Genomic DNA, 71,216 nt, shown 5'->3' on the forward strand with positions numbered 1-71,216 from the left:
ACAGGACCTGCCCTCAGCGTCGCCGCCAGACCTTAGAAAATGCGTCACCGCACACACCATGCCTTTAATTTTTAAACAGAATGTGACAAATACCCAAGTTTCTAGGCCGGGCGGGCGCCCTGCCCGCACCTGCAGCCACAGAGAGCTGCAGCCCCTTACCCCCAGGCCTGCGCCCCCAGCCCCGTAGGGAAGCGATGCGCGGCCCCTGCGCGGCGCTGAGCGCCGGGAGGTTTCTGGGGCGCTCCCGCAGAACGCGGGTTTGCGGCCACAAGCTGCGTGTTGGGGGGTTGCGGCCACAAACCGCGTCTTGGGGCGGCGCGGGGGCCGCCCCGGGACGGACGCGCTGCCGCCGGCGCGGGCCCGCGGCGCTCCCCCTCCCGCCCCCTCCCCTCCGTGCCGGGGCGGGGCCATGACGTCACCGGCGGGCGCGGGGCGGCCGAGCGCCGCAGTGCGGGCAGGAGGCGGGCGGCGGCGGTGAGGCCGCGCCATGGTTCGCTTCGGGCTGACCGTCGTCCGGCAGTGAGTACCGCGGCGCCCGCCGCTGCCGGGCCTTGCGCTTTTTCCCGGCCTCCCCGCTGCCGTCCCCCCCCCTCCCCCCTCCCCGCTCCGGTGCTGTGACGCCAGCAGTTCCGCCCCCCCGGGCGGTCCGTGCGGCGCGGCGCCCTCAGGGGTGGCGGGCGGGGCGCCGTGAGGGGCGCGAGGCTCCAGGCCCGGCCCCGGGGGCGGCGGGGTGGCCGCGGCGGGGCCCGGACGCTTGGCCCGCGGGGGCCGTGTGGTTAGTGCTTCGGGTGTTGCTAGGCCTGTGAGCCCGGTGTGCTTCGGCTAACCGGGTAACGCAAACCACAGCGGCACGGTTTGGCCCTGGTGTGGCGTGGGGTTATCCGTAACGTCAGCAAGCGCTGTTTGGGAGCTCGCTCCTAGGACCGTTTTTCTGCCAAAAGCTCTCTGGTGTGGCAGAGAGCTCGTTTAGGAATGGTTGTCTGACATTTCTACCGTGAAACATTACAGAATTGGCATTTGTGACTTAGGGTGAGGGTTTTTTTCCAGCTGCAGGGGATATTGGCAAAGATTTGTAGTTAATTAGGCTAAGTAGCTCCAGCCTCCTGCAGCTGACAGTAGTTAACTGTTTAATTTTCATGAAAGAGAAACTTTTTTTCTCCTTTAGCATAAAACACTTTGCTCCAGTTGCACTGATCAAGTATCAGGGAACGGTTATTTTGGTGGGGTTTTTTCCCCCTGTTCTGTCTGATTTTCTTCCTGTTAAAGAGTTACTATTGACTTCCCTTAAAGACCTGGATCTGCTGACTTGGTGCTGCAGTTGCAGCCTAACTTTCACATCAGCTAAGAAACATGGGAGCCAGAAACAATTTGTTGAAGTCTTCAGGTGGGACTCTTGCAGACACTTCAGAAGGATCCCAGTTCATTCATCAGGAAATGGACAGGAGTTCATCAGTCAGACTGTGCTTGCATCCACTGTGCTATCTTAGTGCAACTTGGGAAACTGCTCTTTCCTCACCTCCAACTCGTGGCGAGCAGGGTGGACTCCATCCGTCCTGCTGCATTTTCCTTTTGAGGCTGGAAGTAGCTGTCATGACATGTGGTGAGCCTGAAGAATTAAATTGCTGCCCCCTGTGCAGGAAAGAGTTGAAAGCATACTAAAATGCAGTGGTTTGTCTTAAAAGTACTGGACTTCTGTCATCAGTTACCTATCAGGGGCTCATTTTGAGGGCTTCAGCACACCAGTGTTAATAGCCCTCTGTATAATAAGGAAGCAGCACACTTGGCCTTATTGCTGCAAAAACTTAAGCACATGATACTTCAGTCAGGTGAGGAGTCTCAGTAAAGTCAGCACGCTTAACTTTGTACATGTCAAGTTTAGTTGTTAGATCTTTCCCTCCAAAGTAAATCTGCATATGATTTTAGTTGCTCTTCTCTTGAAATACATGCCATCAGTTATGGTTTTCAAGGTAGAATATTTTAGTTCCTAAAGGCCATTCTACCACTTTTTCTACAGCTCTGTGCTCTGTTTCTTTAAGGTGTGCAGCCTGCTCTGCTGCTGTCTTTGATAATCTCTTGAATTGGCTTCCCTTTAAAGTACAGAGGTCCAGTTGGCTAGCATACGCTTTTCCTAAGAGGGCTCCAGAGTCTTCCTGCAGCTTCACCCTCTCCAGCATGGAGATGTAATTGTAATAGATAAATTATGCTGCATTTATGATAAATTTAAGAAATTACTTCCCATCCTTTTATTCCAGGCAGGTTTGTCGTGGTGAATATTGACAGCATGGTTGGGGTTGGCTACTTGAAAATTTTTTGAGTTTTTTGTTGTAAAGTCTTTAGATACTTTTTTTTTTTTTGAAAAGAGGCTGTGCTGTTATCTCATTTTTCATATTCAGTCAGCTGTTTCCTGTTGGTATTAATAATGTTTTTGAATGTTCAGTAAAATCGTTTTAAGTTAATTTTTTTTTTAATTTATATTCTTTTTCAGTGGAGAAACAAGATACAACAAAGACAAGATACTGCAAGGTCAGTATCAGTTATTCTGCTAGCTTGTTAGAGATGGAAAATTATTCTTCCCTGCAAAATGTAAAATCCTGTAACCAACTGCTGAACTGTTAAATAGTGTTGCAGAATAATATTGTAAACCATAAGAGACTTTATTTGTAAGCCAGGACATTATCTTGATAGCTTTACAGAACTATCTGAGTTGGTCTCCACAGAATATCAACAAACAGTGATGCATTTCTGGTATCAACAGGAGTATTAGAATAGTTCCTTCTTTGAAATGGGGGGGAAGCTACCTTGTTGTGATTTAACCCTGGCTGGTAATTAAGTACCACGCAGCCGCTTGCTCACTCCCCCCTCACCCAGAGGGATAGGGATGAGAGTTGGAAAGGAATGTAAAACTTGAGGGTTGAGATAAGAATAGAATAGAATAAAATAAAAGTGAAAGAACAATAATAACAATGATGACAGCAACAGTTATAATGAAGAGGGAAAGAATAACATCCAGAGGGAAAGGAAGACAGGAACACGTGGTGCACAACACAACTGCTCACCACCCACCGACCGATACCCAGCTATATATACCAGGCATGGCATCCCATGGTATGGAATACCTCTTTGGCTAGTTCGGGTCAGCAGACCTGGCTGCGTCCCTTCCCAATTCCTTGTGCTCCTCCAGTGTTTTTGCTAACAAGGCCTGAGGAACTGAAAAGTCTCACATCAAAGCCAAAACACAGCACCATACTAGCTCCTAAGAGGATAATTAACTCCATCTCAGCTGAAACCAGGACACACCTGTAATCAAATAAAGTGATAGCAGCACCACAGTGCCTGTTACTAAGTGTCCCCTAGCACTGTAGTAAATCTCAGTAGTATGAAGCCTGGACAAAGGGCTTCTGGGGCTCAGATGAGAAGTGAGAGTTGCAGCTGTGGTGAAGAACCAGCCAGGTGCACGTTTGTACAATGGGAGTTGGTAAGGAGCCACAGAAGCAGGTCAAGATCATGTGTAAAGGAAGATGTTGCCTTAAGGTAATCTGTCACTTGCAAAAAAAGTCTACAGTAAAGCAAGAAAGAATGAAGAGTAACGTTCTTTTTAAATGCTCGAATTGTTGAATCCCAGCTCTTTCTAGGAAGGTAGTCTTTAGACACAACTTTTTGAACCAGACTTCTTAATGACTATTGACTTGTGCACCCAGAACTTAAAGCACTGAGCTGCTTGGATGTCTGTTGTAGAAAAACAGAGGCTCACTGCTACAAGGAACCTAGTGGGGTTGTACTCTGATCAAGTAAACTTTATACAATGCTGCGTGCTGTAAGGGAGACACATTTTTTGATGTTGCAATTTACAGTTCTTGCAACTTCCCCTGCTTTATGTTCTTAAAAATCCCAATGATGTCTTTGAAATTCCTAGCTCTCTGGGTCAAATGGCATGCAATAGGCTCCTCTCCCCCCTCCAGTGTAGAAAGTGAACACTGCCTTGTGTTTTGAGAGGTGTAGCAGCGTGGTGGGGTCTGAGGTCTCGCATGGCTGAATTACGAGGTGCTCAGAACTCATGTTCTGGACCTCTGCTGACCTGTCTTTTGCTACTGGAAGTGTATAAATGATTGTGCATTTGGTTGGTGAAAATTCTTTTTGTTGTTGTTCTGGGTCTGATGAGAATTGCACGCGCTCTGCTTTGACTCCCTACAAAAGTAAAATAGGTGATACAATTGTGGATATAGCAATTTGTTACAGGTTTGTTCCTCTGCCACAGTTCTTGGTTCTCATGGAGATTGAGCTGTGACAGGGAGACACCCATTTCATGCAAGCTGGATTCCCAAAGTGCTGGTCCTAGAGCTCTGTGTCCAGCTAGTTTCACAGGCTCCTTTGGCTGAAAACAATTTTTGGAAGGGTTGCTGCTTTTCAGCTAGGTTTATTCCATCAACATGCACGCTGTGCAGCTGCAAGATCATTGGTGTTGGTGTGCAAGGTGGAGTATGGGGCGGAAAGAGACCACAACAGATTGTGTTTGCATCAACTGTAAAATTCTTGTGAAACTGACTTTGGCAAAGAGTGTGTGCTGCTTTCCGTATTACGCAAAATCCCTTCTTGTTGCCTCATTTCTTCAAGGCATTGTCAATGTTAGGGAATGGGGAGGAGCAGGCATTTCATAGTTGTCAGGACTTGAGTCTCCTGATGTGCGTTTTTTTCCCCGGTATACATATTTTAGTATCAACAACACTATCTCAATTGTATTGTCCTTTTCCTTACAATCAGCAAATCTGTTTATAGAGTTTCAGTTGTGAGATACCTCTTGCAGGAAGCCTACCAGTGACCGTTCTAAAAAGGACAAGTGATTTGAAATGACTACTCATGTTTAGAAAATGTAGGTCTCTTGTTTTATGTTTATATTTGTCACATGCATACATTAATACAAATATCATTAGTAATGGTCCTTCTGTCTTCCTAGCCTGTACTTCCTTTTTTCATACAATTTGTGTGACTGAATTTAGGGAAGATTACTTTTACTAATGGATGGTGTTACTGAAGGAGAAGCATTTTATTGTGACTGAGCAGATTCTTTATTGCTGTTATGCTTGTCTAGTTGCTAAATGATCTAAAATTTGCATGTCTTAATGTTGATGGGGGTTTTTATTTTGTAGGTCAAGGAGTAGATGAGCCGCTCTCTGCAACTGGCTTCAGACAAGCAGATGCTGCTGGTTTATTTCTCAGTAACGTGAAGTTTACTCATGTCTTTTCAAGTGACCTCCTCCGAGCAAAGCAGGCAAGTTCTTCTAGAGGCAACTGAATGTAAATACAAGCTTCAGAATTTGCCATTTATTTGCTGTTGATGATGCAAAAATAATACAGTGATGGAGAGCCAAAGGCTATTTTGATAGACTTTAGAACTGAAGTTTGAGTTGTGTAGAATTCAGCAAGGCCTCTATGAATAAGGATGTTTTAGTACGAACAGCTCAGTTAGGAATCAGTGAAGGCCAGCTTGCTTCGCAGGATGCCATGCAGTGTGTTCTTCTGTATTTGGTGTTACTCGGTGTGTGGGTACGTTCTTGCTAAAGGAGTAATCAGGACTTAGAAGTAACACAGACTGAAGTCCGTTTTTCTTTGAAGAAACAAACCAAACTGGCTGCCGCGTTACTGTACTGTCTTATGCATTGTGACTGTATGCTGTATTTTTCTGAGGAATGCAGACCAATATAGGCAAGATCAAGTTCTGCTGTAAAGCCAGTATAAGGGTTATTAAATGTACAGAGAGGCTGATTTTTTGGCAGGAACATAATAGCACTCCTTGAGGCACTATTTTAACGGGTTAATTAAAGAGGAAAAAATGTTAATTGCTGAGTGGGATTACATGTGATTTCATGTGCAAGATTACAAAATACTAAAAAAAAAATCAAGGAAACAGGACTTATAAAGGTAGAGGCATAGATCAGCTATTCTAGGAAGGTGGTGTCTCCTGTGGGAGCCCTGTCCTTAGTTCTCTTCTGTTACTGATGCAGTGATTTCAGGAGATCTGTAGGCTTCAGGTGATTGAAACTACTAAATGATTTGTGATAGCCCTGCTGGTTGCTTGCTTTTTGCTCTGTTGTCCTGCTACAAAAGTCTGTGAAGCCTTGCTGTAAACCAGATCAACAAAATCTAACATAAACCCCGCCCCCTTTTTTTTTTTTTTCTTAAAATATTCATCATCACATTGCCCATTAGTTTTGCAGCACGGTCCCATAAACTGTAGCAGCACAACTTAGAAAACAAACCAGAGAGACGGAGAAGGAGGAGTGCAGTCATTGGATATTTGTAAAATGCATAATAACTGCCTTTAAGTGGCAGTGATTATATTTTAAAACATTAATAGTGCTTTATAATGTTCGTAAGACTGTGCTATGTGCCTGCCTTAGGGGAATTGTTTTTGAATGCTCAGCCACTTGAGAGAGAAGGTGATAATTTTTTTCCTTGTATTAAAGACAGCTTTTTCCATGAGAAGCATTTGCACTCATAATGTAGAAGACAGACCCGATTTTGGTCTTTGCATAAAGGAAATGTGTTTTGCCATTTGTTTGACAGGCTATCCAGCTTTGTGGAAGCTTTTCCAAAGATGTGTAAAGCTGCGGTTTCCATTTGCTTGGAACTCCCTTTTCTGGCAGCTGCAAATCTATGAAGAAGTGTCCTTTACTATGCTGTCACTTCATAGCTCAGCTATGAAAGGAATGTACAAGTTCCCTTGCAAAAGAGTAAAAAATGTTTTTTAAAGAAGCTGTTAGTGGTAAAGTTTAGTTTTCCTTGCAAGGTCTCCTGCATCGGCTATAGGCAGGGTGTGTACTGGTTAGTGGAACCAGGAGAGTGGTATGTGGTCCTCTGGCTACTGCCCGTGGCTGACAGCTCCAGTGTTCAAGCCTGAGCAGGAAACGAGAAAACAGGGATGTGTGCAAAGAGAGTTGTACTGGCTGGGGAGGAATTCAGAGAGCTACAGGAGATGCAAAGTGAGCAGGTATAGGAAATGCGGAGAGAGGCTTTGCAGGGAAGTCTGTTTGAGAGAATAAGCCTAGGAGAGGGAGAGTCCAAGACTTGCTTCAGAAAGTAGCAGCGTAGAAGAGAGCAGGCAGACCTGCAATGTGAAAATACAAAAAGACTAGTTGGGCAGACCAGGATGCGGTGTGAACAGAGCACAATGCCCTAAGGCTTGTAATGTTAACAAAGCCTAACACCAAAGTCTGCAGGGGAACGTGAGGCCTACTGTGAGGTGCTCATGCTGTTGGGGTAAGAGCTCTGCAGTAGTGAAGGTAGGTTCAGGACTGGGACAGGCTGGGCCCTGAGGAGGAAAAATCTTTTTGAGTCTCTTTTCCATGTATAAAATGGGGCTAATATCCCTGCTCTCACTGTGGTATTGTGAAGATTCAGTGATGTTTCTGAAGCATATTGATATTCTAGTAACAGATGGTGTAGGAGAGGTGTGAGGAAGTTAACCTCAGAGTGTATTTTGGTTTCAGCATGGTAAATGAGACTTCACGTTTAATATTTACACTTCAGAATATGAACTAGTGCTCAGTAGGTGAATGTTGTCTATTTCATGTAGTGAGCGAGATCCCAGTCCTGGAGTAATTTTAGGATATAATCATATAATTAACTGTGCTATTGGTATATACAAGGAATTTGATTCAACTTTATCTGAATTTTGACGTTACCCTGTGGCAGAAATTTAAAGTTGCAACATAAAGCCTTTCCTAAGCAATACATTAAATAGGTCATAAAATCTTGTTAATACAACAAGGCAGCTTATTGTATGCCAGAATCCAATGAGCCTTTTCAAAATTAATTCTGTGAATGTCCGTTCAATTTGATGTGGACATTTGCACAAGACTTCCAGCAGGTATTACTAGTCAAAGCTGTCTGTGAATCCAGTACAGTCTTTGTGCTTTGGTGCATATCAGAACAGCTGCAGGTTAGCTGTCCTTTAGTTCCCATTACTGGCCGTGGCAGCCAGACAGGTGTATAATAGCCAACATGCTAGAGCCTCTATAAGGCAATACGTTTTCTAAAGTGATACCAGAATTTCCTCTTGATAGTTGTCTTCTCTACCCTGCACCACCAAAATCACGTTTCCTTGGAAGAAAAAAAGATAAATAGCACACAACTCCAGACATCCAGACTATTGTTAAAAGTGAACTAAGCCCTTTGGGTTTTCTCTCTCTCGGTCATCCTACCAAAAGGCAGGTGAATACAGTAAGTTAGATGATTTTTTTTCCCCCAAGTGTGTCATCCAGTGCATTTTTCCCTTGTAACGTCAAGGCTGACACTTCAGTATGTTGCCAGCCTCCTGGCTTTTAACTGCTTTGAGTATTTGATTTCTGAGGTGCATTAAGTAGCCACTTGCTAGAAGGTAATTTCATTTGTTAGATACTATGTTTTTTGCAATCAGATTAACTGATCAGGTTTTAGGAACATACTGCTTGTGAGTCTGACTCATGTACTGCATGTAAAGAATGTGTCAGCATGATTGCTTTGTGAGTGGCAGTATACTCAAGAGAAGATGTGGGTTTTATCCTGGTAAATCCTGCTGCTGCCGTGTCTTGCTGCCCACCTTTTGTGGGTGCTAAATGTTTTCAGCTGTAATGGACTTTGAGTTGTGAAAGAACTATCAGAGGATTGCATCTTTTGTGGCCTGACACAGGCCACATATCCAGTTCTGACAGAGACTACTAGCTGAACAACTTTTTATATTTTTCCTTTGGGTTGTTGGGTACTACTAATCATTGGCTGTGGTGGTGTAGGATGGTCTAGCTATCCCACGAGAAAACAGGTCATTGATGCAACTGTATATTTACTTTTTAGACTGCTGCCACAATTCTAGGAAAAAATAAGTTTTGCAGAGATTTGGAAATCAAGTATGATGCAAGACTTCGAGAAAGAGTAAGTGCCAGAAGAGTTTGTTTTGATATTGAAAAATTGAAAATGTAACTTACTGCTCGTGGATATCACGGCCTGTTGAGTGGTGAATTTAACAATGGAGAGCACTGTTTGATGTGGTTTTAATCACGGAAAACTGAACTCTTCACGTCAGGTACTATAAATTGTTCACACAATTGTGAAGCAAAGCCAGAATTTAGTGATTAGTGCTGTAACTGTGATGCTTTAGTGCTTTAAGTAATATTTACGTATAAAAGGAATTATCTTAAATGTAATAAAAAGCTTAGCTCTGTTTTCTAACCCCATATATCAAGAGTTAAAGATACTCCTTCTCTAGCCTGATGGCACAACGTGATGTTGGCTTTTTAGCTGTTTATACCTTTTAATTTGCACAAAGATACTGGAAAGCTTTCTGCTGTGCATGATACAATCTGCTTTCCTGATTAGCCTCTCTGCCTGGTAACAGGCATAATTGTACATCTTGTTTTAAGTATGTCTTGATCAGAAAAAAACCTCAGATGCTGGCTGTTTCTGCTAATACGAATCACCCTTCAGGTGTTGTACTTAGAGTGTCAGCTGAATTTTAACTAAGGAAATGCTACAAAACCCCAAGTCAGATGGCATATGGCCAGCAGGCAAATAACTGTTTATGGAGCAGAACATGATTGTAGCATTTCCTGTCTGGATCTTCTTTCTCTGTCAAATTCCAATTCTTACCCTGAAACCAGCAAGTCAAATGCCTCCCAGTTCTTCAATTGCTTTACCATCTGATGTTTTTGAAAAATGCTACGGTTCATGATACAGAATTTTAGAAAGAATAATCTTAGCACTCTGTTACACTTCCCCCCCGCCGCCTTTCATGGTGTTTGTATGGAAGTATAGAAATGCCAATACAGCGTCTGCAGGCCACAGGTTGTAAACTGCTCTGGATAACTGGAATTAAGTTTGAATTGCATGAAAAGTAGTAATGTCCTTTAAAAGAACTTATATCATTGACCCTATTCAGCAAGTTTTATTCTCTCATGCCTTTCATGAGAGAATCTGTCTGGAAAAATCTTTAAGATTAGAATTTAATTTTCAGCAGCTTCAGAGCACTTATTTCTTCATTTCTTTCTTAGTATTCCAAAACTGTCAGTATTTTGCTTTAGAGAAGGGGATTGAGAAGCTGAAGTAAATGTGTTTCGGTGCATTCTGAAAACCATAATAATGATTATGGCATCTAATTGCATATCCACAGCAAGTGGATAGTGACATAGAAGTCAGAAAGCTTCAGTAATGAGTATGTGTCTATATCCTAGTCATCAACATCTGGGTTTCTGGAATGTGTGTAACCAAGTGTTTGACAGTATTGTATCAGCTCATACTTTCTCAAAATACTCATAATAACCGCAGCGTTTTCACTGTCTTCGGATGTTCCAAGGAAGACTAAAGCTTTCCACTTGAATATATTTTTCATCTGTTAGCAGTAGTAAAGTATTAATCTCTAGAGGGAGAAGTATTAATCTCTTTTCCCATTGTTGGAGAGTTGCCTTGGAAAGATCTTCCAGATCAAAAATTACAATGCACATCCAAGTAATTTACAAGATGGATGTACATTACAGATGATAAATACTGTGTTTTATAATGTGACTTCTAATTATCCAGACTAACTAGCTGGTATATATGGATTCTTACTACTCCTTCTTGTGTATGAATAAGTGTGTCATTGAAGAAAGTTAATTGCCTGTTCTCTGAGTCCATTAGCATATGTTTGTAAGATCTTTTTTGCCGTTCTTGTTTTCTGAAAACACTGTCCACAGCAGTAATGTATGTCCTGAAAAGGTGGGAGGTGGCCTTATTGTTTATTTTTAATAGTTAGGGTACTTGTGGTGTTTCATCCTTTGGGTTTTTTTGTTTTTCTTTTGTCTTTTTAAAAAATTCTGATTTTAAAATGGACTCCTTTGCTATGGAGATTTCAAAGGTCTGTAGAGAAAATGCTTGTTTCTTACTTGCAACAATTAATTCCCTGTAGTCTTTCTGCAAATGCAAAGTAAATGGAGTTTATCCTCGTGTGAACAGCTACATATAGAGGTGTTTGGAATGTAACCTCATTTAAAAACACACTTTAATTTTGTGTGCTAAGAATGAGTGTCAAAAATGTAGAGGGGAAAAAAATCTCAAAGCTAAGATGTGGCTGAAGGTAGTGTTTTAAATGTTGGTACTTTAATGAGATGTAGCTTTTAATGCGTTTCTCTACCCAGCAGATATATATATACACTTCATATATATACGTTAAACTTAAATAGCAGATACAAAGATACCTTCTCCCCCAGTATTGGGATAAAATTTAAAAGGTAGTTAAGCCTGCGCATTATACATGAGAATCCAAGAAAACAAAGCTGTTAGGAGATGCTCACGTTGGAAGTGGTACTGGAGACTTGATACGTCTTGCTAAACATGCTCTTCATGACTTGCCTCTCACAGAAATACGGTGTTGCAGAAGGAAGGCCTTTGACTGACCTCAAGGCTATGGCAAAGGCTGCTGGAGAGCAGTGTCCTTCATTCACGCCTTCTGGAGGAGAAACACTGGATGAAGTATGGTATTTATTTATTTGTGCCCTACTTTCTAGGCCATTTTATCAGTGCAGATACAGCTGTTGTGTACTTAGGAACATCTTACTGGCAGCTTAGCTCAACTGAAGGTAGTTGTTTTCCAAGCTAAAAACACTACTTGACCTGATTATAGTGGCTGCCAAGTGGGGAATCTCTTTAGAATTAAAATCCTGTTTTTGAGATTGACTCCTCATGAAGCTGTCATTTGCAGAAGGACAAGGCAGTTGCTCTCAACCTTGGCTTTGGAGGGCAGAGAAGTTTTTACAGCATTCAGTAACTTACCATTGATTTCTGAGACGTGCCTGTGATAAGCATTTGTCGTTTAACTGAAGTAATTGTATCTCAGACTTCTAAAAGCTGAAGTCTCTTGCATTCTTCACAATGTACTCTTCTGCCCCTTCTCTTTAGGTAAGAGAACGTGCAAGGGATTTTTTTGAATTTCTGTGTCAGCTAGTGGTTGAATTGGAACAGAAGGAGCAAGACACGCATGGTGCTGCCAGCAGAAGCTCAGGAACATCTGAAGAACAGTTAGTTTTCCCTTGGACAGACCACTGCAGTGAAGCAGAACATAGCTCTGATAACGGTGGAGCCTCTAAAATATTAGATGCCAATATATTAGTGGTGAGTCATGGAGCCTACATGAGGAACTGGCTTGGTTATTTTGTTTCGGATCTCAACTGTACTTTACCAACAAATTTAACAAAGTCTCAGTTGTCTTCTGTCAGTCCCAACACAGGAGTTAGTCACTTTGTTATAAAACTTGAAAATGGAAATTTGTTAAAACCTGAAGTCACATGTGTTTGTCTTAATCAAGACTCTCACTTAGTGGATGTAGGAGCTGAATGTGTAGCTCAAAAAATGTTTTAAGAGTCTTTGTAAGGGCAGTGGGTTTAAAATCACTGTTATGCTAAGCTTGGGAAAGGTATCTGTGGTAATTACTGGGATTGACTGGAGTTACTGACACTAAACCACAAAAGATGAAGACATGCAGCTGCTTATCATCTTAAAATAACATGATTTGCATGGGCCTTGTACCCAGTATAAGTTGGCACTAGAGAAATAACACAAATGTTCTTTATGAACAGAAACAGAATGCTTCCAGTCACTTGCATATCTGCCTCTATAGTGCATATTTTTAAAAACTTCTTTTCATTAGTCATAATTATTTTGGTTATCTCCAGGTAAAAAAGTTGGGGAGACGAGAGGAATGGTACCTCAAAGATGAGCTGTACTGTATTCTTTTTTTAAAAAAAAATGCTATATTGTAATATTAAACATACATGTTGTCTTAAAATAACTTTTTTTGAATGCAATAGTATAACCTAAGAATGAGCATTGCCTAGTGGAAAACATTTGGTACAGAGCAGGGGGTGTGTTCCTGGCTCTGGTACTAAATAGCTGTGAGACTCTGGGCAAATCTCTTTTCCATTTGTAAAATGGTGATGATGATATACCTACCTCGCAGGAGTGTGTTGTAAGAAATGGTTAGTGACGTTGAGACCTCTGTTGAAGAGCACTGTACACAAATAAAGTATTTATTTTTAACTGTAAGCAGGGTGAGGAGCCTTGTGCACGCACAGTTGAAATAAAGGTGTCTCTTCTGAAGAGGAACCTTATCAGTAGGGTGAGTTGTACCAGACTAGAATCCTTCTGTCAATGGCAGTCGTACATTTGATGGATGGATGGTTTTGCCTAGAGTAGGCAAGTTTGATTGCTTGATGATGGCTTATAGTTGCTGTTAATACTGCATTCTTTCCCCACTGGGGTGTTTGTAGTGTTACTGTGTAAGCTTATCTGGTTTCTTATTTATAATAGCCACATACTTTTTGTTCATTTGCATATTTTAAGCCTGTTAAAAGAAATAATAAAAATTAAAGGCTCCTGAATAGAACTCTCATTTTGTCTGTATTTCTTTTGAGGTAAAAATCTTCGTTAATATTACTCTATGAAGTTTTGCTCAGATCATGTAACTTTCATTTGTTTCCTGAAAAAAACCAGACTGATCTTTTACTATGAAAAAGAGGCCTTTTTTGGTTTGGTGGACCAGGGCTATCCTGACTTTTACCTGAAAGAACCCCTTAGTGATGTTAAAATGTTAAGGACATACTTGAATTGCTTGCAACTGTACAAAATGAACTCTTTGACCGAAGGTTTAATTTTTTGTAATGTTTAAAACACATGCTGTCCTGTGTACTTTAAACTACTAGTAGCCCATAGAGAGGAAAGCATCTTACCTGATGTTTAAAAAATGGATACTAGTAACTGGTGTCAGCGAGGATTAGTCTTTCAGCCTCTAACACATATGTAATGTGAAGGACTGGACACTCTTATGAATTTAAATTGGAGTTTTATACTGAACTTGGGCATCAGTAGGCTAAACTCGTTACTTGCTGATCAGCTGGCTTCCTTTCTTTACAGATACAAAGGAAAGCTACTTCGTTATGGCTTCTCTTTCCCTGTATGAAACAGTTAGTAAATGTACAGCTGTATCTGGGTGAAGTTTTATGACTAGGGGTTTTCCAGCAAGCACAAAATCCTCATAATACAGAATCTTGGGAAACTTAAGATTTCTCAGGAACATAAAACCAAGCTTCAGTCAAAATGGCTTTATTTCAAGTTTAATTTTATGTAAGCAGCCTTTGCTCTAAACAAAGGTATTCTTAAGCAAAGTTTTCCAGTGCTATTCAGAAGAAAAAAATTCTGAATTCAAACAGTCACAATAAAATGTTTAGAAAATTAGTAAAATTTTTTTTGAGAAAACCAGCCAACTGGGGAAATCCTCGGTAGCCAACAGTTACTGACATTATGCGCGAATACCACCCAAATAGTCAGTTTGTATTTGTGAAATTAAAAAGGGCCTGTTTCAAATCACAAGAACAGAGATGACAGTGGTAGCTGGAGGAAGTGCTCAAGACTTGTTTAGAAGTGTCCATAGCTCTTTTTCACAAGTAATTCCTTCTTTAATACGCTAAAGGAATGAAGTTTTGTACATAGGAGGAGAAATGAGAGTGTGGGCTTTTGCACAGGCTCCTCAAGCTTCTTATGAAATGTGTCTTCCTGGAGGGCTCCTGAGTACTAAATTGGTGATCACAGCCAAAGAAGGTAGAAAAGTGTTTTTAATTGTGACTACTAACAGGGTTAATGGCAGAGGGTAGGATGGGAGCTTGTTCTTAATTTGCTTGTGCCTGGGTAGCGCCTGTTTATTTCAGGAAGGCCAGTTACATAGCAGGAGACTATCCTGTTGGTGCCTTAAATAGCTTGAACTTCTCTGCAATTGCCATGTCCTGAATTTTGCCGGTCATTCCATCCAGAGTGACCAAGTTGAAAATGCGCATCCTTCATCAGCTAGAAAATGAGTGGACACCTAATGTGTTTTCCTCTGTAAGTCAGTAACTTTTTTCAAATATTTCAAGACGCTAGGGATTTGTATCCTTAGTTTAAAAACCTTTTTGCTTTCTCGCCTGCCCTCAAGCAGGTTAATTAACATTGTGTTCTTGCTGATGAGGTAAATATCTTATGGGAACATCTACTTATTTGGTAAATGCTTTGCCACTTCTTGGGTAATACTCTTCCCATAAGGATTTTTGACTCTCCCTCTGTAATGTCCTTTACCACCTTTGATGTATTTGTAGGTGGAAAATTTAGACCCATCCTAAGAAACCTGTCTTTATGATGATTTTCTTTAAGTTAGTGTTAACAGATTCTTTCATCTTAAGTTAACTCTTACGTAGGGCAAACTGATGGTACAATAGTGTCTTACCTGTGAAAAACACCAAAGGGTCAAACTGTTCAAGCTTCCTAAACAGCTCCAATGTTAACGAAGTAACATTTTTCAATCAAAAATTTATAAGCCAGAATCTCCTGATGAAGGCTTTGTAAGGTAACGCTAAATTGGTGCAAACGCTTCTGCCAGTGGCTGGGGCAGTAGCAGCGTTAAGCGTGTTCTGCAGTTGCCCTGTTGTATTCTTTCCTTGTGTCTCTGCACTTGACATTGCTGGAAACAAGATACTGGCCTAGGTGATCTTATAGCCTGCCCTGATACGGTTAAACTTTTCATTTCACCTTTGTTATATCTGATGTAAGCTTCTCTATGTGTTAAAAAGTAAATCTGTAATTTTGGAAGCTTCTGAAGTTAATTGTAAAGCCTTTTTTCTTTAGGTCTATGTGTAGTACTGGTCTTTTTAAGTCTTTAAATCGACACTGAAATGAAATCTTTCTTCTTTCTCCTTTAATAAAGTCTCTCTTGTACATTTGTACAGTAATTCCGTACCAGTTTATTGGGATCATGGGGAAGGAGAGCTGCAGTTATAGATGGTTCTGTTAGGAATAGTAACAGAACATAAATATTTGAGGGATTACTCAGTAGTGGGCAATGAAATGTTTTGTCCTTGTGAAATGCCAATCTCTAATTAGCAGCAGGAGACAGGGCCTTAACTACAGGGTGGATTTTCAGCAGTAGCTGCCAAGATGTAAGAGAGGCTGTGAAAGCAGATCGAGCTGTTAAACACATTACCAAGATGATAAGAATTCCAAATGATAAGAAACTGGTACATTCCTTTTGAATACCCTTGTAGGAAAATAGTGCTGAAATAAATGTTAGAAACGTCTCAGCTTGCCCACATAATGGCCCGTAGTCAGATCTGAGAGAACCAATGTGTACTTTAAAATTATCTTTAAAATGGTGAAAGTTAAAATAAAAGCTGACTTGACAGACTTTCTCAGCTGCGTAGGAGAAGAAAAGGTGACTTTGGGGATTACCAAGATCAAGAGGAAACTCAGTCCCCTCCTTTCTATGCTAGTGTCATCTTTTGCTGACTAGTCCAGTGGAATCCTGCTCCCCTAAAAGTGATGCTTCGAAAGGTAGGGGAGTTGTACCATCCTTTGATGAAGTTGTTCATGTTTAAGCAGTGCTTTACCAGGCCAGCCTTGATTTGGAAAAGGTGTCAGGAGAGACAAAGAGGAGTTCATGTCCCTGCATGGTAGCACACTTGTTCCTCAGTTTTGGCCCCACCGCCATCATCTCCTGGCAGGTCTGCTAAATGTCTAGCAGGCATCAGACATGCACTTTGGCAGAGTGCTCTGATAGCATCACAGTTTCCTTCCTCTAATGTATCAGCCCTTTTTCAGGATATTTGCTGTATTCCCACAGTTCTCAGCTGGGTTTATGTTTTCCAGACATAGCCCTGTCTTCACAATAGGAGGAGTTTTGGGTTTGTTTTTTTTCCTCCCCCCGGCCCCCACTTTTAAGTACAGAATTTAGATCAGATGCGTTCTCTGTCCAAGCTTTTGGTATTTCATGAGTCTGCCTCAGATCCACACACAGCCCACATGCCTGGACCTGAAATATGTCAGATTTTCCCCAGATGTGTCCCTCTTTTGAGGGCTTTGGCCATGAGCCTGAGGTTTTTGGATATGTAATCCAGGCAAATGGCAGCTGCATGAGCACGAATCAGCGCACAGTACGTGAGCTGTTTCCCTGACATCCATGGATATGGCAAACCCGCTGTGTGGATGATCTGTTTGTGCGTGGTAAATCCAAGGCTGTTCGGGCAGGTCTTTCTGCTGAGATAGCTCTAGTGTCACTTGCAAACCTCTCTGGGGTTTGCTGGCCCGCAGGGAGCCCTGTGTGAGCCTGCAGATGCCCTACCTGACTGCCAGAAGCTGGCGGTGGGGCCCCTGAAAGCACAATCAGAGAACGACAACGGGGGCCCTGAGAATATCGGCACAGGAGGATACCAGGGTAAAAGCACAAACCATGCCTAGGCGATTACTGGTCCCCACAGGAATGCGCCCGAGGTCCAGGCAGAACCCCTTTTGGGGCGTAACTGGATGTGATGCTTTTTCCCTCTGGCGCCCAGTTGGTTGATCAAGCCCTAGCTGAACTGTGAGGAGCGGTGATGTGCTAGACTCATCTGTGATAAGTCATGAATATATTTTGGAAGAGCTAGCTATTGAAAAGTGAATGTGCTTAAGCTAAAAGTTGAGGTAATAAAGAAGGTTTTTATTTCAGAAGGGCAAGAATCACAAGATCAGTTTAATAAGGTCAGCTATACTTAAGAGTCACAGAATTAGTTTAATAAGGTCAGCTATACTTAAGATTCACAAAATTAGTTAATAAGGTCAGCTGTGCTTGAGAGCCTTAAATGGACTTAATATGGAAGAAAGGGGGGAAAGCTTTGCTTGTTTAAATCAGAGATGTAAAATTATTTAGAAGTTACATCCCAAACAGGCAAAAATTACAGGGGGGAGCCTCTAGGCCTGACTAGATAAATAATCATCTCACAGTGAGTTTCTGATTCTGGGAAAAGGGCCTATAAGGAGTAGAAATTAAGTTATATCCTATATAACATTGCATCTTAGGTATGAAATGATGAGAATTTGCAAAATAAGTAGCAAAAACATCCTGAGATACATGTGTGGCAAAATACAGAACAAGGAAAGGAGTGTCAGAAATGTTGCATTGTGTGGATGGAACAGAAATTAGGTAGTCTTAAATTACATCCCCGAAATGAATTACTTCATTTACAGCAGTATTGAACACAAGGGTAAAAGAGGATGGATAATGGGAATGAGGACAGGGAAAATACCACATTTAAAGCCAAGAATTAAAGAATTTAATATGCCTCTGTCAGGGGAAATGACTAATCTTTATCCCAGAATTCCAAAAGCACATCTAAAATTACATATCCGTAAGCAAGTATTTTAAATAGTATTTGTCAAGTTGGTGTGGAACCGTTGACTAGAGAATAGGAAATAAAAGATTTTTTTGTTTGAGAAACAGAGGAAAAAAAGCAATCTTACAGAACTGATAGTTGACCTTAATAATATTCACAGCTTAGAACAAATTCTGAAGGAGAAGTAATTACAGATAAGAGAAGTAAATGCAACCTGGGGATATAATTAGATGAAGGTTTTACCGTAAGTAGTTCACAGCTAGATTAAACTGCTAGTTTCTTTAATAAATAACCGATGTGCTAGGCAAGGGAATATAGTGGAGTATGATCTAGGTGATTTTAATTGAACACTTGACACTGCCATAATGGAAACCGTCAGCTCAACTGGAAAAGAATCAAATTTACTAGGAAAAAAAAAAAAAAAAAGGTGAAGTAGGTACACATAGGTACACAAGCAATTATGGCATATAAGTAGGTAGTACCGTCCAAGAGTCAAGCACTGAGCTGGAGGTAAGTTAGTATTTAAGTTCCATCATGGGACAACTTTTTTGTAATGACTGAATAAAAATATTGGAATGTGAAAATGTTAGCGAGGAAGCATCAGCAATAACTATGTGGGTCAGAATATCGCACAGGGAGAAAAGAATGATGAATTTGAGAGCGAAAGATTGTGCATGAAACTACCTACCATGGACTGCATGCTTAGCACCTTGATACCAACGACATGAATGTCCTCTACAAGCTGGGAAGATAATTCTTGAAAACCATAAAGGGAAGAGAATAACCTGGGATAATATTAACCTTTTTAATGTTTAATATTCATTTTATTATATATAATCTTTTATCACACAGTAAAATTATATATAATATTAATAACCTATTTTATATTTTATTTATGACAAACATATTTTATAAATATGTAGAGTAAATTAAAAAATATATTAAAATATTTTTAATTAATGGGTAGTTGTGTTGTTGCGTTTAGAAAGACAAGCCTGATCCTGAAAGGTGTCATCTGGCCAAGCAAGGAGTCATGACGCCGTTGTACAAGCACTGATGAGATATCACCTGCAACGCTATGTGTAATTCTGGCTGCTTTCGAGGAGGAGCTGAAAATGTACTCCACCTTGAAAGGGGAAGCAATGACCTGGGTTAAATCAACAAACCCCTTGAGTTTATTAAGATAAACACCAACAGCAGTTTTGTAAAAGATTCCTCTTACCAATAGATCCAGGAGTTGGTGTTAATTGAGTGGTTGGTTCTGGGAGAACGAGTAGGGGATATTTCACTTTCTTTTTTTGGTCTACCCTAAAATGAAAACTGAAAAATGAATTGACAAAAAAATGTTCAGCTGTGTACATACATTGACCAGGTTACATGCAGGTCCATCTCTCTGCTCGTCTTTTGTAGCGATTGTGGGCTAAAAGAGTTAAGTGATAAAGCTTTCTGTTTTGGTGAATAAATAAACAAGGATGAATTCAACCTTTTGAGATGTCCTTGAAGAGTGTCCAGTCACCCTCCTATGCAACTGCTGTTCTTTATGTCACTATTACAAAACGCTCCTAGAAAAAGAGCTCACTTCACTTTTTGGTTGCATTTCCCAAATTTAACTAGACATGGGGATCAAGTCCTTTTTTTAGGAGGTGTCTGCTTTTAGACAGACACTAGGAACAGGCAGTCTGGATTTCCTCTGATTGTCCTTTACGTTGTCATCCATGCTGTTGCCTCCAGTGCTGTGCTAAGGTACCTTGCAGATGTTTGGTGTTTTATTTCAGTTATGCATGGAGAAAATGGTCTCAGAAATTATTCTAATCATACACATGATCCATAAAACAGCGTATCTGCATTTGTTCCTCTTTTTCAGCACTTTTTCCTTGTTAAGATCCAGTTGCAGCTTCAGATCACAACAGAGCGAGTTTCCTGGGCAAGGAGAGACACTGAACAAACCTTGTGTTTGCCCTGTTCTTGAAAGAGAGGTGGCAGAGAGAGGTCGCTGGGGCCGTGGTGGCTCACAGCATGCTTTCTTCTTATTTCACTGTGCGTAGCTTACTCTAAATGAGTTTGAAACAGCGCAAAAGTAGTACTGAGTGTGTGGGAGACTAAAAGATACCAGCTGATATTTTTATGATGCCTTGGCATCTATTAAGTTTCTCATATGCTTCAATTCTTTTGCGCGTTCCTGCTGTGCTTCTTCCCCCTTTGAAGTCCACGAACCTAAACTTTAGCAACGGGAAGAGAAAGGGATCTTGCAGAAGAGGTCCCCACCTACCTGTCACCCTGCCACTGAAGACCACTGTCCTCTCGCCCACAAAGTGCAACAGTACTGTGGTACCTGGTGGTGATATCATGCTTCTCTTGATGCTGGTGCCATAGCAATGCAAATGACGCTACTGACTATGACAGAGCTCCACAGAGTATCTGTGGTGAGGGGGAGCACTGGCGAGGGGATCTGTCACGACCCATGGGCGCTTGCCGTTTTGCAGCTCTCTGCTGGGCCTTGGTGGCCTGGGGGACATTGCGGGAAAGAGCTGCGACAATGGTATCTGCACTTAAACCAGTCTGTGACCTGTCTGCTGCAAAACAGAGCCGTGGCATAGCCTAGGAATGGAGCTTAGAATATTTTGTATGAGCAGTAACGGTAATTACTGTGTATCTTTTACCCCTAAGATCTGGGGGCCAGGATCACAATATTACCAGCAGGACTGAACGCTAGACCAGTGGTTTTTCCATTGCTTTTGGGTTGAAGAAGACGTTTCCCAGTAGAGGGTGACAATCCCTTCCTGGTCAGCTAGTCCTGCTAAGACTTTGTTTTCTTATTTCTTGCACAGACTTTCATGTTGTGGTATGTGAAACAGCCAGGAAGCTGCAACCTACAGGCTGGAAATCACAGGGATAGTGCGAACACAAAAATTTTTGGACACAGCTGTGCTATTGTTTATTCAAGTCCTTCTGGAATGGGAGCTTGAACAGATGATGCAGAATCCACCATTGGTGAGAAAGAAAAGTTTATTGGTACTTTTATAAAAGGAAATAGTCTCTATAATACATTGATATAAATAGTTATAAATATTCTGTGGGACTTCACACCCACTCAATAATAAATAAATATGGCAATATAAATAAGTAATGCTTTCTTACTAGCCAGTGGAGTGCCAGCACATCCTTTGGAAAAATTATTCTTTTGACATTTTTAATACAGTTACTATGATTACAAATGGGTTTTTTGATGCAAAATCCACTGTGCAGTCACTCTCAGGGATTAAATCCCCTGGCTGCGATGGAATGAGCAACCCTTCTTACTTTGTTCCGATGTATGAATATAGAGATGGCATAGAGATTTAACCCCACTGACATTTCTCATCAAAGTTTATATGGATCAAGACAGAACTTCCCATGATTCAAGGTGTACGTCCATTGACTTGGGATCCTAGAGAGCTCTGTGGAGCTTACAACAATTAATGCAAAATGGAAACTTGCTCATGTAATCACAGTCCCGACTTCTCAAGGAGCAAAAGCCAAGAAAAAATGGTATAGGAAATCAAGTAAATTATTAAACTAAACATATAATCACACCTCTCCACTGTATAGACCGCAAGGTAAAATGTATTGCTCTAGTTTGAATAAGCCTGAAAATACACAAATATCCATCCACCCTGCAACTTCTCCTAAATCTATTAGAATCACTCCTTTCCTTTGAAACTAATCAAAAACATATGAGTTTAGAGATGAAAACCAACAAATATGAGACAGAACTCTTGGTGTAATCCTAATCATTTGGCTGTCCTGTACTCCTAAGGAGTTGTATGAATTAGAATCATCACACTAGGAAAATTATTCTAACAGCAGAATCAAGCCCTGTGACTTCTCTAACCTAACAATTTGGATGTTGTAGGTAAAGTGGTATCGTGTACATATATACATATGTAGGGAAAAAAAAGAGATTATTTTAAATGCTGTCAGCAGGACAGACTCTGTGCTAAATCTAGGAAACAATTTCAATGAAAGTAAGAACACGGGGGGGACTTATTTTGATTTTGTTACACTGCTGTAACTCCAGTGGCTTCAGTGAATTACTTCAAGAGACAGAAAAAAGAGCAGGACCAGCGTCTAGGCCTAATGTTTGCATTATTCCTATGAGCATTGCTTGAAACAAAGTGCACCATTTTCAGACTGTTGTCAGGCTGTTGGAATATCCTAAATGAACAAAACAGAGGAATCTGCATCCTGACTGCAGAAAATGGACACACACCAAAATTAAAAGATCTTTTCAAATATCTACCACACTGGATTTTTGTGCAGCTCATTGGTACCTTTGCTATTGATTTCTGCAGAGTATATCAAGAATAACTTTTTCAAATCCACACACCTTTAAGATTACAGGAAGACTGAATCAAAATGAAAAGATATAAGGGAGAAAATAGCTAGTGTGTACACAATTGACTGAGTCCTTGTGGAAATGAATATAGCTCCATTAAAACCAATCAAGCTATACTGAATTCTACCAGCTAACAATTTGACACCTAAATTACAATAAAAAGCTGTGCTCTGCAGATACTGCATCTTAACTACAGATTTTTAAACTTCAGCTGTATATATAGAGGTTGGATTCTGATAAGTAAACTTACCCATAGCATATACCAATGCAGTAAAAAAGTTTTGTCAACATTAGAGACCTCCAGATTAATATTAATTTCAGTCTTAAAAGTATAAAGCATCTGATACCTGCTCAGAACTAAATAGAAACATGAATGCTAAACTTAGATTCTTCTTTTTTAAATATAAACCTAATTTTCACTCATTAGATGGGAGTCTTCATGAACTATTAATAGTTTGATGCCTATAAGACATAATTTTTTTGATTTTTTTTTTCCTTGTATAGCTCAGCAGTGTGCAAAACAAACCATCCTGTTTAACACACTATTATTAGTAACCTGCTACTTTTCTCTAGGTTGGAAATATGCAAAACTAATGAATGTCTCCACATAATATTTCCATATTGTGATGCTAGAATTTAATGTATATATAAGTGTGATAGAGAAGCACGTAAGAGACAGACTCTTCTTTTTCCCAGACTTCAGCTTGGATTCAGTAGGTGTCAGAAATTACTCTTTCTACACAAGACCATTTGATCCTGCCCTGTTCTCCTGTCAGTTCCTTCAGTTTTCCATGTGTTCTGCTCCTATGACAGCAGAGTGCTCACTTTTTGACTCTTAAAAGGCATGAAAAGAGACTGAAGCTCCAACTTAACAGCTAAAAATATATATAGTAATTTTTATAAAATAACACACCATCACTGAGTTTGTCTGCTGTGTTTGCACAGCCAGGGATGGTGTTAGTAAGAGGATTCCCTGTCTCTCTTGGAATATCAGATGCTTCAGGTGTCTTTCCAGTTATATCAGGAACGTAACATCAGTTTCTCATTTCCTTCCAGTGAATTGTTCTTTTTGCTGCTGAATGCTTAAAGTGATTCAGATCCTAAAACGTTTGGTTTGTATTATTCTTTCCAAACATGTATCTTCTTTCCAGTAAAACAGAGCCCCAGCTGGAACATGGCTAACTGATTTTTTCAGTAAACTATCATCTGTAAGAACAAAATTGGAAATGAAGGATTTTTCCCCCAATGTCTTTCAGGTTTCTCATAGCCATTTTGACATTCAGACTGAGGGTGCTAGCCACTTCCTTTGCCTATTATATTCACCCATGTCTTCGGTTTGCAAGTGGTGGGGCCACAGTTATCTCGTAATATAAAAGCGAGGACTTGCGTACCTCCTGGCATCCATCATAGCATGTGGGTCATCTGGGTTGACCACGTCGTTCTGGTTGATTCTCACAGGTTCTCTGGGCATGTGGGAGAAGTCTGCTTGCTGCTGCAGCTGAGATCCAAACACGGAGATCTTCCTTTGTGGGACCAAAATTTGGTGAGGATCCATTGGATCGATATCTGCACTTCTAGTATTTCTGTGAGGCTCAGGTGTGTTGAATCGAAACAAAGGGATTTCATTTCTCCTGGACAAAAACTGGGAATATGGTGGTGGATTCATACCAGGGAAGAAAGCTTGTTTAACTCTGCCTAAGCTAACCAGGAAGTTGTGTTTGGGAGACTGGTACACATCATATCCATTTTCCAGTGTCTGGTGGTTGAACACACAGTCCTCTTGACTGAAGAAATGCTTAGGGGAAAAAAGATGACACCTGTGAGCAGAGGGATTTGGTGAATGACAAGTACTGATTAAAGATGGAAAGAGGGATGAGATCTTGCAGCAGGTGTTTTTCTGATCTGCCAGCTCTGTAACTCGGGCAACTCAGGCTTAGTCAAATGTAGATCTGAGATGCATGCCCATGTTTTCAGCAAAGGTATTATAATGATAACGTTGTTTTCTTTCTGAGGGCTGCATTGTCTGAGCTGCTCCCAACCCATGGCTCTATGCTACAGCAGGAATTCAGATTGGTCTACCACTGGATCTCATTCTGCCCTCATTTACCCAAGCAGGAACTCAGATGATTTCTGTCAGCTCTGCAACCCAATACAATCAAAGAAAAGAGGAAAGTTTTACCTAAGCGGCAGTTCCTCAGCTCACTTAAATCTGTATCCTCCTACTGTAGCTGTACAGATTTGCCCTGACTGAGGAAACAGGTACCACAGTAGCAGACTGGACGTGCCTTTCAGCCTTGAGTCTCAGTAAAGGTCACTCACCGAGCCAAAAATGTTTCCATTCATGTCCATACATAGATAGCGTCCACTCTTCACACCTGTGATTATTACTGAGCCAGCACCCTCGGACTTCATCATTAGGGCACCTGTTAAGAAAAACAAAGATATCAAATCCAGCACCCAGTTCAGCACTGCACCGTTGCCTTACAGATCCACAGATGCTGTGGCTGGAAGTGTCCCCTGGGGGTCTGAACCAACCTCCCACATGACCTGGGACTATTGCCCGCCCTAGATCAAGTTAGCTGTGGCTTTGTCTGTCTGAGTTTTGAAAAGCTCCCGAGATGGAGATGTCACCACCTGTCCAGGTGCCCTGTTTCAGTGCTGCATCAGCCTCCCAAAGACAACATTTTTTCCCTAACATCCCCTGTGAAGTCCCAAACCACACTCTGGGGACATTGCCCTTAGTTCTGTAACTACCCAGAAGATGTCTCCTTCATCTTTGTGACTACCCTGTGGTATTAGGTTATCCTTAATGCCCTTGTTAGTATACAAGCCCAGCTCCCTCAAACCCTCCTGATACACCGTGCTCAAGGCCCCTGACCATCCTGAAAACCCTCTGCCAGACCAGCTCCAGTTTCTTCACATCCATCTTGAAGTGGTGTTGCTATAGTGCTCAAAGAGCAGTTTCACTGGTGCTGAGTGGGAATTAACAACTTTCCTTGATCTGCCACGGTAGGTGGTTTGCCTTCCTCTCAAAGCGAGTGTGCTGTTGGCTTATGTTTGACGCTGTGCCTGCTGCTTGCGACCCTGAGGTCCTACCCAGGAGGGCTGTATGCATCTAGCCTGTGCAGCTGCGGGGGGTTATTGCAGAACTTGGCACTTCTCATTAATCTGGTGTCTCAGTGGTACCATGGTGACCTGGCAGAGATTCAGTCACCCTCCCTTTCATGACCCCTGGCATTGTCTGATTTCCACTTCTCCTGCTCCACCATTCCAAATACTGGTGTATTTGCTTCATGGCAGATACGGGAAAAACACGACATTCTGTTGTCTGTTGTTCTCTGAAACTTCACACTGGTTCTTGACCAACAAACCTAAAATTGGTTTTATAAAACCTTTAAATATGTAGGAAGAATAATAAGACAGTGCAATAATTCCTGCTTTTCATTAGTAATTCCTTTGAAAAAATATTTAAAAAATAGCAGAACTTGCTCATTTTTTCTCCTTGATTAAATTTTAACTGTTAAAAACATTCTTTGCTCCTTATATACTAATATAAAAACATCATAACATATGCTTACATTTTTAATTGAGTGTATAAAAATGCTGTGCAGCAATAGCAATTAACATGACTTTATGATGCCTAGCTACTTGTGATTCGAGTATTGCTAAGAGAGAATTACTTTTGAAATGCTATGAAAGAACCTTAACTCTTTAAAAAAGCCATTTTTCTGCTAACTATAATGTTTAGGTCAGGCATTCAGCAAAGGAAGAAGAATACCTTCATTTTCCATGAAAATAAACTATGATGAGACAATCTGAGAACCTTTTAGTTACAGTAGGGAATATCTACTTCTCATGAACCTCGAAGGCTTAACACTTCTTTTATGACAGCCTGGACTTTCATAGTTTACCCCTTTTTAATCGACCTTGGCACACCCATGTTCTACGCAGATTAGAGTTAGTTTTAGTAGCTGTCAGCTCTCTACCCCGAAAAAGAGATTTTATAGATACTATCAGTTTCCCATTACTGCTGTGATGAGTTCCCTCATTGCAGTGCCTTTGGTAATACTCTCAGTGCAATGGGAAGCAGCTGTTTGGGGGATGCCATCACCAACCTTTAATTGCAACTTCCACAAGAAGTTGTGGGTAAAATCATGAAATGAAGGATAATTCAGGTAACATTTGCTAGCAGATTATTACAGGTACTATAGAACTTTAGTTCTCTTAGGCAAGGAATAAAATTCCCCATCCACTAGATTTCTCTGGAGGAATTTTGTTTATTTGTTAAACAGAAGGAGGATTGTAATTATGTATATTTTCCATCCCATCGCTGTACTCCTCTGTCTGCCTGCATAATGAGAGGAGTATTTTCTAGAGCTAGTGAGAAAGCAGAAGTTTGTTCTCCCTCCCCTGCTCCCATGAAGACTGAGGGTCCATAGTACGCTACTTACTGTAGATGGTTTGGTGAGGAACACCATCAATGTAACCGTCAGCGTTGATTTGGAGATGGAAGCTGTTCCTCTCTGTATCTGTGTAGAGGTGCATCAGGTGATCTCCATTCCCCCAGCTGGGATGCAGCAGTGGAGAGGAGTTGGGAAAGGCGAGGGCAGCCTTCAGGCTACACAATACCAGTAGCATGTACCGCAGGCAGCTGCAGGCACTGCTTTGTGGCATGGCTCACCGTTCCTAACCCTCGGTTGGTATCTGCAGCTCAATATGTCTCTGTGCTTCTTGCTTGCCCTTGGTCGCCTGTGTCTGGAGTGTGAATCCTCAGATAGGTTCCCTTCTTTTCTGCAGAGGCTTATAAAGGGCAGCAAAGTGACATCACACAGGAAAAACTTCTCCACATCCTTGATTTTTGTCAAAGCAACATTTTAAGTGTCCTGAAACCTCAAGGGAAGGATCTCTGGCTAAGGTGCGGGGGGGAAAAATGTAAGGTTTCTAAAGACAGCTCACGAAAGCTAATCATATGTTCAAATGTTATCTACAACCCTGTGACATCTGAAATCTTCCCACGCCCCTACTGTTAGATCCAGGAAGAGCAATCCACTGCACTTAACTTTCACTGAAGGGAATGACCCTTCAGACCTGACTTATCTGTTTATTTAGATTCCCACCTCCCCTCTCAGTTTCCAAACTACATTCTGATTTAGTGGAAACATCAAATACTGCTACAATATTTTGCAAATATATCAAAAGCTGATATTAGGTTGTCCTGTGCCTGATTCTCCCTTCATTATGGTATAAGTTTAGCAGTGAACCTTTTGGGCTGATACTTATGTCACTCCATTTAAGCAAAAGAAACTTGATGTGAGCATAACCCACTTCAAATAAGCTGCCCCTTTTGTTTCTCCCGTTTCATTTTGTGTCACCTGAATAAAGGTGACAAAACAGCTGAAAATTACCTGTAGAACACTTTAAACCTGTGTGGTTTTTCCTGCATTGCACATCGGGCTGGCAGTCCTTTAGAGAGTCATAGAGGTTAGTGTGGCCCGTTCAGATCCAGGATCTGAATCAAACCTGAAAGCTCTCCTATTGGTACTTTTCTATTACTTCAGGTGCAACAAACAAGGTTGGAAGAACTACAAAGGGACATGACCAAGCTGGAAAGTAATAAATGGACAGTGACGCTAAAAAATGTTCCAAGATATAATACTGGCTTTTCAGTTGCCCTGCCAATGTTCCTTGTCTTTACAAACAAATCTGATTTAAAAAAATATGGTACCCTTTATTATATGAAAATGCTGTGTGTATGGGTAAAACAATAATAGAAATAACAGGTTATAAAAATGGACTGTGTTAAGGTTTCTTTCAAAAATTTATACAAAACTGAAGAGTACCAAACAGCAATTTCATAAGTTTTTTTAAAGAAGCTCAAGGATTTTAATTGTAGCAATGTTAGGTTCAGTTACAGTCTCTAGTTGGACACAGTATGAAAAATTCTTAGTTTCGTTAACAAGCTGTGGGGCAGTCCCATCAGCACCAACCGTATCATGGATTGATACAACTGTAACCAACGGCAGATGTTGATCTGAAATTTTTTTTATTGTTTAAAATTAGCAAAACTCTGCCAAATTCTTCTGTCACACCTGTGTAAATCTAGAGACTTGCGTCAGTGTATATACACCTGTGTAAATGACAGCATGTTTTAGCCAAAGTGTATAAAGGTCATATCTTAAACTGAGTAGACTGACAAAGCTGTCTTCACTGAGAGGCATCTAGGCTACAAATATTTTGCCAGTTATAACATCTGAAATGCTTTGCTTTAATTTAAAAAATAGCTTGGAGGGAAAGGGGTGTTATTTTTATTTCTCTTTTTTAGAGTGATGTATCTATTGTTGAAATTATCCACTAATATTTTTCACTTTGATATTAAAACAAATGCTGGGGGGGGGGGGGTGTTGTTGTTGGTTGGTTGGTTTTTCTTTTGCTCCCTTTCATTAGACTACCATGGAAATGCGGATATGTATACCTCAGAAGCAAAAGTTTCTGCAAAAGGCACTTACAGGATAGTGTGTCCTCTTGGAATTTTTTGTCATTCTTTTGTCAATGCAGTTTTTCTGGTTTGATATTTCATATTTATCACGACATTTTTCTGTACTTGCCATTATGGATTGATCTGGTCTCTGGTGTCTTAGTTGCAGAAAAACAGTTCTCAGATGTTTGAAAAATTTATTCGAGCTCTATTTTAGCACATGCTAGTTGTGAGCAGCTCTTTCGCTGTTTTATATGTCAGAAAAGGAAAAACTGAAAAACTGCTTTCACATGCTTAAATAGTTTGGCATTTTGAAAACTTTCCCATAGGGTCAGCAAAACTCCAGACTTTGCTGAGTTTTCTTTAGGCTGCTGGACTAAAGCAAATTTTTTTAAGTCTCTGCTTGTGAGGATGATAATGTAATTTTTGCCTTTCCATAGACTCTTGTTGTTGTTGTTGTTTCAAACCTACAAATTCCCACTGCATGTGGGTTTTTTTAACAGTCCATTTCTTTTTATTTCAGGCTGATCCATTTATTCCTTCTGTTGGTATGTAACTTTCTTACCTTCTAACCATTCAGCTGTTGATGAAGTAACCAGGTGTATGAAAGCTTGCTTACTTTTTCAGCTGTGTCTGTTAGTCTATTAGAAGTGATGACGACCTTCTCATGTATCCTTATGCTGTGGCATTAGTAATAGCAATATTTCTGCAACTTTTACCACATATGTTGATACTGCTTTTTTTGTTCTCTATATTGTTCTGAGATGTTTGGTGAATTGAGATGGCTTTTTTCAGTTCTCAGTAAAGAATTAGCTACAGAGTCTTATAGATTTTGCTTGTTGCAAAGGAAAGAAAGAAATGGAACTAAATTTGAAGACCAAAAACATTTCAGCAAACTCAGAACTGCTGCTTTTCTTTAACTGCTACCTTAGTCCAAATGGATGGTTCAGGTAGCGCTAAGTTTTGTTCAAACATGAACATAGGTTAGTCCCTCCTATGAGGAGCTTATACTTTTAAGGAGACGGGAAGGAAAGTGGGAGCTGTGAGAAGAGCAGTGTGAGCACGTGTGGAGCCTGAAACATGCTGGTGGGAAAGGGCAGGTCTGACCTACACCTCAGGACTGAACGTGAACTTTTGTGTGGTCAGGAAGGCCACACTGCCACATTTTCCACTTCCCATTGCAGGGATGCTACACAGCCAGTGTCAAGTGCCACAGCGGCACAGGACTTTCCTTGGAAGCATCCTGCAAAGGCAGCTGGGACCCAGCCCGGAGGTACCACCCATGGTGGATGTTGGGAACCACTGAGGTGAAGTGAGGAAATTTTCACTTCAGAGCAAGATTTAAAGTAAAAGGATGGATAAGACAGGCCCCAACTTGCAGGCTGAAATTTATTTGAGAAAATCACTGATGCTCTGCCCCTTAGTGGGTCTCATTCCCCTCCCTCCCTCAGCCGTGCCTTCACCCCAGGCCCGCTCCTGCTGCCTCCTTGCTTCTTGCTTCAGAGGCAGCCCGGGTCTGGCTAGGGCACTGGGGCTGGGCACGCGGCGGGCCAGGTGCCGCGACTGGAACAACTGTGACGCTTGTGCCTCACTGGTACCGTGTGTAGCCCAGGGCACACAGCAGATGGGCCACACAATACCGAACATCTGTAAATGAACATCATAACTTTCTGTGTGGAATGAAGCAAATGTCCAGTGAGAAGTTTTGTAATTTATTGAAATACGATCATTTAACTCCCAATTATACCCAAACCTGTACACAAGAGGAACTGAGTTAAGGTCATGGGAGCAGCTTGAGATCTGACTTTCCCCCATTTTGACTGTTTTGAGTTTCAGCCTTAGGTCATTTTTTGATCAAAACTGTTTCAGATCTGTAAAACCCTGAGCTCAGTAACTGTATGTCATCCCTTGCCCAGCTGCTAGCAAAGTAATGCCTTTCTTTTATTGCTTATCACTTCACTCAGCTGCAGAGGGCTTGCAAGGGAAAGGTAAGATTTTTAATTTAAGTTACTCCAAGTGATTTGCTCTCAGTTACCTTTTGCAGGCTCCTTGAAAGTGCTTTATGCACCATCAAAAATTTGCAAGTTAAAAAAACCCCAGGAGTTTTCTACTCAGTATAATGGGCTTGCTTTCCAGGATTCTCCTATGAGTGAAAATGCACGTTCCCTCCCAGTGCTGGACTACCTTTCATCATGCAGGAGCACCTGTGGACCTGTTGCTTAATAAAGCACATTGACTTATATTTAAACAGGTGTGTGGCTTGTCCTTCTGCAGAATTCTGTGCTATCTCGGTATCCGGGATGGCCTCAGGAAGCCTTTTGCTCTCTGCTGTTTCAAAGATCACAAGGGAGTTTGGCTTGACAGATTTGAAATTACCCTCTGCTTTTAACAATTTTCCTTGCATTGCACCCCTTCAAAGAGGTCAGAGAAATCAGGGGCCCTTCCCTCCGTCTCCCCATCCTTAAAATCACTGTAATAACTGGCTCTGGGACAATCACATCTTCAGAGTTGGAAATACAAGGGTGGAGTGCCTCTCCAGAAGTTATTCTAGGAATAATGACGCACTAAGTCAACGGTATGTACAGTGGATGCTCTGTGTGTGTGTGTGTGCATAAGCCTTTGCCACAGACTTTACCCGATGTTGTTAAACACATCCTGAGTGACCTTATTTGGATGTCCCATTCTTGTCACACTGCCCACGACTAAAGAAAACATCCTGGCTAGGTTCACCTACGTGAAACAAATGAGGTAAGCACAGCCCACTGGGTCTGGGACCGCAGCATGTACTAGCAGCTTCTGCAATGTGCTTGCCAAATATATTGTTTTGAGTCTTCTATTTTTTCCCCCTCACCTTTTCTCCATATAGTAGACATTCTGGAAATCCATTTCCAGTTTCAGAAGTGCTAAGTCACCTGCACAAGCAGCTCAGGCAGTGATATTGCTAGATTAGAATCCTCGATGCCTGTCTCTACAGGATGGGGGATGTATGGTCTTCCTGAGAAGTGCCTGTCTTGTCTTCTTGCCACTTCTCTTTCCAGTCAGGCAGAAGACTGTCTGTCATAAGCTTTCAGGTCTGGTTCACATGTCCGAAAAGGGGGCAGCTTGTTACCAGTGGCTTTAGACACTCTGAGCTTTCCAAATATAATGCAACAAAGACAGGCAGACAGAGAAACCCCTGATATTTCTTGCCTCAATATTTCACTATTTTGAGGAGGTAGATAAGAAAACAGACTTCCCTGCCTGTAAATGTCCCAGATGGGCATTTGTGATGCTGTTTGTGTTGTTTTCCTCTAACTGAAATGAAGGGCCTCATTCCTCCTCCAGCTGAAATCCTTGGCAGAGCTCCCAGTCAAAGCAGAACCAGTCCCTAAAAGGTTGTGTTTTCTGAACAGAGAATGTTTCTGTCATTTTAAAGGGTCTGAATTTTCTTAGGTATTGTGGAATAGAGAATGGTTGCAGTCTGTAATGAGAGCTGCTGATACCCTCTATTTCCAAAGAGACGCTTCTGGTTATTTGAAATGGAGTCTTCCAGGTTGTGGCACCCATTCCTCTGGGCATGGGAAGCCCCTTTCACATATGGGGACCTGCTTCTCCTGCAGCTTGGGTCAGCACCTGGACACAACCAACCCCATAGATCATCTAATATGCTTGGTGGTAGGTAGATGAGAGGATGTCCTTGTCCCAGAATGAGACAAATGAGAAAAGTTGGTGGGGATCTGAGGGTCGGTTGCAGCATAGGAGTAAGTGAGGGGCAAGTGGTCAAGGTGGGACGTATAGGTATGAGGGGGTGGACCAAGAAAGTGAAGGAAGAGGGCATGAAGGCAGACGTCTTCACATTTGGCTGTGGTAGCTGCTGCTCTTTGTACATGACCAAACTCTGAGGTAATCTGCTTGAGCGATGCAAGTGGTTGAACCAAATGCCCTTTCTCAGTGTCTTGTGGTATCAAGTTCTCCTAGTAATCTGTGGCTTAAAATACGTATCTATATATTAAAAACATATAATTTCATCTCTTGGTGTGCAAGTCGTAATTTCATCTAAGGTACCATAGGAGTGAAAGAGTTGCAAGTTAATTCTGCTCCTACACACATACTTGTATCAACTCTTAGGTGTTTTTTCTCCTCAAAACTAGACAGCCCAACTCAATCTGAGCTCCCACTTGGAGATCTGTGCATGCTTTCTCTGAGCATCCTTTGATGGTTGCTCTTGTTGCTCAGATCCCAGCCTGAAAACCTTGATACGCTTCAGTCCACCCTCTATAAAATAAAGTCCACATGCCCAACATGTGCAGCACTTGTCCATCCCTTGTTGCACTGCGTGACCTTTCTTTCTTTCCTGGATACATCTCCATTGTTTCCTATATTGCCTAATGTGGTATAACCAAATGCTTTTCAACCTGTTGGACCTGAGATGAGAAGGACAATAGACGTGTGTGAGGCAGCTTTTGCTTGGTGGGTGGGTGGGTATCATGGTTGTAGCACAGCTTCCAGGGCAGCAGAGGCGGAAGAGGACACCCATGGCTGGCAGAGCCCTGCCAGGTGTCCCCAGGGCTGAACAGCAGCTGAAGTGTCTTGGTAGGCAGTAACATTGGGTATGCAAAGAATCAATAAAATATTCCTTCTTTTTTTTCTAAAAAAAAGCCCCCAAACTCTAAGATAACTGTAATATCTTCCCTTTCATCTGCAGGGGAAGGGAGCAAAAAGATAAAAAGCAGCCTCTAAAACACTCTTCTTGGTTACACTCCAGTTTAAAAGACTGGCACTCAGCTGTTCATGGAGCATTTTGCCCACAGCAGCTCTGTTGTGTTTCACTTCAGTTCTTTTTAGTACTGGAAACACAGTCAGTGTAAATAGAAATGTGCCCTTGGGGAAACCTTTTCCTGTGCCATTTTTCAGACTTGAAATAGAAGCATTTAGGTGCTCAGGGTTGAAGGGAACTTAAATTTCTTGGTGCTTTTATCATGTTTGATGTTTGATTTTGGCTGCTCTATTGAATCTAAACCCTCATAGCCAAATGCTACTGGAATAATGTTGCTATTAAACTGGTCAAGGATTTTTTTTTATTCCTGCACATCAACACACACAAAGTAGAGAACTCAGTTTTATAGATAATTTTTTAGAAGTGTGAAAATTTTGTCTCTTGTAAAAACCTATAGGGCTTGGTGGAACTTAGGTTGGAATCTGATGCTATAAAATGTAGTTTGCTAGCATGGCAAACTACTTGCAGTCCTTGAAACACATTTGGTTTCTCAGCAGCAATACAAGTTTAGTCTTGGGAAATGCATGCCCTTACACAGGGGGCTAGGAGGGGTGGAGATGGCAGCCTTACAAGCAGAAGCAAAAGTTTTAAAATACTTTTAAACGATAGTTTCCTTATTTTATGTTTCCAGATCTGGTTTGGGATAGGAAAAATTTGGTACGCTATCCACAACCCTTAAGTTTTCAACTTTACAGCGATGCTATTTGATCTATTCAGAAATGAAGATAATGTCCAGGCAGTCTAATCTCACCAGTCTATGTCTACAGCTTTGTACCTGTGTTTTAGTTATTATGTGAGTTCGGGGGTTTCTTTCTGAAGAAGAAATAGCATTTTTAAAATTGACCTCTCTAGCATCAGTTTGTTTTCAGATGTAAAGAAACAAACAACAGCCTTGCAAGATTGAAAAGATACACTGATATTACAAAAGATTCTGACAAACAGATTTGAAATGCAACTATAAAGTATTTCTGAGTAGTGTTTGCAAACCAAACAGTGACATTAGGTTAATGAACAGCACTGAAAAAAGGTGGAATTAAAACTAATAAAGTAGGAGCAGAACATGCAACATACTTCTTACTTTAGTCAGAAAAAAAGAAAGAAAAAAAGTGAGTGAATTGGTTCACAGCCATCTCCATGGGTAGTGTTTTGTTTCAGTCTGCTCTAACAGCCTTCTGTAATGTACACTTTCTGTGCAAAAGCTGTACATTAAAATTCATTAAGATTGAAAGGAAGTATCAGTAATTTGGGCTAAAATACTCTATGGTCACAGGTGCAACAAAGGAAATTTTGGTTTAAGAGAATTTTTAAAATTCCCCTGAGAGTCATCAAGCAGATGCCCAGAGGGGCTGTAGCCCACAGCCTTGGACATATTCAGAACTTGAGTGGGCGAAGTCCTGAGTGAGCTGGGCTAGCTCGGGAGTTAGTGCTGCCGTTATCACAGCTCAGACTGGAAACCCCCAGGGACCCCTTCCCACCTAAATCTTTCTTTGATTCTATGACACTGGGTATGGTAACTTATTACACTGCATTCATTGACAGTTTCCAATAAACTAATAGGATAATTTCCCCTTGTTAGACAGAAGATGAGAATAGATAAAAACTTTGTTCTAACCTAGTTTTAAACTTAGTTCAGGCTCTTGGGTTCACTTTTGCATTCATTTCTGTCTCCTGAACAAAGGGATAAAAAGGCTTAAAGAAATGAAGAATGGAAAATGCAAAGAGGGTGGGGGAAATAGACTGAAACTGTCAAAAGACAAACTATGCAGACAACCTCAGCAGCAGCCAAGGGCCCTTTTGCTGTGGGACAGTAACAACAGGATGTGACTGATATGGTTAGAATTGCTTTAGTACAATTGCATGTGTTGCTCTTTAGCTCTGAGACTTATTTTTTAGTGGGATCTCTTTGAAACTAAAACTTAATTCAAAACCAATTTGCTCTATAAGTTTTAATAGTCATTTTTCAACATGAAAACCTAAAGAGTAAATGAAGAAGTCCATGACTGAATCAAGCATTGCTCTTGTACCTGTACCTCTAATGCAAAGCATGCAGAAAGAGTCCTAAGCTACTGCAAGACTAATACAAGATTCTGGAGTCCTTTAAAGCAACGCGGAGATCAAACCTTGTAAAGGGCAGGGCAAGATAAGTAACAGTGAGGTTATTTTTTTACCTAAAACTGTGTTAGCTCAGCTTTGCTCAGAAGCTGGCGTCTGTTTGTTGAGGTGTTTCTGTGATGGGGGCACCTGGAGCACATAGACAAAGGTTTATTAGGTTGAGTGGAAATCTGGCAAAGATATGTCTTGAACTCTGCCCCTGATTCAGGTTTTCCATGACAGAATGGCTTTTAAGGTAGATTTGCAGCTACACTTCTTTGTGTACCGCAGAGACAATAGTTCTTCATGTTACTTTCTCAGACACTTGGCAACACTTCCATGCAGTCAGGACTTCAGATCTCAGGCTAAGCTGATGGGAACAGCAAGTGGCACAAGCGACTTACTTGACTCTAACTTCATGATCTTGCCTGGTTACAGTCACACTGCTGGCAAGGAGGAACTTGAGTGACACGTTGCACCCTGGATGCACAGGTTCATCAGCTGCTGGGACACTGATCCTGCACCTTGGCTCTACTGATCTTTGGCCATTTTCACAGCTGGCACAAGCTGGTGTCATGCCAGGGCTGGCTGGGAAATGCATTCTCTTTCACAGAAGACATGCAGGTGGTTTTTGTCATCTTTATTGAAGTTTTGGATTCTCACCAAACCGCTCAGTTTTCCAAAAACAAAGATTTCTTGGCTGATTTTTTTTTTTTTTAACTTAGAAATGCAACTTAACACTTTGTTTCTAAATAATAATAACAAAAAAAATCTTCTTTATTATGCTTTCCATAGTCTTAATGGACTTTCTTGCATACCAGGAGCTGGCTAGCCTGCCTGCTTAGTCTGAACATGACTATGTCTCTGACACTGGTGTCACTTCAAGACCCATTGCTCCATGGTTCATTCATTCCTCGATCCCCACTTCTGGGGAAAGGATGGAAATGAATTCAAGTTAACATTTTCATGACAGCTGACAACTAGCTTAGCATAAACTGAGGTGGTGCAAAACACACACATAGGATATTTTAGACAGAAGAAATTTCATAGTCACCCAAGTGGCTTGTAGACCTGTATGTTGATTGTTACAGGGGTGTAGAAAATAAATTCTGTTTGAGATTATCCAGGTCTTCTGAAACTGGCAAGTTTCTCTTTAATATCTGCAACACAATGTCGACAGATTTGCTCAAGGTTTACAGGATGTGGCACCCATACATGCCCCATACATGTCCCTTTCCCACATTTTCTATTGCTCTAATCATTGCCTTTGCAAAATGTTGGGGTTTTAGTGAGCTGGCACGGAAGGGCTGCAGCTTCTCTGACTAGATTCTGAAATCTGCCCTGTGCTACAGTTTATCCATCACTGGCATACCCATTTCTGCTGACTTGTCTACCCAGGTAGTGTGTCTTGTCTAAAAAAAATGTATTCTTTTTCCTGGTGTGCTTGCTTCTAGGTCCTTATGAATACTGAGGATACACATACACAGCCTCAAAAAGAAAATCAGTTCATGCACCCATCTCCTCTTGTAGTGCACTGCAAGGCAGCTAAATGTACACTGACTGACTGCTTTATTTCGGGAAAACACTTCATTTTATGTAGTTTCCTATTTCCAAACATTGTTGTTAGTCTAGCACTGGGATTTAGTGCTTTTGCATAGGGTTGGCTACATGGTTATATTAAAGTGAAAAAGTACTTAACATATTTTCACTAAGGGACAGTAACCAGGCAAGATCATGAAGTTAGAGTCAAATAAGTCGCTTGTGCTACTTGCTGTTCCCATCAGCTTAGCTTGAGATCTGAAGTCCTGGCTGCATGGAAGTGTTGCCAAGAGTCAAGGTAGGGCAAGGATTTGTCATGGGTCCACTACCTTGTAATAATTGCTTCTGTTTTGCCCCTGTGGGAACTGTAAGCTGGCTTGTCCCTCACTGGATGACTGAGGTGGTTAAAGTGTTATTGAAAAGAAATTATGGTCTCACTGAATGACACCTATACTAGTTATAATCACCTTCCTTATGTTTTTGCAGCAAGTCTATTGCCTCTTCAATAAACTGGAAGATTTGTGTTGGCCTGGTGAGTCCTGGGCCCAGGTCACAGACAGAGCATCCCCAGGAAGACCACCAGGCTCTGATCACCTGGAATGGCTCAGAATGGATTAATTCTCATAAATATTTAAGAAAAAAGTAGATGCTTTTCTCCAGACAGCTCTGAAAAATGTAATTGCAAACAACTCTGTGAGTTTATACATTATCGCTAATGATTGCTCACTTGACCTAAGCTGTATGGTCGCATTGTCCTTGAGGAGCTATTCTAGTGCTGTGAGGTCTGGTCCATGAAATAACAAGCACACAATAAAATTGTGAATTGTAAACAGTTAACTTAGGGGGTAGAAATTTAGTCCCGATCAAGGCATTTTGATCCACACCCTGTAACAAAAAGTAACCAACAATAATATGCATGCATGCAATCCAGGATTGAATAACATGTTCACATCTCATGATCCAAGGACACAGCTTGTTCAGCTCATCTGGACTTATTGGCCCCTTGGATTTTAGCCAAACACTTTGCAGCAGACTATGGCTTCCAAAACAAACATGCTTTTGGGTTGAGCTGGATGCAGAGCTTGGCTGGAGAGGAAAAAGAAATCTCCGCTTGTGGCTGCATACTTGGTTGTTTGTTTTTAGGATTTTTTTCCAGTGACAGCTATTTCATCAGCCGGGATTGGTCACTGCAGTTAACTGTAATTCCAGTTTGCATTATATATATTAAACCTAGAGATTCCCCACAGTTTGTCTTAGCCTCAGTCTCCCCCTCAGTTACCCAACAGCTGGAAGAGATTCTTACTTCCTCCTTTACTCTTGCGTTCTGACAAGGAAACCAAATGTCCTCTTGGCTTCTGCTGAGTCATTTGTAACTCCAAAAGTGAGGTGCAAGAGTTTGCAGTTGGGTCATTTTTCCAAGGAACAAAAAGTCTTCTGTAGTTAAATACCTGGGATGTAATTATGTGTTCCGTTGTTTAAACTGATGCAGAGCAGGGTGGCTTCAGTAAATGCCAAAAGCAAAACCAACAGAAACAGAATGTAAAAGAGATTTGGGGCTGTTTCTTTCCTTTTATGAGCATATCTTAAGTTACACTGCCAATGCTGACCAGCACACTGAAGTCACTGAGACACCTTTAGATCATGGCCTGCAAATGTCTGTCAAAGATGCTGAATACCCTCTGCTTTCCTTAGCAACAGTGGGAATGGGACTGAGCATTGCTAAGCTCCATAGGGACCAGATTGTTTCACAACATTTTAATTTGTTTGCAAATCACTTAATGAAATCCAGACAACAGCCTCACCCCATTGTCATGCTCTTACACAAAACTGTCTTAAATGAATGTCTGGCAGTTCCCTTGAGAGGCTGGAGGGGGAATCCCCGGGTTATAGACTCTCTGCCTTTGCCACTCCTTGCCCTTTGAGACTCCTTAGTGTAAGAAAGGCTATCAACGCAACTGTTAAAAAAACAATGGCATATTGGGCTGTATTAGCAAAAACATAGCCAACAGATCGAAGGAAGTGTTTATTTCCCTTTTGTGAGGCCACATCTGACACTGTCTGGTTTTGAGCTCCACATTGCAAGAGAGATGTTAACAAGCTGGAGCAAGTCCAGAGGAGTGTCACTAAGATGTGTGCAGACTGGAACACATAATATACAAGGAGAGGCTGTTGGAGCAGGGTTTGTGCAGCCTGGAGAAGATAAGGGGGCAAATCTGGCTGTAGGTTCTCTACTTGAAGGGCCATATACAGAAGATGGAAGTGATTTTATTAGGATGAGGAAAATAGATTGCTGAGGTATTTGTTCACCCGCCATTTATCAGAATTGTCCCAGTTCAGCACATATGGCTAACTTAGTTTTCCACATCATCGGTTTTGCAGTGTCTGCTGCGTGTGAGAGACAGTGCAGAGAGCTTCAGTGCGTTGTCCACAGACACGTAGGAATCCTGTGGGAGAGCTGAGAACTCAGCCTGGGACTTCCTCATGCTAGCCTGGCACCCTGTGAGCATTTCCCTGCTGTGTCCCTAGTTACAGAACCCCAGTGTGAACCTTTTCCCAGAGGTGTCTTTCTCCTCCGGTTCCAGAATCAAAATTGTGAAAAGTCATGCTAACCTCTCCCTATAATGGCCGATTTCCAGACAAACGTGTTGTGCATCTCCAGAGTTATGATAATGTATCTCAATCCAGGCGGTCCCAGGTGAGGCTGGTTGGGGCCATTAAGGCCCGTTAGTGCCCTCAGGGCTCTGGCAGCAGCTTCTCTGCCCAGCCAGGTGCTGGTCTGGGATCAGAAGGGACTTGCTGTTGAGGGACTACATTGCTGGGGGGCACTAGTAGGATTTTAAGGGGTGCAGAGCCAGACCAGAAATAGCAAAGTGGAAGAGGACATGACAGGGCAGACTTAGAGCTGAGGGCTGGTGGTGGGGTCTGAGCTGGCCCTGACCAGCCCCAGGGACTGGGCGAGCCCAAGGGGGAAGATGAGGTTTGGCTGAGGGCTTGGCGCTGTGGGGATGCCAGAGCCCAGGAGATGGACGGTCCCTTGGGAGAGCTTCTAGGGCTGAGGCCCCAGGTGGTCAGCAAGCAGCTCGATGGCACTTGTTTGGGTGCTTGGGAAGGGCTGAGCTCACTCCTGGGGAGCAGCATGGCCGGCCGGGGACACCACAGCCCTCCTGCCGCGGCCAGGCAGGGGCAGAGGCCTGGCCTGGCCAGCCTCCCTCGGCATGGGGCTGGGGCGGGCAGGCCCACAGCTCAGCGGGGAGGGTCATGGCACATGATGTCCAGCATGTCCACTGTCCCAACCCAGGCTGATTTAAATAAGACTGGGCCCTGGAGGCACCTTTGGTCAGGTTGCTGGCCTGGCCTTCTGCAAGGCTGAGTTTAGCTGACTTAGAGTCCAGCAGTCCCTCTGCTTGTGTGGCTTTTTCCTGACCTGTGAGAAACTGGGCCCAGCTCCCACCTTTGCTGTGGTTTCTCATCACGTTTCCTCAAAGACAGGCTTTGCAGAGCTGCTGGAGATCCTGTGATGTCCACACTGCGGTCTCCTCCGTGCAACACCGAGTTTCGCTAAGGAGAAAAGGACCAGGAGGCAATTAGGTCCTCAGGTCTCCATGGTATTTCAACATTGCATCCCAGCCCCTTTTGCCACTCCTAGGATCAGCGTTGGGATCCTGCACAGAAAATCATACAGCCTGGACTGGAGGCTTAGACTGAGTACACTGGGCAAGCCTGAACCTGCTTCCTACCTTATAGCAACATAAATTTCAGGTGACATTGATATGCGTAATGTACAGGCTGGCCCTTTGGTCTCAGACTGTGTCAGCCTGTTACTTCCCACCACATACACCTTTAAAAGAAAGAAAAATATATTAACACTAAAATGTCTCACACAGTTATCATTTAAACTAAGGAGAATATTTTCATTTTTCTACAACACAGAAAATAAGGACCTGTTAAACAGAATTTGATGTTTTCTGCCATAAGCTTTCTTGACTCAAAAAAGAAATGGGTGAAAACTACTGAAAATCAAAAGGTTTTCAGTTACCACTTTTCTGATGTGCCTGTTTGCATGTCCTAAGGAAAGTAAACAACTTATCTGAAAGTTTGTTTTTTACTGACTAGAAAGCCTATTTTTTCACTTTGAGGAAAGCTCTGGCTACATTTTTTCGTGAAACTGGTATAGTACCTGCCACTCTTCTAGAAAAACTGTGCTAGCTCAGTAGTTGATGAAGAAGTGACTATAGCATTTGTATGATGCTCCAGATTTTGCTGGTGAGGTGAATCTCAGTTCAGTAGATTTCTTCACAATCTGCCTGTTTCTAAGTGTCAGTGATCCTTTCTGTGGTTTTTTTCCTTCTGTATTTCTTTTTCCCCGGAGTTATCGTTTCTGCAGGTGGCACACTGCCCCCTGGCAGTCAGACAACCAGCATCTTCCCCCAGGCTCCTGGTCCTGCAAAGAGCGTCTCTGGTAGTCGATGAACTGGAGACTGTATCATTTGTGATCACTTATGATCCCACAACACTATTTGTAATAGTGCACTCAGTGAGGTAACAGGAAAAAAAGGGATTTCTTACATATGCTTTAAAATTACTCTCTTCAGTATAATTTGGAAAAGGCTGCTGCTTTCTGCTTTTGCACTCAAGGTGCTCCATGCTGCAAAACCGCATTTCCTGCCACAGATGTCATCAGCAGGGAGATCCAATGAGCCTTGTCATCTTATGTCATAGAACTATATAGTAGTTTAGGTTGGAAGGGGGCCTTTAAAGGCCATCTAGTCCAACCCCCCTGCAATGAGCAGGGATATCTTCTACCAAATCAGCTTGCTCAGAGCCCCGTCCAGCCTGATCTTGAATGTTTCCAGGGATGGAACATTTACCACCACCTGTCTGGGCAACCTGTTTCAGTATTTCATCACCTTCATCATAAAAAAATTCTTTCTTATATCTAGTCTGAATCTACCCTCTTTTAGTTTAAAACCATTATTCCTTGTCCTGTTGCAACAGGCCCTACTAAAAAGTCTGTCTTCATCTTTCTTATAAGCCCGCAAATTTTTGTATTTCTTATTTCTATATTTCTTATAAGAAATAAAAATTTCTTATAAACCAGCAAAATACACAGTATTGAAAGGCCATAATAAGGTCTTCCCAGACCCTTCTTTTCTCTAGGCTAAATCACCCCAGCTCTCTCAGCTTTTCCTCATAGAAGAAGTGTTCCAGCCCTTTGATCATTTTTGTGGTCCTCCTTCAGACCTGCTCCAACAGCTCCATGTCTACATCCTTTAAGGCGTTCTGTGTGGCACTGCCTTTGATGTTTAGGCTCATGTTTTATATTTGCAAAAACCTTGGCAAATCTTCAGGCTGGAAAATTCAGAGTAAAAGCAAAGTAGTTTTCATAATCAATTTACCTGCCTAGTATTATGAGAAATTAAACCCCAAATATTGTGTTTTGTGGCTTTCCTGCATAAGGATGCAACAGATGCTAACACGGGGAGGGACCGGAAGCCTGTATCAAATCACAGCCATGAGGTGTTAGCCTCCTTTCCCCCTTGTGCCCAGTCCCATGGCCCAGAACTCATGCTTGGCCTCTTGTACCTCGCTGCTAAATAGCAACACAGCCACCAGAGGGCAATAATAATAATAACAGCCAATAAAAAATTGCAGTAATCAGCCTCAGGAGGTCAGACTCTTTCTACCTGTCTCTTGCACCGTAGGTGTTGGCGTTAGGTGACATCCAGATTTCCGAATAGCACTGCTGCCGCCCTTTTCCCTGAAAGTGGTCTGGACTTGCACCTGAAGCCATACAATTCATGCACCTGTGTCTTCTCCCAGATCTTGTGCACCTACAACTGAAGTAGCCTTGTATCCATGAGTTGCCTTTTTTTTTTTTTTTTTTTCCCCCTCTTTCTTTCTTTTTGTCCTTTCCCTTCGGGCGACTGGATCCTTCAGATTATTTCTGCAGCTATTTGTGCTGGTGTGGGTGAATTCTAGTAGGAAGGACATTTTCTGCTCCGTGTGCAGGACAGATGTGGCTTGTGTCAACAGGAAGATGCCATCAGCTTTTAGGCTGCCTTCCAGCAGAGCACAAGCTGTGCTGGTGATCCATTTGAGACATCTGTCTGTGACTGACCCCTTTTGAGATGATATCCAGAGTTTCATCCAGAGCTTAATGAATCATGAGGCTATCACAGGGGCCGTTAGAGGGGCTAGATAGAGGGGATTCTTCCTGATACAACCTTCTCTAACTTTGAGGTTGGTCCTGCACTGAGCTAGAGTTTGGATTCAAGCCCTCCAGCAGCTCTTTCCCATCTAAATATCTTTGAGTTCATCTTGCTGCCATTGCTGAGCAGATTTTACTGGCTGCAGGAAGGTGTAGTGCTGCCTGCTTTCACCTGTGCTCCTCACACTGTAACCTCCAGCCAGCTCAGGGCTGGCATGTCTTTTAGGAACTATTGACAACTCAGGCTCATCAAGCTAATGAAAACAGCACCTGCTGATGTGGGTCATCAGAGAAGCTAGAGCCTGAGTAAGTGGACAGATTATGGGTCTCTGCCAATGGCTTCAGGCCAGGGGACACAGAGGGCAGCATGACTTGGGGGAGGGGAGAGAGAAGGGACATGCTGGGATACTCCTGCTCCATTGTGGGTGCAGGGGAAGACTTTCCAGAGGAGCATTTATATTTTCAGTGACAAGTCAGACAAAAGGACTTGGGAGGAAAGAAGAGACTAGAGGAACAGGATTAGTACAGGGAGCTAGGAGAGGTGCCTCTTTAAGCCATTCGACCAAGTTTTTTGTTTCAAGTGAATTTACCCTTGTGTACTAAAGCTTCCCTGACAAGCATCCCACAGCCTGTCCAGGGTGAGCAGCAGAGTTGCTCAGACAGAAACCCAAGCTGAAGTGGTGAGAAGGATAAGGTAACCATGTCATAGGTGTATCTGTGGGAACAGGTACATCATTAAGTTTCAAATTACCTGAAAGGAAGCAGAATATTATGTATACCAAGCAAAGTTCACCCAGAATTTTTCCTGCTCTTCATAGAGGTGTTGGGCTTAGCTCAGCCACCATCTCATCCCCCAAATTCCCTGAAGATTTTTAATCCTCTGAGCTGAGAGCACAGAGTAGGAAGGGAGCATGGTAACTGCTTATGTCTCCCAGGGCGCCTGGGTACTCGCTTAGGTGTGTCTGGCCAGCATCACCTTTCAAAGGGCAAGCTGCAGCACAGGGAGAAGAAACTAGACTGTGTCTGAGGTTGTCTGAGGTCTGATCTGACCATGTATAGTCTTCTCCTAGCCTCTGCAGATGACTTCATACCAAATCATTTATGTTTCTGTTTTGCTGGGGCTAGGTTGGTTTACATCAGCTGCCAGTTTGTCCCATTGTTTCCGGTTCGTGCATGTGGGTTATGTATCTTCTTCTCCCGTTCCCACTCCTGCCTACAGTGACTGGCCTTTAGAGCTGTAAACAAGGCACTTCTACAGTAGACAGAAGCATTGTTTAATCCACCAGTGAAATGAAGTCCTTTCTCAGGTGAAACGTGGCACATATGCAGAGCAATGACACGCAAGAATTTATAACTACTTGCAAAGGGAGTTATTACAGGGAAATGCAGGCAGCCAAAACACAAATGCAGAGAATGGCTTTTAGCCAGCATGGTGGTGGCTGATGTTCTTACACTCCTGAGAAGGGCCACCAGCAATCAGAGCTTTGGAGAATTGTCTGCTCTGCGATATCGTGCTGGTATGGATTAAACAGCGCACTTAAACAAAAAGCAGGTGGCATATTCCCAGCTAGTTGTTTCTAATACCTTAGTCTGTGTCCTCAGACTAGGAGAGATCATTTAATTGACTGAAGGACTGATTGTCAGCTTGGGAGGGGAGAAAGGGAGATCAAAACTTACCAAATCACTGAAATGGAACAGTGTTTCCCAAATACCCAACTCTGAGACATAGTGAGGCAGAATCCCTCAGAGATGACTGCAGGAAGCTGCTCTCCCAAGTCCCAGACAAGAAGAAAACACCATTAAAAAAAAAAAAAAAGAAAGAAAAAAAGAAAAGAAAAAAAAAGCCTTTCATATTTAATGAAGTAAGGGATATGCACTGGTAGTTAAACACTGAAGAGCACTAGCAACAGGAGAGCAGCACTAGACCCTCCCCACATAAAAAGCACTGGAGTTTAGACAGGTGGCTATGACAGCTCATCTTGAATCAGATTGCACTTTTATTTTCCTTCTTTTCTGTGAAACTCCCAGGTTCTCTATAGCTGGCACTGCTCTCATGGCTTGCCAGGCAAGAAGTCTGAAGAACACAGAAGTCTACCACAATTTTAAGTGTACCAATGCATCCTCTGGTTCTAGTCGTGACTAAAAACTGGGGGTGAGGGGAAGGCGGGGGTGATTTAATAGAGCAGCTCTGAAGCAAGGGAAAAACCAAATGTTAAGAGGGCTTTGGAGTCAAAACACTACCAGAAATGTATAAAAGTTTATTTTATTAATACATTAAACTATTGTGCGCAGCACATACATATAAAAATAGAAGCAATTTCACAAACAACTTATTGGACAGTTTTGTGTTTCTTGCAAATTTACACTCTCAATTGTGAGTCCACATTGCATCAGAATATGAGGTATATTTTAGTGAAAAAAAAAGAAATAATGTGAGAACTTTGGCACCATTTTACTGTGCAAAATAAAATCTTGGAATTGAAATAGTTAGTGAGGTATACAAAAATTACTCTGCTTTTCCACTGTGTGTGTGTCTGCATCTCTGCATGTTTGGGGAAAATTAGATCATTTAAGAACATGATTCAGTGCCAGTCAAGACTGGTTTCTAACAGAGGTAGATTAGGTCTTAAATTATTATGGTATTTGCCCATGGAAGAGGGAACCTTGAAAATAGGTATCAACTTCAAGGAGAATCCCATGTGCAAAATATGGGCAAGACAGGCTGGTGTGGGGCATTCACAATGCTTTCAAAGCTTGTAGCCCATTCCATGACTTGGCATTAACGAGCACTGAGTTGAGACATGTTTGACAGGGACCACTGCAAGAACTGTCAATAATAGGTTGATAATTTGGCCCTGATTTGCAAAACTCCTTTACTTTCATGAGTTTTCTTTACATAGTCACATATCCACGGAACTATTCTTCTAAAGAAAGTTTTGCTTGAGCGTTTGCCAGAACATGCCCATATTCTCTCCATAGCCTCCGTATCACGAACATGCAGCTTACAGAAGGTTTGGGTTTTTTGCCCTCCATGCTAGCCTAACAAATTTATCCTGAGTTGTGTAAAATGCGTGGTGGTCTTCCTAAATCCTCCTTCTCCCATGCAGGTGGTAAGGAAGGAAGTGGAATTCAGCTACTCAAGCATGGGGCAGAACAGGATCAGGCCATTTCCTAGGCAAGTTGTACAACTCCTTGAACACTGCCACAGTGCTCACTGCTGCTGCGAGCTGCCACCCTAGACTGCACATGCACAGCAATGTGTCAACACGTGCCTTAACTCCTCTCTTGAAAGCAGCCACGCATTGGCTTAAGGAGCACCTCTGTCAAAGCATCATATCCAACTAGTCTATAACCCCACAATGCTTCAGTACTGCACTGTTTATGCTGGAGGGGTTTCCTGCCACAGTTATCACTCCTGACAATGATGTTTCACTCTCATATTACTCAGGATTCTGGCACTGGAAGACCTTTCGTGATTTCAGTGTTGACTTCAATGTTGATCTGGCTGGCATTGATATGTAATAAGAAAAAAAAATGGTGTAAAGAGGAACTCAGCAGAGTGACTGGTGAGGCTTTCCAAATGCCCACCAAAACTGCATCTGCAAGGGCCTGCAGTTCTTAATAATAAACTCTGAACAGCAGGCTGCATCCAGAATTCTTGTGACCCAGTCGACTGTTTGTTCTTGCTCTTGACCAGTATGTGCAAAATGGAGTCAGTGAGTCTGATACTCACCTTTTATGCCAGCTATCCCATTATTTATCAGTACTGGCAACAATACATTACTCTAGACTGCACTGGTTTAAGAGGGAACAGACTTCATCCTATCCTAAGGACACTGGTTTAAGCTGTAATAAAAAAACCCACCCTTGTGTGTCAGCATTCAAACTATGATTTCTTGTACATCCATGTACTCTTCCATCCTTCTTCAAACTTAATTTCAAAGACAATTAGGAATATTACACAAGGATACAGGTTGCCAGCTAATGTATTTCAGCACAGCTGTAGTCTTCTTATCTGTACCTCTAGGGATTCTAGGTCACTGTAACTGTCTAATATCCTCCAAACTTTTCTCTGACCCACTCTCCCCACTCAAAAAATCCTGCTTTCTCTCTTAAAATGCACATTTTTCCAAAGAAAACTGTTGCACACATTGTGGATGAACAAAGTGTGCCAACTTGGCTTCTCTCTACATACCGCAAGACCAGAAAATGAAGAGTAACTCCTTTCCTTTGCCATACCCAAAGTGTCCCATTCACATGCTGTAAGCAGTATTCCATTCTTTTTTCTCTTCATTTACACTGTGATCACCACTTACATTTGAGCAAAATAAATTCAAGTATAACTCACACAAAAGGAGCTGGAAAACTGTACCTTGTTCACAAAACAATTGTCTTGACAATTTTTCAGAAAGCGTGGCTGTAGATACATCCTTGTAGGTGTGCTCTTTGGGCCAAATCTTCTGCAGCTATAAACCAATAGTCTTACCAGGCTGGTTTACTCCAACTGAGGATCTCACCCTGACAGTGTTTTTCATGCATGTCAGAAGGCTCAAATTCATCATGAATAGACACTCCCTGCAAATAGAATGGCATGTCAAGGCTGGACATAGCCACATTTTGGCTGGACGTGGGAGATTATCTTGCACTCAGATGTTCGCTTCTGCAGCAGCATGGTCCATCTATGCTGAAAATGCTCATGCTCTGACATTGCATTGAATCTAGTGTCAAATTTAGGAGCATGCCATCAATGCAGGAATCCCAAGGCTTCTGGTAACTGACATTTATAGTGACTATTGACTTAGGGACTCTCAAAATACTCTTTCAAAGGCACGGAGAATGTAGCGTCATTGGTGATCTGGAAAAAGGTTGTCAAAACAGGCAAGGTTGTGCGCCATTTGTGTGGCTTCTAGGAGAGCTTTGGAGAGTATTTCATACAGCATGCCCTGTTGTTTTTGAGACTGATGCTTTGGAAGTGACAGAAATTGGAATTAAGGCACAAATTCCTCTGTCCCAACGCAGGAAGGCATGCTTATGTAGCCTCCTTCTTCCTCTGTCCTTCATACCTCAGTGAGGTGTGATAGAGAAGCACCAAATATACTTAAAGCAGTAAATAGAAGAAATTTCAAAACAGAAATTTTCTAAAATAACCTTTTGCTGGAAGCTTTCATGAATATCATACATTTTATAAAATGTATCCTGCAGACTTGTTCTAGTTCTTAGAGATTAAGAAGCTTCAGCCTAAATGAAATACAACGCCTTCAAATATTTATGTCTTTCTATGTGTGCATGCATATAAAGGCACCTGGGCACCTAGAGACTGGGATGGTTGATTCATTAAAATATGTAATCACATAGATATACACTCACACATCCCATGTCTAGATATATACATGTATTTATATTAAAGATCTACACACCTATATTTGAGGTGAGTCTAAATTAAACTCACAAAATGCCATTGGAAATCCTTAGCTCCAAATATATTTTGCATTTGGGACACATCCGTGATTTATCCTGAGGTCCTTCTTAAGGGAAATTGTAGGCCTTCATTTTGCCAACAAGTCCATGTGAGGAGACCCTGGAGAATTCCTTGAGAGATGGAGGGTCTCTGGGGGTAGACAGTTTGCTTGTGTAGAAGTAGCTTGTGGAATTGGCGCCTTAACGATCAAAATAGATTGAGGACTTTACAAGACAGGACACAGTGTGCAGGAGGAGAGACGCAGGTAGATATTCAGATGGAGTTAACTGCTTGAAGCTCGGTGAAGCAAAGTCATCTGATGATTTGGCCCATGATATGTAAACAGCTTACTATGAAAGGTTATTATCTGAGGTAATTAATACTATTTAGTAAATAATCTATGATTGGTTAGATGATTACCCACAGCCATTCTATATCTCCCAAATACTTCCTTTGCACTCCAGCTTACACTTTTCTCTGTTCAGCACCAAAGGAGGCACATAGCCATGTAAAATTTGTACAGAGTAGAAGAGAAGCAGCATCACATTACATACATTATGTGATGAATCTAGTACAAATATTTTTATCCAAATATACACATACATATATAGATTATTATTTTTTTTTCAATGAACAGTATAAATACTTTACCTGGGAGATTATTCCCATGTGCAAAATGAAATAGTTTTTCCTGGGATTTAATCTTCTGCTTTGCTCACGTTCATATTCTTGGTAAGAAGTGGGTCACTGTCATAGCAGGAGAAACCTTGTTTCCTCTCTTCACTCTCCCATGTTTGCTGAGTGCTATGTAAGCACCACAGTAAGCATTTGATTCATAGGCATTGTAGTTATTGGGCAGCAAGGTTTCTTTGAATTTGCACTCATCTTGGAAAACAGCCTGAAGAATAGAAATGGGAGGGGGGAAGACCAAAGCATGTACAATAAATATTTCATGAAGGCTCTAGTCATTTTTCTTACTAGTGTTTTCACAGAAGAACTTGTTGCAGTGCAACAGGTGGTGCCGCAGCGACTGCATCCAACAATAAATATCCCTCCCCAGTGCTAATGTGGTGTCAGAGGAACTCAGATGCCACCTGTCCAGATAATGGACTGTGTACTTCCTGTGACAGATCAAGTTATTTCTTCATAAATCATGGATTTCTTAATTTTATTTGCAAGCAATAATTTCTGTCAGCATCATGCCCTTTTCCCCAAATGACGTAGATTTATTTCACAACTCCTCTCTGCAAGAAGCCCTGTAATTTATAAAAGAACGATATGCTGGCTGTTAAACAGCCATGTCCAGGGAGAACTATTTGCTTGCATAAGGCTTTTGAATAAGACCTCATATTAGCACTAAATCTTTTCTTTTGTTAAATCATAAGTGATACTATATTTAACTGCTAGTGAGAGATGAAGCAGGTTCTAAGCCAGGGAAAGTTTTGGTTTTTTTCATGTCACATCATGTAAATCCAAGGAGGGGGAGTTATCGGGGAGAGGAGGTGCAAGGACATGCAGGAGACAAACAGAGCACCGATGAAATTAGAAGACAAAGCAGAATAATTTCCTGACATCAAATGTCTGGCATATGAGACACCACCGGTGCTGTTCTATTTGGACATCTTTGTAATAATGCCATTTAAAGCTTGTAAGAGTTCAGTTTAGGGCATTGCATTGTGCAAGGGAAGATGCACATCTCTTACAGATTTGTAAAATGTCTTTGAAAATAAACAAGACTGGATTGAAACTGCAGGGAAAGAATCAAAGGGACATCTGAAGCCAGACCCTGCATTTCTTTAGAAAGACCTCGTCAAGCAAAGCAGTTGGGCTTGTAGCACTTTTTAGGTGCTTGAAATCAGACGCAATTGAAAGAATATCTAGAGTGAAACTTTAAAACGTCCCACTGTCATTATCTGTGTGAGAAGAAATCAGTCATATTAGTAATGGCTACAGGTCCTTCACAACATTTGATGTTTTATTAAGCAACTGAAATGCTTTGTAGAAATTACAGCTGTTTCCACAAAAATTACTTTGTTGTTTCTTGACAAAAGAGATGAATGCAATCAGTGCCATGAATTACTTTGAGGTGGACTGCTTTTGCCTGTTGCCCAGAGCCAGCCTCTTTCAAAGCCGCTTCCTAACAAGAGCTTTTTTTGCTGAATGTTGAGACTAGAGATGCCTTGCTCATGCCTCAGAGATTAAATTGCAGTTAGATGGCATAGATAGCACTTTCTAGATAAGGATGATGCTGATGGTGTTTCAGTGTGACTTGCATACCACTGTTAATAGCTATTATTGTTTTCTTACCCTTTGGTACTGATCTCACAAAACTGGTCATTAAAATAACCCAGGTGCATATGCTGACTTTGTAGAGTAGACTTCCTATTTATTCTTCATGGTGTAGTTGGTTTTGGTAGGAAGAGACATGTAGTCATTTTACTAATGGTGGCTAGTGTCAATAGCTCTAATTGCACCTCTCTGACACACACCTGTACGCACACACATACACATGCAATCACATACACACACACACACACTTGTGAACATACACACACACACTTTACCTTCTAAGGCTTTTTGCAGAGCACAGCCTTTTGCTTTATGTACAATGCAATGCAAAAAGCAATCAACTGGTTTCAGTCTTAGTAAAACAAGTTTGCAGTGCCAGGCCCTTAGAAGAAGCCATCTAATTAACCCACAGTATTCACAGAATGCATCCATTTGCCTAGGGTTCTCCCTGTACAATCTTATTGGAAAGCTTTAAAATAACAGACCTCAGCCACACTGCTTGTTGCACTAAATAACACTGATGACACCAGGCTGGGCAGGCTCCCTGTAATTGAAAAGCTATTTTCTCTGCTTGTAATCAGAGATTTTCAGGAGGGGGGGGGGGGAAAAACCCTCAACCCAAAACCTTTGCCGCCTTTGTTTAAGCCTTGAAAAACTATTCACACTTGTACTCACCGTTCCATACAACTTCCTCTTGTTATTCATTGCAATGAAGAGGGCACTTTTCACACCGAACAGGCTAACGACACCTCTCTCTACAGTGGATATTTCAAAGAGACCTAAAAAAATGAGAAACACAATAGATGTGTTATCACAGAATTTAAAGCTAATCAAAGGCAACTCAGATATAATTTATTTATTTTAAAAACCTATTGAACTTGTCATGTTTTCTTTATTAGAATTATCTCCCTAGTCCAGCAAAATTGAAATACACAGAGATCTTGGTTTTTCTTACATGCTGTAGGATTCCAAAATAATTATTCTGGAGTCATAGTCATAGTCACATGCTATATAATCCTTTTGCTCTATCAAATTCTTTTGATCTGTCAAACTCTTGGGCTATCTAATTAGGTATTTTAATCTAATATGCTAGAGTTACAGAGTGTTTGTTATTGAGCTGTGAAGAAGTGTGGCTTGCATTTTGAAGTCCCTCACAATATCTTAGTTGCAAAAGATTTTAGCAACTGCCCACTACAGGAAATGCAAATCCATAGAATCCATAGGGCTACTTCTTTTTTTTTTTTTTTTTTTTTTATCTTATGGTAACAGAACAGTAACCATAACAACAAGCCAACCAGGAACAGCAAGCCCTTCCATGACTGAGTGTCCCAAAAGTACTAGTCCACTAGGATTAAAAAATCATACATTGGCACTCTGAGCTCAGAGACCACCTCCCTCATTCAAAAGGCAAATGAGAAGGTGAGGAGTGAGCAAATACAGCAGAGAGACAGTTTTCAACCTGGTTTGTCTTTTCTCATCCATGCAGTAAAGCAGAGTAAAAATAAATTGTATCTAAATTTGTCTAAGCATTTGTGACATGTTTCAGCCTGGAGGGTTACAATGTTGATTGATCCCAGAGACTTTTAAAAGGCAACAGATGTAGCACAGATTAATAATATCAAGTAATAACAGTTGCATTCTATGAAGGGTAATTACTCGAGTTCACAGCAATTAAGTGACATCTATTCTATTTCATTTCTGGATGCAACTCACTGTATTGGTTTTCATTGTGAACTCCGCTTATCCTTCCGTCTGGGAGGATTTGAAGGTGAAACCCGATGCCCACGTTGCAGTAAAGCCTCCGCTGCCTCTTGATTCCTAGCAAATAGTCACTTTCCCAGTTCACATCTGACTTCTCCCCTGACATCCCAGCAATGGACCTGGACAACAGAGATTGCCATCCTCTTTCCAGCAATGTGCCATTAGTTCTGCTTACAACTGGATGTGTTGAAGCAAGCCCAGCTAGAAAACCCAGGAGAACGAAAGCAGGCAACGTCCAGTGAATGCTGGCTTCGCAGGACATAGTGATGAGAAGTCTTTGTGCAGTGGCCATCCGGTTCACCCCCTGGGCACGTGGTCAGAATTAATGGCCCTAAAAATACCGCCCTTCTTGTTTTTCTCCCTTCAGCATGGTGGCAGAGGCTTATTTTTGGAAAGCAAATAGAGATTGCTGACATGAAACTAAAGCCTGATAGCAGTTGGGTTGGAAGCAGAGACAGGCCAGCAGGACTCAGACTGGTGGGGACCATGTTTTGTAGAACCTGCTCTTCTGTGGGCAGCCTCAGTTATATTTGATTGACCCATCTTTATAGTGCAGAGGCTGTCCCTCCCCACATCATCACTCTGACATCAACAGCTTGCCAAAGGTAAGCAAGCCTGCCAGGGCTGTAACACTAACCTGCCATCCTCCCAGCCTGGCTGAGGTCTGATGAACGCTGTCACCGAAGAGCGAAGAGCAGAGGCAGGAGTGAGGTTTCACTGGCTGTTGAAAGCAAAGGAGTCAAATGGGTCGGCAGTTGGAGGCCTGACAGGCAGCTTCCTTATTTAGAGAAGAAGGTGTAAAAACAGTCAGGGACCTCATCAGCAAGCAATGAAAACTTTGCAGCCACTTCCTTGGTGGCACAGTCACTGGGTATACATCAGGGCAGCTCAATATCGGGGAAAACTGGCCTGAAGTGGCCATTGCTCTTTTTGTACATATCCAGAAAATCCACGGCATCTCTTGCTATAGCAGCCCACATGCTAACAGCTTGTCTGTACCTCTAAACGGAGTGCTCTGGCTGGCAGAGAGGTAAGCCATGTTAAAAGGAGAGGAAACCCCGGGGCTTGCTCCTTATGTGAGCACATTTCTGCTGCTTGCGGCAGCAATTCTGCTGAGCAGGGCATGCAGGCTGGAGCACTGTTCTTGCAGTTACACATAGCTGGGGACATTGATATATTCCTAAGTGTTCATGATTTTCACTGAGGTGACTTCCAAATGATCACATTTATTCAGGGAGGGTGTGTGCCTCTTGCAGGGGTGCAATTGTATTTGTGTTTGCAAGACAAGGGCTTAGGGAATGTGTTAAAGAGGAGGAAAAAGGGAAAAGGCCACAACTCCCTACTGTTTCACTGTCTCTTTTCTTCAAGCCCAAATACTGTCTTCTTTTGCAATAATGTATGAGCATCTTCATTTTCCTCTTCCATTTGCTGAGGCTGTCTTACTGTTTCCCCTCATTTTGCATTGATGCTCTTTCAGCTTCTTTGGAGCTGAACAGATTAGACAACTAGTTTCATGGGACTTATTAACACATTAGTGGGAGGGAAATGGCTGAGACTTATGCAAAACTTCTTCGCCAATATATCTGTCAGCTTTCCACAGCACAGAACTTGTGCCACCTATGTCATTTGAGATGACTGCATGCTAATAAGGAGAGTACCTGGAAGCGTAATTGAACTGAGCACACCCGGCAGGACACAGTTTCACACGGACAGGGGTGTGACATGAGGCCTTGGCTGCTGCAGACTCTCAAGCAGGAGCACCCCGAGCCAAGGGGAGGGATTGCAGCCCTGAGGCAGGTGAGCAGTTAGATTCAGTGAGGTACGAAGTGGTGATTGTTCTCTTGAGAGAGGCTCAGCTACAAAAAGATTGGGAACCACTGAACTAGACCCTGGCTTGTGCCAAGTGGCATTTCAAAGCCTCTCTGCCTTTGCTGAAGCAGCACTTGGAGTATCTTCTGCCTTTTGCTCGCAATGAAAATCTTCAGATGCTTTCCTCTCCTGCCTTCTACTTCATCTCATGACTCTTCAGCTATGCAAAGTGCATATATAATTATTGTTGAAGTATTATACTAGTATTTCACACCCCCTCAGCACAGCCGCAGTCTTTATGAGGAGCCAGCATTGGTGGGAGACAAAGCCCTGGGTCACAGTTATAGGGATGGAGCATTGCTTTCCTAGGTCATCTTATGCTACAGTCTGAAGAAGGCCTGCCCATTCCCAGTGCGTGGGACTCATGGAAACCTTGCCTAATCTCAGAGCCATCCCTGTCCATAAAATACGCTGCAATATTTTATTTCCAATTGACTTTTTTTCCCTCTAGAGAATGTTTCAAGTGTAATTTTGCAGTTTTCTCACAATCAGTGTCCTAGGAGGAAAATCAGAATATAACTGCCAATCAGCAGGAAAAACAGCATTTGGTGGTTTCATGGGTTGAGAGACAAGGGTGCAGACCTGGCTTTCCATCATTGGCTTTTGATCACCTTTGCATCTTTGTGTCTCATTTGTCATGTTTCTCATAGCAAAGCAAAGGCATGAGCTAAAAAAGCTTCTCTAACTTGTGCTGGCACATCTGTCACTGCAGATTCCCAGTGAGCTATTCTGTTGGCCCCATTAAGGAGCACTTTGTGGGATTGCACACTGTCACATCCCAGTACCCTCAATCCTAGAGTGAATAAAAAAATGAAATAAATTCTTCCAAGTCTATCAGGTGCATTGCTTTGGCTTTTAGTCAGCCCAGCTGGAAAGTGACTCTGAGAGCTGTGGTGAGCTCAGGTAGCTAGACCAGGGGACAGTTTCCCACCTGCAGTTTCTTGCTGAGCAAGTAGAACTGCTAGCACACTGTATGGAAAAGGTAGCCAGATTTCTTTCTTGCCAAAATCAGAACTTCTTTTGCTTGATCTGGAAAAAAAACCAAACAGCTAAAAATTGTGATTTCACTGGGACATCTGGCCTTCATAAGACCAAGAGTCTTGGTACCTGGCCTAAGATTGAATGGTGTGCAGCTGGGAGACGAAATGTATGCTGTAGTCTTATACTGCTCAGCAATTCTGCATGGAGCTGAAATGAGTCTTGAACCATTCCATAGTCTGACCTGTGGCCAGCAGGTTGCTGAGTTTCTGTGTATTAGCAAAGCAGTCTGAAGATGAACTGCTATGTAAATTCTGGAGCATACGATTCAATTAGGCAAGTCTTGTCTCCTCTAAAAGATGTCTCATTCTGGGTAAAGTTATCCTCCTGACCCGTGAAGTAGCTGTTTCCAGAAAAAAACACTGTAACCTTTTGATTTTCAGGTAGCATGTTCTCCTGGCTTCATGTACCCAGCAAATTTGGAAGGCATCAAGGGAGACGCTAGTAGCATTTGCAGTAAAATAAATCCTGTGAAGTCCAAAATGGTAAAAAATTATTTCAGCAATCAACCTGTGCTTAATCAATATCTTAAGGCCCAGGGTGACAGTGCTTACCACCTAATTAAAGTAACAAATTTTCATTGTATTTTAGTATGATATGAAAATAACACTCCTCTGAAACACAGCAGTACAGATCCATTTTCAGATAGCCTAGGAAAAGCCACACAGCTGAGCAGTAACATGATATGGATGCAGAGCACATCTTTCAAAAATGCATGATGACTTAGGGTCCTAAGTTCGATTTTCTAATCTTTTAAAAGTCTCTCTCTATTTTAAGGCTTGGAAAGAGCAATCCCTCATTTAAAGACAGAAGGACAGACTAAAATTGTTCACCTCATCTGTGTTAAAGACCCAGGCTGGTGGTGGAACAGAGGAGAAGGGAGATTTCCAGGTGACAAATCTGACTGTTGTGGCAGGGCAAGTATTGCAGGCTCTGGATAACTTGCATAAAACACTGTTAGCCCAAGTATGACCATGGTGTCCCACCAGAGCATCTTTAGACTAATGGGGTTTGTTGGTCAGCATGTAGAGATTTGTAACACAACTGCTAGGACTACTATGAATGCAATATGAATCACAGTATAAAAGCAGCAGAAAAAAATAATGGAGTGAGGGTTGAGGGACAGGCTGTATTGATATCCAAGGATGTGACTATAGCTGTAGAACTGGTAAACACCGAGGAGCATGTTGTTGGCATCAAGACTAGATCAGATAGGGCCACTGTAGATGATTACTCAGCAGAAGACTTGAGCTCTGGTAGCAGGAGGATGCAAAAAGGGTTATAGCACACTGCATTTATTATTTCTTTTCCTGTTACACAGCAAAGAGGCAGATTTGTAGCCATACAGAAACCCAAAATGAATAAACAAGATGACAAAGAGTAACCTTGCTGAAGACTTTTGGAGGCTGAAGAAAACAAGCAAGCTTCTGAAGCCAAAGTATCACCTCATGACAACTACTGAATCCTAAAGCACATAAAAGACCTCTTTAAACCCAGTTTGTCATCACCAGTCAAAAAGGAATCCAAGATACATGGTGAAGACTTGACAGGGAACCTACCTTGACCATCACGTCACACAGAGTGATCCTTGCTAGGCCACTTGGGCACAAGCATATTGTTGTATGGGGGTACCTGGGTAAGAGAGTGGATAATTTAAACAACTTAGTCATCTAAAATAATTAACTTCCCATTTCTCCAAGAGGGTGCTCACTGAGTTTTCATATGCTAATTTCCTACAGACAGGCACAAAGGACAGAATGGCTTCCTGCTGGTTTTTGGAGGAAAGAGGGGAAAAGGATCTACTCACAAAGGAAACTGTGGAGGATTTGGGACTAGATGGATGCTAGCTTGCTTGGAAGAAATCTTGATTTACTGCTTATTCATGCTAAATTCATACTCTGAAGAGGGTATGTCAAGCACAGATCCAGTCAGACGTATCCATCTTTTTCTCCTGAGGACTTACCACAGAAGCTACTTCATAGGAACACAGAGTAGCTTTGCTGTGCTTGCATACAGGTAAGGTCATAGGCAAATCTTGCTCTTTACGACATGACCAAGAATCCCTTCTTGCAGCAGAGCTGTTCTCATTGTACAATGATGTAAAGAGCAAAACTTGCATCCTTTATCTTTACCATTTTCTGCACAGGATCTTTCCTAGGTTCATACCTGTTTGAAGTTTTATAGAAGAGTGAAGCGGGGTTAATTAGCATTGACATATACAGCTGTGGGTTGGTTTCAGGGGTGGCGGGTTGGCCAATGTAGATAAGGTACAGCTGTGGCTGGTTCTGTTAAGTGGTTGAGAGCCAATGAAGAGAGAACAGCCAAGGAGCAAGCAAGAGGAGAGAGAACATATGCTCTGGATGAGGTGAGATGAGGAGAAGGCAGTAGAGGGACTGGCATGAAGAGTATGCTGGTATAAGATGGTAAAAGACCTTGTCACAGCAAAATTTGGCATAGAAACCCAGAGGCAGGAGTCCTCTAGGGAAGGAAATTGTGTTTTGACTTCTATTCTAGGGGCTGGGAGAAGAAGATAGCCCACATAGCCTGCATAAGCAGTTGGTGTTGAGTCACAAGGAGCAGCCATAGCTGCTGCTGATTGCATTGACACAAACCCTTGTGGAGCTCTTGCCAGCGCAGGCTGAAGGAGATTTGGGCTTCTCTGGAGGTGCAGAGCGCACTGTACTGCTGTAGTGCAGAGCTGTCAGCAAGACATGCATTTTAGTGTAGCTGGCATTCTGGTTCTTTTCCATTTGAGGGTATGATAAAATCCCACCCTGAACAGTTCTGAGGTGGCCATGTCTGCCTTTCTGTATCTTATAGAGGTTGAAATGACTGGCATAAGACAGTGGTGACTCCCCAGTGAACCTGTGGGTTCCCAAGCTGGTGTTTTGCACATCAGCCCACGCTGCTTCTCTCATCACCTCCTCAGCTGTTCCCACTCTGCAAGGACAAACAGTCCAAGGGCAAAATGCTGAGCTTGAAAAAAAAAAAAAGTGTCAGCCACCAGCCCCCACAGGGATCTGTTCGGTGTTATTTATTAGAAGAGGGGAATGACGTGCAACATGTTTAATTTAGTTTTAGTTTAAGTGTGTGGTTTTCTCATTACAGCAGGAACAGGGACATTGCAGGAACAGGGATGCTAAATGCCCCATTTAGGTAGCATTATTAATAGGAAAGCAAAAATAACTTGTTTCTGTTGGTGGTGGTGACGAGATTTTGTCCAAGGGCCCAGGTAGCCAGATCTCTGGGTCATTCCCGACTGTGGAAGCTATTCAGATGATATGCTGTAATCCAGTGTAGAAAGTTAAAGATAGTTTCTGCCATTTGCCAGGTAACTGTCTTTCTTTTGTTGTGTACCATTAGCTCAGTTGAGGACTTTTTCTTTCATGTCAATCCTTCGTCTGTTGGTCTGGATCCCTCCTCATATGTCAGAGGATGATTCTGAATCCCGGGCCTCTTGTGCAGTCATCTGAACTCTTTCCTGGTTTTGTCAGGCTTTTTTCCTGCAGGGCAGGCAACACTCGAAGGGCTAAAGCTTGTAATCCATCTTTGATAGCAGTTGTAATTTGTTGTTTAATTTCCATAGAAAGGATCCTACCTTTGACATCTCTTCCTGTCCTCTTCCCATACTCTCTCTGTATTGCATGTACAAAGCAACCATGTAATCCCCCATACAGGGAGGAAATCTAGACAGTCAATGATATTACTGAAGAACTCCTCATGTCTTCTCCTGCTCTGCCTCATTAATAGTCTCCCTGATTGCTTAACTCCCTGAGTAACCAGTGAATCAACTACAGAAAGATTTACGTTAGAAGAGACCTGGGGAGTTCATCAAGGCCGGCTCCCTGCTCCAAGCAGTGCTAATTCCAAAGCAAGAGCAGGATGCCCAGTCAAACTCTTAACCTCATCAGGTAGTGGCAAGAAGGAGGCTGCTCCACATGGGAAGGCAAGCCAGCAGCTGAGGGTGACCACAGCATGCGCAGGGGCAGCGTCTTCAGCCAGGGCACAGCTCCACGTCCTCACCAGCACCCAAACGGGGTGAGCAGAGCAGGAGTGCTGATACTAACAGGTCCCATTGACAATCCACTGCTCAGTATAGAAAGGCAAGATAGGTCCCAGTTTGAACTGGGAAATCCAAATAACGGCACAGGAGTCTCCAGGAACCAGACTGGGAACAGGACCACCCGTGCTGTAGCTTAGGCCAGGATGGAAGGCGCAGCTCTGAGCCTAAAGGGAGCTCCTGGAGTAATGGGCAGAGGGTGCAGTTTGGAGAGCACAGGTAGGGCTGTACAGAGTAATTGCAGCCTCCTGGGGCACTTAAGGCTCTGAAAAACTATCCTCAAAGGCAAGAGATGCCCCATCCTCTCTGGCTACCTGTTCCAGTGCTGCACCACTCTCAAGGGTAAATATTTTTTCCTTACAGAACTTTGTCCTTAAAATTGTCCAAAAGATTGACTGCTCTGCCTTCAATCCCTGGGAGCATAAATCAGATGTCACCTTGAACTTTTCAATGGCTCCAAAATGTTATTTTAGCTTAAAAATGGATGTAGTGTTTTCCTTTTATGTTGCTCTCTATGTAAACCTCTATAAATAGACAAACAAAAGTGGGAGGTTAGGGGAGTTTTACTTCTTTGCTATTCAGTATAAATAAGTCGATTCCGGGGAATGATTAAAAGGGACCTGAGTTTAAATTGGATCCATAGGATTAACAGTAGATTTTTTCATTCCTTCTTTCAAAATGTGTATACAAAACTGTATCCTGTCCTCATCACCAGAGGTCCAGTAAAGCTGCAGCTGCATTCTCAGAAAGCTATCTAGATGGGTGGCTAAAGCTCAGTTAGCCACCAGAAATTCATCCAAAGAGAAAGTTCATTGGCTAAATGAAGAAATGGGGCCACTTCAGAAGTGATCTATATTCTGGTCAGGTTTGCAAGCTAAAACAGACAGGATGAATTTTCATACGTAAATGCAGTAATTCAGATTTTGTTCACATAGCTCCTTTTCTGAATAGGGTAATTTTTAGCTCCTCAACAACAGGACAAGTAATACAGCAAAGAGAGCTCAAGCTATGCAGTAGCTTATTGAGGAGCTCCAAATTTGTAGAGACCTTGCAAGGGACTTGGAATGCAAGATAAGTGAGCTGTTTAAGGCAATATAACTGATAAGACTTAGTCCTGGAAAGAAAGATTAAGGGAAGAAGTCTGCCCAGGAAATGGGGAAAAAGAGAGAACAGCAAAACCGTATCATTTTGAGACAGAAAGGTGATGATATGGCATTGAAAGATACCAAAAAAGACTGGAAGGAATTTCACAGGCACATGTGTGGAAATTTATCTTTGAAATTGTCAGTAGCACATCAGATCTGCAGAGGCATACAGGGAAAAAACCCCCAAAAACAGTTAAAGTGCAAAGCAAACATTAAAAAAATATATGGAGAATAGGCAGCTAGTAAGTATTGTAGCTTACATCATCAAGGAACAAAGATATGTGACAGGTGACTGGGATCAACCAGTACCTAACTTTTAGCAAGTTGCACTTTGGGAGTCTGGTTATTGGCTCCTGTGGAAGCTGGAATGGTTCACATACTCAAAATCAGGCACATGCTGCTGCAGATTGCTGAACTGGCCTACTTACAGCAGTAAAGATATGCACATGTAGAAGGTAGAAGCAGTTTTAAAATCAGAGCATTAAGGAGCAGAAGGTGCAAAATAAACAGAGTTAGTGAACCTCTTTTTTAGTATCAGTATTAGAGAAGAGGCGAAGGAGATGAGACCGCCTATATCTCAGTGGTATAACAGGATTAATAAAGAAATTATAAAAAAATACAGAAAAAGGTAAATGTTGGCATTAAAAAAGTGGAACTGAACCATCATATGATCTCTATTCATTCTATGAGACCTGTACCATTCCTATGGAGAGCTGTTAGAGTTGCACCCTGTTGACATCTGCTGTGCTTGAAGAAGGGATACAATCATGACACGCTTGCAGTGTTTGAATTTTGTGAAGTCTCCAAAGAAGGATGACAGAATGACTTCCCCGATATCCGGGATCTTGTTCAAAAGGCATCTTTCCAAGACAAACAGAAGTATTTTTTTTTTTTTTCTTCAGCCAAAAATGTCACAAACAGCTTAACAGTACCTTGATCCATGGTAAATTGCCAAGATTACCTTCAGCCTCTCCTTGAACATATTCAGCATGCTCCCTGTGCATCCTAGTGGCTCTTCACTGGACTTCCTCAAATTTGCTGACCGTTCTCTTGTGCTGGGATGCCCTAAACTGGACATAGCACACCAGATGTGGCCTCACCAGTGGCAGTTACAGGGAAATAATCACTTCCCTCAACCCTCAGCCTCCTGGACATGTTCTTGCTAATGCAGCCCAGTATGTGGTTGGCCTTCCTCACCACAACTACTGGTTTTGATTCAGCTCACTGTGCACCAGGATCACCAGCCTTTTCTAAAAGCAAGGCTACTCCCCTTCCAGTCAGTGCCCTGGCTGACCTATTGCCAGGGACAATGCCTTCCCGGGGCCGGGGCTTTGCATTTGTTAATGCTAGACTGCATGAGAGTCCCATCAACCCATTCCTCCTGCTTTTCGGGGTCACATGGATGCCAGCCCTACACTCATTATATCAGCTTTTCCTACACTTTGTGTTGCCAACTGCAAACTTGCTGAGTCAGTGAAAATAAACTAATCTGGTGCTAGTGACGGATTCTTCCTCAAATGCCTACTATATTTATGCACATGTTGTTTTCACTCTCAAAATTATTATTCATTGTGATTTTGTACTATGTGGTCATCCCACATAGTACCCATAGTAAAAAACAATATACAAAAAAGGAGGTTGGTTTCTGCAGGAAGAGATCTTGTTCTTTAACCTCATACTTTTAATATCCTCTTTTTAATCTGTATGTGATTCTAGATGGTTTGCTACTAATCCTAATGACTGTACAACACAGTTAAATTAACTGAAGCTTCCCCCCAAGGCACAACCCAAAGACAAGGTGAGATCATTAAACTCAGTTTTAATATGGTTGATTACAATGGTCATTGAATAATATTTTTAAAGCCTGCAAGTCTCATTTTCAGAAAGGAACGAACCCCTCTGTGCCAAAATATCCTCTGCTCCCAGTGCATCGAGGGGCCGTCAGTACTAGTGCCATTTTTCTCACTGAAGTCTGAGAGCTGTTGAAGAGCTGGCTGTGAGTAACTAGAACATCAATGCGCTCTCTCCAAATATCATTCAGATTTGCAGGTTTCTCTGGTTTGTCAGTCTCCTTGCTTGCCTTGAAACAATAATTTATGCTATTTATTCTGACATAAGGGTAGCAAATCTGAGCACGAAATAAACACTTTGTGTTTAAGGCTGCAGCCACCTTGCTATTCCTCCGTCAGGAGCCACAGGGTAAGGTATTTGTTGTGATGGCTTTTAACATATGGAAGATCAAGATCAGATTCCTAAAATATTCTGAAAACCAGTTATAGCTTTAACAGTGACTGTGGTTAAATATAAAACCTAAGTAATTTGTTCTATTAAAAAGTCCGAGTCTTATTTTTATCAAGTGATAAAAACATGAGGGCATGTTCTAAATCGGCCAAAAGCTCTTGTAGCTATAAAAGCTTCACTTCTGCAATATTTTACAGCCCAATTAAGTTGGTGTGGCTTTTTTGTGTATTTTTTAGCACAGAATTCTTCCTCTGACATTGACCAGATCAGGCAGATTCTAGTAGAAGATTAAACATTCGAAGAAGACACAGGCAAGGACAATGCAAGACCTGAATAATAACGTTGAGTTTATTTTTCCCCTGGAAAGACGAGTTTCATTTGGACAGGGTCAGGTTGTGATGGGTGCACAGGACTAAGAAATAAAACCATACGTTTCATGCATTCATGTAACGTTTCTTCTCTTGACATCCACCTCCACACTATCGTGCATGTTTCCAGTTTAATATTACGCTTCTTATGATGATATGCAATTATTCCAAGCATCCTTTAACCAGAATGCGTATTCTATGCAGGATTAAAGAATACTTTGTCTGATGCATGCTAGACAGGCGGTATGGAGCAGGGTCAAGGCAAGCACGTAGCAGAGATCTGAAATTTCCTTTTTGATCAAGCAAGTAGTGAGCATATGTTCACAGCTGGAATGCGCGCTCAGCTTACTTTAGTGGAGTTTCAGCATTGACCTTTTGCTGCATTCCTCTAGCAGCAGTAAAATGGTTCTGCTTAAGTAAACTGACATGTACCACGTGCAAACCCAGCTGTCTTCTCCAGCCCACCATTTCTCCTACTGTTACAAAAAAGCCTGAAGGCATGGGAATGCTGTAATTTAATGTGTAATAACCTATCATGAAAATAATGTTGTGAAAAATAGTGGTGCTCATGGCACAAAAAAATCCACCTTGAGAAACCACCTTAAGAATTGGCCACAGAAGCACATGTTAATAGGTCCTGAATTGTACTTTATTACCGCCTGGTTGACACAAACGCAGGAGGTTAAAGCCTTTTATACCATCTGCTGCTGAATCCTGTTGCCATCTCCAGCTTGACCCATCCTTACCTCTCTTGGGTTGCTTATCATCTTTGTTCTTGTTCTGCTTTGTTTTTCTAAGTGTCTGGCAGGTCTGGCCCGTGTAAGACTCCACTGTAAAAATTAAGATGGTTTATGCAGCAAGTAGGTGATCTGGCAGGCAGTTATTACTGCGCAGAATGCTTCATTACAGAGCCACTCGTGATAGCAAGCACTGTGTGAGCAGACGACAGTGAAACAGCCAGATTGTGCCCGTCCACTGCAGCATTGCACTGCGTGTGTGCTTTCCCAGACAGCTCACAGTTCCAAGTACCCCTATTTATGAGATGCAATAAACTTCAGACATGTGGGCTTGGCTTTCAGAATGCGGCAACCTGCTTAAGCTGCCTTAGTTTGGATACTCAAAAATGAAGACGTCTCTTGGTGTTTGGATAGACAGGACAGAACTTTCCTTTATGTGCATGGCCTGAGCTTTGCAAAAGTCACAACTAAATGCATCTTTCCCCATAAAATGCAGAAAATACACAAATGACATGGATCCAGCATGTATTGTATACAGCCTACACTGACACATTCTTGATGCCTTTTTTTGGGAGGGAAGCTGAAACCCTTGGTGAATGGGAAGGGCAGTCAGAAAAGATCCAAATGCTCTTTAATTTTTTTTTTTTTCTTCTTTTTTCTAATCCCCTTATAGGAATAAGGGTGCTGTCTCCACTGCCCTGCTCGAATTAATACCTCAGCCTTGACTGAGTTTTCTTCCCACTGCCATGACATCAGCTGAAAGATTATCACCTACTGCTGCTCTTTGCTGCTGCCTTTCCCTCAAATGGAGGCAGTTTATACAGGGCAAACGAGGAGCAATTCTGACCCACCTCATTTTGCCTACAGAGGCTCAGGGAGCATTTCACCCAGTGGGGGTGGCAACCGTCAGCAGAGAGGAAGGCAGCCAGGGTGATGACAGCAGCCAGCAGGCTATGGAAGCACTGTCTACGGTAGTCATAAGAGAATACTAAAGGATGTCTGCAAAGGCCACTGGATTCAGGCCCTTCTCTCAGGTCTGGATTTGTAGCCCCAAACCCTTTTTTGAGGTTAGGCACCAAAGAGGAAGGAAGGTCAGCCTGCTCTTCTCTGCCACGGCAGCGATGCCCTACATTTGTAAATATTTGCCAGTTACATAAGACTGTATCAATCTCTTTGAAGCAGAAACTCAATTTACAGTCCCACTTTAGATTTGAAATTTTTGGATATTCAAGTCCAGCTTTCCCCTGAGAATGGCTTGGCCATCAAGGGAAAAGAATGTGTTGAGAAGCCAGGGTTGGCTGGAACAAGGGATGAATGAGAAGAAACCACCAATTCTAGTGCATGTCCCAGAAGCCAGGAAACATGTGGATGGGGCATGTGTCCTCACTGCAGAGAGAGGTGTGTTACCAGTCTACCTTGTGTGAAACTTAGGCCAGGCAACTGAAAAGACGCCCAACCTGGGTTGGAAGCGCTAATGAATGCTGAGGCTATTGTGGATAGAAGCAAAATTAGGAACAACAGCCTTGATTGTGAATTCAGCCATGAAAATGACTCCCTGTTGTCATAAAAACCTTTTTAAAAAGGTGCTTAAGTATGAGCATAACTTTGGGTACACTTCGTATATCTGCAATTAGACTCATATTTGTTTTCTGAATTAGGGCCCTATACATTTCTGCAGAGTTGTAGTCATAAGTAAATCCATTCTCCCCCTTGACTTCGCATTTGGTGTATGTAGTGGGTCTAATTTATTTCAGCTGTGAGACAGATGAGCTATAAGTTCTCCATCAGCACAAAAAGAAATCAGAGCTCTGGGGAGTCAGAGGATTCCAGAGCGCTGGGAGTTGCCAAATCCAGCCAAGGGTGCTGCAGCTCCTTACCCCCAGGCAGCAAGGCTGAACATGTGTTCCCATTAGCCACACGTGCACACAGTATGTACATACATACCTACGTGCCTGGTCCTACAGATCAAGGCAGGCAGACAACACAGCGCTCAACCGAGTACAAACAGAACCAGTGGCCTCATCCTGTTACCGTCTCTGACTAATCAGGATGAAAGCTCACTGGTTGAAAATGTATGTGTGTGTATGCATGTATGTGTACATACATATGTATATACACATGTGCTACTTGTCCAGTAGCTGATGTGCTTTTAGATGGTCTATCCAGTAACTTGCCCCAGTCCTCAATCTGCCCTGCTGCTGGCACTTGGACATACGAGCCCCTGAGTCCTGCAAGCCTTATTGCTGGTACTCCTCAGACCTCCTTGCATACCTGTGCAGACACACACATGCCCTAAGGATTCCCCCCATAATGTGACTGAGCTGCTGAGTCTCCCCAGAATGTGGCCTCTGGGTCCCTGCCTCCCCAGTTGCCTATGCACAGCCATACACAAACATGTCTCTCCACTGGTCTCCCCAGCAGCTCACCCCCCCGCACCACAGTCCCTTCTGTAGCTGACTCTCAGATGCTCTGGCTGCTTACAGCCCCTCCAATACCTGGCTGCCAAGCTTCTTATCCTACCTGCGGGTAGCCCAGCGTGATATTCACTAGCAGGTCCACACGCTGACACCCACACCCGCACAACAGGCACACTCGCCAGTCTCCCCAGTGGCTGGCTTGTCATGGCCCCTTTTGACCCAAGAGTCCCTCACCAGGGACTGGCACTCAGACTGCTGTACACGCACGTGCACACAGAATAGAGACCCCCTCAACTAGGAAAAGTCAGGAATGAAGTTTAATAAGAAAACAGGAGGCACTGCAGTAACCCGGCACAAGGCATGGACAGACAAGTGTACTGACCAGCAACCTGTTTACGTGCAGCTGTCCCCTTTTCACCGCATATACCTCTGTTTTTCCACATTTGTTCCTCCCTAGTCCACCTTGATCCATCTCTTCCCACTTCTGGCCTTTTCTCTAAACATCCCATAATAGGTCTGCTGCAATCCCAAAATGCTTTTCCCGCAGCACGCCCCACTGAGTCCCACACCCCTGTAGGCAGTGACCCCCCCCAGTCTGGAAAATGACATGGGGAGACCCTCACCAGCTGACTCACCTAGTGGGTCTCACACCCAAACAAGGGGGCTGGTCGCCCTCATCAATAAATACTGAATGTGAAATAAATATGGGAGAAGAAAAACTAGAAAATGTTGTTGTCCACCTTCAGCAAATTATTTCCTACTGTAAGCAAAAGTAAGATACACTGCTGTCTAAAGTGTGGTGTACACAGGTAAAGAATCAACATGACTGAAAGCCCCTGCCTTTAAACAGTTTATATATGAATACCCTTAATGAGCTCTGCACATACTAAAGATTTGTAAAATATTACCACAGCCCCTTTAATTGTAACATAAGTGTGAGGTCACGCTATCGTAGAGATGTTGCTTGGAAGGGACCTCTGTAAGTCATCTAGTCTAACCTCCTACTTGAAGTGGGACTCTTGCCAACTATAGAAAAGATCAAGCCATGGCTGACCTTCATGCCATATTTCCAGCTGGAGAGAGACAGCCATCTAACTTAACATATGATGATTACTATAGGGCTAAGAATAATTCTCTGACTAGGGTGATCTTTTGAACACACTGGATGGTATCTGATGTAATTTATCACAAAGACCTTTTGCAGTGGATTTTGTGTTTTCTTTTTTAAAGTGCAAGTTAAATGTTCAAAGCTTTCCCTTTTTCTGCAAGCGACCAGATCTTGTGAAAACACAAGCACCTGAATAACATTACTGATGTGCATGAAACATGGAAGGGTCTATTAATTTGTTTCTTTTTTTTCATGAGATATGCACCCCTACACTGATGCAGTGCTAACAAGGGGGCTTTGGGAAGTATCTGTTCAAATGGTGAGGAGCTGCGTGTATGATTACTGGAAAACCATCTGCCCACTGGTGGTTTAAGTATATTATGACACTTATCCAGCAGTTTTGCATTATATATCTCAATTTTGCAAGGCTATGTTTCATAATCCATGGTTTTCAAATGAAGCAGCTGAAAGGAGGTAAGTTGGCTAAAGATGCCATGAGGCATTGATGACACCAAGGGAATGAGTCTTATTCATCTGATGACCAGTCTGGATTATGAGCCTTTAGAGCTGGTTGCTAGACAAACTTTTGTTCAGAAGAGTTGCAAAGATTTGATGTCTTGCATATTTTTCACACATTCATCTTCTTATTTAACCATTACATACTGCTAGAAGGTATGCTGTGAAATCTTGGACCCACTGCAGCCAACAGCAGAACTCCCACAAAGTTCAGTAAGGTCAGTATTTAATATTACTTTGTTGTAACAAGCCCTGGATTTGGCTTAGGCATGCAACTGAGTGGAGAAGACTGAGTGTAAAGTCAGTCAGTATAACAGCATCCAGCAAAGATTCATGATATGAACATTTTGAGCTTTAGCTTTTCAAATTCTGTAGTTTCACTGTAAACAGCCTTAATGGTGTTCATTACAGACTTCAGAAGTTTAAACAGACAGGCAGAGGTTTTATAGAAAATGTCTGGAAAGATTTATCTCTGGCTTCATCACTTGCATTACGTTAAGTAAAAGTTACTTGAAAGCCTTCTTTTAGTGTTGGTTTGAGTCATCCTCTTGAAGATAGCATTTTAGTTTTACCTGGATTATTCAGCTGATCAGCAGAGAATTTGTTTGTCTTCCCTATGTTCTATTTTTCGAGGGGGAAAGCCTGTTCTGTTCTCCTAGATAGCGTTTCGTGTATGTGAGAATTAAGACAGGCTCACAAACGGAACTGTAGTTAATCTGGTAGCTCAGAGACAACAGTCATGGCAGAACAACTAACCGAGCCATTCCAACTCAAATCCTGCTGTTTCCAGGAGGAGAGAGCGTGGCTATTAAGTACATTAGTCTGGCTGGAAGACCCTTGTAATGGTCTTTTGCCTGGTGTGGGACTGCAAATACAAATACTTTGCATCAATTGACCTGTGGGTGCTGGTATTTTCTTCCAAGACCTTATCAGAGTTTGGGCATGTTAGTTACCCCACTGCAGACCACGATGGTCTGACCATCCATGGCTGCTGGTGGCTTTTGGCTAAAAAAGCATGAAAGGCCAAGGTTGTGAGAAAAGTCTGGGCAGACAGAAATCCATTTAATAATAAAGGGATCAAATCTTCTCGGATTTGATCTGTAGATCTCCATTGTTCTCCACTGGCTTTTCATTTTCGCTAATTCCACTAGCCTTTGAGTTAGGACTTTGGTGTCCTGGAGTACATAATGAACTCCGATCTCACAGAACTTTATGTCCTGCAAATAGTGAGTTAAATGTTAAAAACAAGCAACCAACAAACACAAAAGCAACAGGCAAGTTTCCTTTCTGCTCAGGCTGGCTGTGGTGGGGTTGACATGAGCATAAGGCTGGAGAGAAAGCTACAGGAGCAAGGAGTGACCTCTGCATTTCACAGAGAGGCTCCCATCTCGGTGTGACAGAACATTCCATCTGTTGTCCAAATGATTTTTAATGTCCAGGTGATTTTAAATTATTCTAAATTTTCTATAGTCTGATAATGTTCCCAGTCAGTAGACTTTTCCTGATTAACAACATTTTATCTCTTTGTAATTTATCCCTCCTGCCTGCAGTTTGTAGCTTCATAGACTCTTAGAATCATTTAGGTTGGAAAAGACCCTTAAGATCATCCAGTTCAACCATAAACCTAAGACTGCCAAGTCCACCGCTAAACCATGTCCCTATGTGCCACATCTACGTATCTTTTAAATACCTCCAGGGGTGGTGACTCAACCACCTCCTTGGACAGCCTGTTCCAATGCCTGACCACCCTTTTTTGTGAAGAGATTTTTCTTAATATCCAACGTAAACCTCCCCTGGCACAACCTGAGGCTATTCCCTCTCATCCTATCACTTGTTACTTGAGAGAAGAGACTGACACCCACCTCACTACAACCTCCTTTGAGCTAGTTGTAGAAAGCAATAAGGTCTCTTTTCAGTGCTAACCACAAGAACTCTCCAAGTCTGTTGCCTGTCTTCTGTGCAACTGTCAACCATGTATCATTCAACCGCTTAAGTAATTCAATTTTAAAATCAACTTAGTAGAATAAATTGTTTGATGCAATGGCAGGTGTTTTAAAAGGACTAGATAATTGGAAACATGGTGAGTTTGACTTTGCTGAGTGTTGGGTACTTCAGAGTGAGGCAGCTAGTTCCCATTAAGGTTACAATGTCCACAACATAAAGCTTTCTCTTCTGTATTGCCGTGGTCACTCGTGTGCTGGGTGCCACGGAGGGGCATCCAGAGTTTTTACGCTACTCGTGTTGAGTTCTACATCCATCACTTAGCTTTGCCTGTACATCGTTGTGTCTGTTGGGACTCCTGATAACTGCCAGCTACCAAGTGATTGAGAAACACAAGTAAGAAATGTGTTATGGGGAAACTTTGCTGTCCTTGAGAACTCCAGAGCGAGTCCGTTATTAAAGGCAGAACCGAAGAAGCAGTGGCCCAATCTGCACAGCAAATTCCATCCACTGAAACAGCAGAAACTGGCACTAGTAAAAGCTTCTGGACCAAGGAAAGCATAATATCCCTCATGGTTAGGCAGCCCTTCCCTGAATTATTTTGAAGGTTTAGAAACCAAGAGAACCTCAGAAAGATGCCAACAGTGTATTTTTATC

General features: G+C 42.2%; 3 protein-coding genes across 3 annotated transcripts; 1 reads left to right on the plus strand and 2 right to left on the minus strand.

The window, feature by feature from the left end:
* Positions 1–410: 410 nt before the first annotated feature.
* On the plus strand, positions 411–13,390 carry TIGAR (TP53 induced glycolysis regulatory phosphatase). The gene is made up of 6 exons (XM_037389889.1): positions 411–519; positions 2,486–2,523; positions 5,145–5,266; positions 8,827–8,904; positions 11,365–11,475; positions 11,902–13,390. Exons 1-6 carry the CDS (start codon positions 488–490, stop codon positions 12,358–12,360), a joined length of 840 nt encoding a protein of 279 aa, XP_037245786.1. The 5' UTR covers positions 411–487; the 3' UTR covers positions 12,361–13,390.
* A 7,782-nt stretch (positions 13,391–21,172) lies between these two features.
* Positions 21,173–27,902, minus strand: FGF23 (fibroblast growth factor 23). Its single transcript, XM_037390567.1, has 3 exons — positions 26,994–27,902; positions 24,862–24,965; positions 21,173–24,337 (listed from the first exon to the last, which is right to left on the minus strand). The coding sequence occupies exons 1-3, from the start codon at positions 27,214–27,216 to the stop codon at positions 23,900–23,902; spliced, it is 765 nt and encodes a 254-aa protein (XP_037246464.1). The 5' UTR covers positions 27,217–27,902; the 3' UTR covers positions 21,173–23,899.
* Positions 27,903–49,790: 21,888 nt separating this feature from the next.
* On the minus strand, positions 49,791–53,411 carry FGF6 (fibroblast growth factor 6). Its single transcript, XM_037390633.1, has 3 exons — positions 53,072–53,411; positions 52,034–52,137; positions 49,791–49,967 (listed from the first exon to the last, which is right to left on the minus strand). The coding sequence occupies exons 1-3, from the start codon at positions 53,409–53,411 to the stop codon at positions 49,791–49,793; spliced, it is 621 nt and encodes a 206-aa protein (XP_037246530.1).
* Between the last annotated feature and the right edge of the window lie 17,805 nt (positions 53,412–71,216).

The sequence above is a fragment of the Falco rusticolus genome, chromosome 5 (assembly GCF_015220075.1).
Source record: "Falco rusticolus isolate bFalRus1 chromosome 5, bFalRus1.pri, whole genome shotgun sequence".
Classification (NCBI taxonomy): Eukaryota; Metazoa; Chordata; class Aves; order Falconiformes; family Falconidae; genus Falco; species Falco rusticolus.

Excerpts from the sequence above, each read along its gene's own strand:
- TIGAR (XM_037389889.1), top strand. The coding sequence starts at position 488 with ATGGTTCGCTTCGGGCTGACCGTCGTCCGGCA. Across the intron at positions 5,267-8,826 it reads ACCTCCTCCGAGCAAAGCAG|ACTGCTGCCACAATTCTAGG; the intron begins GCAAGTTCTTCT and ends TTTACTTTTTAG. Across the intron at positions 8,905-11,364 it reads ATGCAAGACTTCGAGAAAGA|AAATACGGTGTTGCAGAAGG; the intron begins GTAAGTGCCAGA and ends TGCCTCTCACAG.
- FGF23 (XM_037390567.1), bottom strand. The coding sequence starts at position 27,216 with ATGCCACAAAGCAGTGCCTGCAGCTGCCTGCGGTACATGCTACTGGTA. Across the intron at positions 24,966-26,993 it reads TCCTCACCAAACCATCTACA|GTGCCCTAATGATGAAGTCC; the intron begins GTAAGTAGCGTA and ends TTTTCTTAACAG. Across the intron at positions 24,338-24,861 it reads ATGGAAACATTTTTGGCTCG|CATTTCTTCAGTCAAGAGGA; the intron begins GTGAGTGACCTT and ends TTTTCCCCTAAG.
- FGF6 (XM_037390633.1), bottom strand. The coding sequence starts at position 53,411 with ATGGCCACTGCACAAAGACTTCTCATCACTATGTCCTGCGAAGCCAGC. Across the intron at positions 52,138-53,071 it reads TCACAATGAAAACCAATACA|GTCTCTTTGAAATATCCACT; the intron begins GTGAGTTGCATC and ends TCATTTTTTTAG. Across the intron at positions 49,968-52,033 it reads AGAGGAAGTTGTATGGAACG|GCTGTTTTCCAAGATGAGTG; the intron begins GTGAGTACAAGT and ends TCTATTCTTCAG.